Source organism: Macrotis lagotis, chromosome 3 (genome assembly GCF_037893015.1).
Source record: "Macrotis lagotis isolate mMagLag1 chromosome 3, bilby.v1.9.chrom.fasta, whole genome shotgun sequence".
Lineage (NCBI taxonomy): Eukaryota > Metazoa > Chordata > Mammalia > Peramelemorphia > Peramelidae > Macrotis > Macrotis lagotis.
In genome coordinates, this window is record NC_133660.1 from 265,762,470 (window position 1) to 265,834,558 (window position 72,089).

The following is a 72,089-nucleotide window of genomic DNA, read 5'->3' on the forward strand; positions in this document are numbered from 1 at the left end:
GTGAATGGCCTGTGGTTTGTTGGTTGGTTCTTATCCTTTGTGATTGAATAAGATGAAGATTACATCACTATGCTAGAGGCAAATCACATTGGGCCTGCCTGTGGCTGATCAAACCAATAAAATTTCAAAATACTTTAGCATAGATCAGACACAAATAATCCATGTGAACACTGGAGTGGGTGCTCTAAACTTGCTTATCTCATGTTTGCTTTGAGCTGTTTCCATTCTGCCTTCCTCATAGAACACAGCCCCCTCACTGAACAGTGGATGCTATATTGGACGTTCCTGTGTCAGTGTCTCCCATGCTGCATGATCAGTTCCGAAATTCTTAGTAGAGCCTATCAGGGTGTCCCTGTAACGCTTCTTCTGACCCCACCCCCCATAATCACTTGACCCATGTGAGTTCTCTATAGTCTTTTTGGCATATATATATATATATATATATATATATATATATATATATATATATATATATATATGTTTGGCATTCAAACAACATGACCAGTCCATTGGATTTTTGGCTTTCTACAGTAATGTTTGAATGCCTGGCAGTTTAGCTCAGGAAAAGATTTCAGCATCTGGCATCTTCTCCTGCCAGGTGACTTTCAGAATCTTCCTAAAACAATTTAAATGGAAGTGATTCAGTTTCCTGGAATGGTCTTGAAGACTTTCCAGGTTTCATAGACATACAGAAATGAGGTCAGCAAATGACTCTGTAGATGCTCAGTTTGCTGGACAGTCTAACACTTCTTACCCATGGTTTTCTTCAGACCCTCCAAAGTCCTGAGCAAGCTCTGGCAAAGTGAATGGTTCACATAGTACACACTTCACTGATGCTAGTTGACTGACCTTTACTGGCAAAACCACCGTTAGTTCCCAACATCATCTATCCACTGAAACTTTATATGGAATGATCAAAAGTAACCAACAAACAAGTATATCCTACAGCATATGCAACTCCGATTGGCTCCATCACTTTACCAGGAAGATGGAAACATTTGATCATCTGTTCTCCCAGCAAGCCAAAAGTATTATTGGTTTCTATGTTTACTACCCTATGAAAAGGGCTGACATACAAAATAAACAAGTGAGGTCTTCAAGAAACATACCTTATGAGGTAGATACAGTGAATTCAAACATCATTAGGGAGACAGAAAGGAAGGAAGGAAGGAAGGAAGGAAGGAAGGAAGGAAGGAAGGAAAAGAGGAAGGAAGAAAAGAAAGAAGAAAGAAGAAAGGAAGAAAAGAAGGAGAAAGAAGAAATATAGAAGAAAGGAAGGAAGGAAAGAGAAAGAAAGAAAAGACATAAGAGATGGACAGATAGAAAGATAGATAGATAGGTAGATAGATACATGATAGATAGATACATGATAGATAGATAGATAGATAGATAGATAGATAGATAGATAGATAGATAGATCAAACCATAACCTAGATCACTTGTTGCCATTAGCTTCCACTCTACTTAGAGAGAGCAATTAATTCAAAACCATTTATCATGTGCTGGCTGCTATACTAGATGACAGAAAAAATATGACAGGCTTCAGTTCAAATCCTATTCAGGGAGATGACTAAAGCAGTCCTCATTGATACTGACAGAGGATGCTCTTGAGAGTCCAGGAATTTGGGTTTACATTCAACCTATGCTATTTTGTATGCTAGTTTGTAGCTTTAAGGATGTTCCTCATCTCCTGAGTCTTGGTTTCCTCATCCATAAACTTGTGGTATTTATAAAAGATTTCTTACACTCAGTCTAAAATCTTATGACTTCTTATTGGTCAGAGTTTAACGTAATACAACCTGGAATTCTAAAGCAAATATTAAATAAATTCCTGCCCATTAAATCATCCATACACAACTTCAGGATTTTTATTTTTATTTTTAGATTTTATAGAACAATCAGAGTTTGGAGAGAGAATTCCCTTTTTACTCTATTATTGTGTTATACTACTAAAATTACTTAATCTAGAAGAAGGACTGGAAATATCAGATCTTGGGAAAAATCAAACATAAGACTGCTAATTAGCATACAGGAAGGTTAAGGAAAGATTAGTGCCCAGGGTGATGGTTTAGGCAGTATTTCAATAGATGGATGACTTTGGAGATTAGAGTGAAAAGAGTTTAATGAAACCAGAAATAAGCTAAATGATTTCATGGCTGATTGTGATTAAGATATAATCTCTTACTGAAATACAGCTTAAAGGGGGTTGACCTTTGAGTTTGAAGGACTATTTTTCACTCCCATTCTACAGTTTACTACCTCTGTGATCCATGGAAAATTGGTTAACCTCTCTTGGGCTCAGTTTTCTCAGTGTAAAACTGCAATGTTTGAACTTAACGAACTTCCATTTTCCTTTCTCCTTTAAATTTTATTAGAGAACTTGAAAAATTTGGACTATTTACTAGTTTTTATACAGTCCTTGGACATAAAGAGAATAGATTTCAATTTGCAAAACACCTCAGATACTAGCATATTTCCAACTGACAAGAGGAACAGTCAATAGATCTACCTCTACAGGAGCTAACACATATGAGGCTCTATTTATCCCATATGCTGACATCTCCTTTATGAGTCAGCATGGTACAATGCAAAGAATATTGACTCTGGAGTTAGAGGTTATGTTTGAATTCAGATCCTTTAATGACAATCATTTTTCTTTCCTTACTACTTCCCTGACTCAAACAGAAGTTGACTGCCAGCATTAGATGAGCCAGTATATATTAGTTTATATAATAACAAATCTCATTACTGTTCATCTTCTTCAGTTCTATTGACATCTTCAACCACATGATACCTGACCCTAGTTAATAAGGGTCTATAATACTGTGACTTATTTGAAGCCTCCAGGGTCTTTGAATGGTCACTGACACATTATTATGACCATATAAGGGCAACACTCAAGTGTTTGTGAATGAAGGCTCTCATCAAAGAACCACTTGATTTGATATTTCATATATAGATATATTGTTTACTTATTATCATTAAAGAGAAAAAATAAGAGAAGAGTAGGAAAGGTGGCTTTGGAGTACATGCAAATTGTCATTTGGGGGAGGGAAGAGGAATTTTCAGAGTTAACAAAAAATAGAGATCATCTAGCAACATCTCTGTTCTTTTATGAACCAGTTTTTTGACCTTGGGTAATTTACAGTCTCTCTGGGCATCTGCATTGTCATATGGAAAATGAAGGGATTAGACTGGCTGATCTCTAACATCTCTTCCAGCTCTAACAATCTATGAATCACATGCTTGATGAATGCACTGTGAATAAAATTCAAAATTAAACTAATATTGAGATGATAGAACTGTGAGGTTGATTGAGTTTCAATGCTATCTTCATAGAATTTCATTTATTGTATTTTCATTATTGCCACCTACTTAGAGATCAGGTGTAACTTTGGGTCATTACAGGACTTTATGTTACAATAATATTGTGCTCAATTCTATATAATAAATAGGAAGAATAAATGCTGCACCTCTCACTTTGCTCTTAAAGATTGCCCAGGGCAAAAAACAAATCCAACCAGCCATGCCCCAGAGGGGATGTTGCAGGGTGTGTGTGTATGGCAGATTAATTTCATTTAGGTGACGAAGGGGAATCAAGTGCAAGAGGCACATTCCACAAAACCTGAGGGATTCCCCAGGCAGTTTCCTTCCCCTCATTAACTATAAATAGCATCTAAACTGATTGGCAGTTTTCTCCTTTCAAAAAACAACCTTTCAGATATTCCCAACACACCACAGAAGCATTATCCCCAGGAAGAGATAAGAATGGAATAGGTAAAAAGAATGTATTGGTGTGGGAATAGCATGGGAGACATAGGCAAGGCACATACTTTCAAATTCTGGCCCTATCCCTCTTAGCTAGTTTCCGATTAAGTTACTTGCTCATTCAGTTTCCCAATCCTTAAAAGTGGAAATAATCTCTAAAGTGCCAATGACATAGGGCCCTCTTCTCTAACTAGTCTCCTGCCTGGAATACTCCCTCCTCCACTGCTTCAACTGCTTCTTGGCTTTTAAATAGTTCTTATTTTATGCTATATATTTAGCTTGCTTTGTGTATATTTGCTTGCCCATCATCAGTCCTTTTGTTTTGTAAAGTCCTTGAGGTCTGGGACTATCCCTTGTTTGTTCTTATCCATCCCAACAGTTCAGCACTATGATAGGGGTTTAATAAATATGAATTAATTGATTGATTGATGAACAATAATCATAATCATATTACTATAATGATTAGTATTTACCCTCCCTCTCTCTATTTATTATGTGGGCATGGTTATTTGCATGTCCTAGTCCCAATAAATTGTGAAATCCTTGAGGAAAAATAGTAGCTTTGGATGGCTGCTTTGTTTTGTAATCCCATTATGCAATTAATATAATGCCAGAACATAATAGATATGCCAACGTAGGTCAACAAGCCAACCATCCAACATTAATTGGTATTAAGCTCTGGCACTTTACTAAGCATGGAAAGTCAAATGGAAAGAGAAAGACATCCCTGCCCTCAAGGAACTTACTTAATAATGAGAGGAGATAAAATAAAAAAGGAAGCTAAAAGGGAGAGAGGAGGTTCCTGAGAAGGTCTAAACTAAGAATGATGGTAGAGAAAGTTCTGTGGAGAAGAATCAACAGATGAGCCTTGTTAGGAATGAAAAGATGGTTGCATATACCTTCTCCTTACAACTAAGGAGTGGCCTGCCTATGAAGCAGGGTGCAGGGGTGCTTCCATTATGATTTCTCCAAGGTTGAGGACATTATTATGGTATAAAAGAAATGTTCTGTGGAGCTGAATCAGCACTGGAAAATGGTGGGTAATGTCTTATTACTTCTTATTTTTCATTTTTGACTAGATCAGTAATAGCAGGGGTCGATGGCTTTGCTTGCTTGTGAATTGCATTTAAGTGAGGTAGAGTTGCCCAAAGTTGTTAGCCTCACTCTCTTTTCCGGAGTCATAGAGGTTCAGTGGTAAGACCATTGTCAGATAATTGGAGATGGCCCAGGATGACTTTGCTGCAGTCACTTTCATGTTCATTGGAGTAAATTATTTTTATCTACTCTTTCTGATAGCAAATCACAATGGTTAGAAATGGGTATTGCTATTATCTCCATTTTATAGATGAAGAGAGTAAGGTTAGGATAGCATACAAACTTGACAATGTTCACACAGCTTATAAGGTTCCAGAGTGGGAATCCAACTTGACCTGACTCCAAGTTCCACATTCCATCCACAGGATCATCTAATAATGGTAGGTAAATGCTATGTGTCACTGTGAGAAGAGGAAATCATGTGGGAAAAATATAGCTGGATGACCACAGCCATAAATAGGTCTAATGCTTAAATTCTTTGGGTAGTGATCCCCCTAAGTCACCAATGGGTTCAAGGTCTGTTTATCTTCACCCTGGTTTAGACCAAGATATTTTATCAGGGTGTGGCAGCATGGCGTTATAGCATGTACTCATGCCACAACTTCTTTTAACCACAGATGAGAGTTGGAAGAGAGGTAGATGTCAAAGGTAGATGAGCAACCCTGAAAAGGGTTAAGGTAGCCCTCACACTAGAGGTGCTAGTCTTCCCTGAACAACCCATACTCTTCTATTAAGAACTAGCTGCTCAATAAATGCTTACTGACTTACCATACTTTAGAGCTTTTTATAGCTAGCCCAATATGAAAAATTTCCTAAGAAATCAGGTGAGGTAGGTAATATAGGTTTCATTATTCCCATTTAATAGATGGAGAAACTGAAGCTCAGAATGGTAAAGTAATTTGGTTTTCCTGCTTCCAAACATAGCATTCTTTCCGCTCGGATTCATTGATTCTCGAGAAACAATTGAGGCTCATGCATTTTGACAAATCTTAAAACATTAAAGAAATAGTAGTGATTATTAATTTTTCCTTCTTATAAGAAAACAAAAACAGTAGCTAGCATTTTTGCAGCATTTTTAGGTTTACAGATCAATTCTATATAAGATATCTCATTTCATCTTCACAATAATGATCAGAGGGAGGTAATATTTTACCCATTATCCGGATGAAGAAATTAAGACTGGAAGAGCAAATGAGACTTGTCACATATGTGACAGCTTATAAGTATCTGGACCGGAATTTATACTCAGTCTTTATGATCCAAGTCCTAATCACAAGATCCTCTAACCACCAGGTACTGTGCTTAGATGTAAGAATAGGAAATTATGTGGAAAAAATACAGTTGGAAAACTACAGCCAGAAATAAGTCCAATTATAAACCAGACTCTCTTTCCCAAGTAGACAAAGCAGAAGGAATCTAGGGATATGAATTGGTGAGGTCTTTTGGAGAAATTACCTCAGTAGCAGTGACAGATCACCATCTGTCAAAGGCAATTTGGAAGAAAGTTCCTTACTTTCTATTAAGTTATAAAAAGGCAATAATACTATAGGAAACAATTCATTGGAGTCTAATTTTAATTCAGGAACCAGAAAGCATTTGTTCACCTCAAAAGGAGTTCCTATGAATAAATTTATAAACAAACATGTTTTTTTGGTTAAGAAAACCTACCTCTCTGGGGCCAGCAGGTGCTAAAAATGACTTCTTTGGATGAAGACCAAGTGACTTTGAGAAGCTTCAACAGATGTTTAGGGGTCACAGCAAACTCTCATTGGTGAAAGGATCAAACCAAAGCAAAAAATAAATCAAAACAAAACCAAACCAAACAAAAAATCCCAAGTGTAGAACCCTAACTTCAAATCACAAATTCCTAGACAGAAGAGGACTGGAGGTGAAAAGGGAGAAAAATCTCTTCAAGTAGTTTGACATCATTGACAACAAAAGGCAGGAGAGTACCTGCTTTAGAGGAGGACACCTGAACCTGTGCCAAGATTTGAAGAGTACTTGGCAGCCCAGAATTACTCGCTGACCCAGGGATCATCTTTCTAGACTTTAAGAGCCTCAGGTACACTAGAATACAAGTCAGGGACTATAATTATGCATTTTGCCACTGACACCCAAAATCAAAAAACACATTCAATGGAAAGTTGTAGGAAGTTGCTGGTACAAAAAGAATAAGGTTTAGATTAGGGCACAACATATATGACTTCATTATAGGGGATCTACATCCATTGGAGAAAACTGACTGAGGAATGGAGGACACTCTCTTTGGAGAAAGTCTGCTCTACAAATTTGCTCAGGTGTATTTAATGAATAACAGCAGAAGAAGACCTAATCATTCACTCTGTAGCTTTATGTGTGTGGGTATGAATATATGTATCTATATACCTATATACAAACACACAGAGATATATATGTATATATGAGTATGACCTGTATGTATGAATATTTGTACGTATGTATGTAAATGTGACCCATTCTATACTGCTATCTCATTTTCCAAATTGAATACAGAAGTAACTAGCTAAGTCTATAAAGAGTAGAAAGAGATTTCTTCTTTTAGAATAGACATCTCTATGTGCTTCTCTCTCTGGCTCCATATTTGCATATGTGTGAATGCATGGATCTATACATACATATCTGTCTATATGATATGTGTGCAAATATAAATATGATATATTGTTTTTATTCAAAATATTTTATGGGGCAGCTGTGTGCTACAGTTGGTAGAATGACTTGTCCATCTGGGTTATGTATGTTTAAATCTGGTCTGAGATATTTATCAGTTGGGTGGTATTGGGCAAGTCATTTAGTCTCATTTTCCTTATCTATAAAATCATAATAATAATAATAGCACTTAAGAGGATTTTATGAGCATCAGATTGTAAATCATTTAAAACAAAACTAATAATAATGAACATTATATACATTTTAGTTTTTCTTAATATTATTTCCCCTTATACTTTCTTTTGCCACTTACCTATTGATCAGAATATAAGAATACAGTTCTTACTATGAAAATATGCTTTATATTATTGTCATGAACTGCTTTATAATGCTATACATTGCATTGTAGTATATTGCATTATATCAGGGTGTGAAATTCTGGTCCAGGGTGTGTATTAGACCCATGAGATCATTTGGTCTGCTGCTGCCAAGACAATCAAAGGCTGAACAAGAAAGTCAATAAATCTAGAAGCTTTTTGGGGGTGAATGAATCAAATGATGTTGTAAATATCCAAACAATATTTGTCAGAAAATAAATGGTTCCCACCCCTTCATTATATTATGCCATAGTATAACATTGCTTAATTGACCATTGTATAGCATAATAGAATAGGGTGGTATAGGAGAGGATAAAATACAGTGTGTTCCAAAAGATTTTGTGCAATTTTATACAATCAAAATTGCCCAATAAATCTTAAAATATGATAGAAACGAGTCATTTTGAGGACATATTACATTATACAAAAATGGACAAAATGAATGCTGTGCTTAAAATTAAGAAAGCCTGGATCCTATCCCTATCCCCAGTAGGCAAAGCGATAAGCACAAATAATTTCAAGAATTATCCAGGGTGCTAAAGAGATGCCTAGAGATGAGTTACTGACCTGAATTGACGGAGGGATTTTCTATATATAACATTGCCAGAACTGATAAGTTCATAGGGATGGACCAAATACATCTTTGGCCAGTAGTTGTAATTGTATTAAAGAGTGTAACACTTGGTCTGCAATTTATAGTATTAGAGAGAGAACTCAGAGAAAGTAAATGACTTTTACCTCCCATTGCTTGTATTTTCCCCCGCTTAGATGACCTCCAATTTTGACTGTATATACATCTTCTCCTCATTGAATATCAATTCAAGGAAAATGTTTTTCATAAATTTTTCTTTGAATGTTTATCATGGATCTGTTAAGGAATAAGTACTTAAAATACTTGGCAACTATTTAACTATGTGTCAGAGAAGAAAGGGTGGTGATTATAAGTCATACTCATTCAGAATCTGGCTTTTCATAATCTAGATTGTGCCAGCTTGTTACTGAGATCATCAACATTTGTGTAGTAACAATATGCATATGGCAAGGAAGTGGTTGAATTTGGGGTCTTATAGAAAATTTTTTTCATTCACTTATGTGGAAAAACAATTATATTTAAATAAAAAACTGACAACAAAAGGAGGAATAGTTTCTACATCAACTTCATGAAATAAGAAGTTATTGACTATTGAATGAAAGAGGCAGTGACATATAGCTTTTTCAGAAACTATACTCCCAAAGAATGTCTAACACTAAAAGTAATACTTGAAGACTCTCCATCATATGTAACTCATTTTCTCTTCATTTTATTATTCTACTCTTTTTTATTTCTTTTTTTCTTCTCAGTCTAATGTTTTCCTTTATGTATGCCAGTAATTCAATGGTAAATTCCCAGTATTTCTAATAACACTGTTCAAGAAAGAGAAAGAGAAAAATCCTATAATATATATGATACAACTCCAAAGAAGTTTGTCATATTGAAGTTAGTCAAATCAATCAATCTCTAAGCTTTCATTAAATACCTCCAAAGTCCTGGTGTCAAAAGAAGAAAGAAAATATTAGATATAATTTATGGATTCAAGATGTTTATATTCCAAGAGATAATAAATGATAGTTATTGCAAAGGAATATAAAAGGGTCCATTAATACCATCTAAAATTTGGTTTAAATAACATGAATCCAAAGCTATCTAGGATATATTTAAAATATTCTTTTGATATTCAAATGTGACTAAAACCTCCCCCAACCCTAGGATTTTACTTTTTCCCCAAAATAATACTAATGAGTGACTTTTTGAATGTAATATCTTCTCCTTCACAGTCTTTCACCGAATTAATATATGATATATATATATAAAAGCATAAATGAGGACATGGATATGGACTCAGAATAAGGTTCTACTCAGTGATTTTGTTGTGGCATGTTTACCCTGGAGTTTACCCTTATTTCTCAAAGGGTACTACTTGAATAAGGAATCTTCCCTAGATTCCTTAACTTTTTCATTCACCAAGACTCATGGGTCACTCCTCAAGGGCTTTTACTCCTGCAGAAATGGATTGATGCTGATGAGATTTGTCCTTCATTCCAGAAGAAGACCATGACATCAGGGAGGTGATATGAAAAGCATGTGATTTGGATTTGAGTTAGGGGGTGCAATGCCACCAACCTCATTTTCTCCTCGAGAGTCATCTGGATCCAGTGGCCAGATGTGAATCATGATGACTTGAGATGGCCCTAGATGTGAGGCCATCAGGGTGAAGTGACATACCCATGTCACACAGCTATTTAGTATCCAGTGTCTGAGGCTGGATTCAAACTCCCATCTTCCTGCCTCCAAGGCCAGTGTTCTACCCCTTCATCATCCAGCTGCCCAGAGATGGATTACTTACTTGAGTGATTGTAGTCAAAACACAAAATAAAATAATGATCATTTTTAAAAAACCTCAGGAGCAATACAGGCAAATGAAATGAAATTCAATATCCATTTATATTAAATATCTTCTATATTCACAATACTATAATAGGTACTTCAAATATGAGAACAAATATGAAACATTTTCTTTTACATTAAGACTCTTACATTCTATTTTGGAATGTGACATGTAAATGGGTAAGTAAATACAAGATGAACAAGACAAAACTATGTTCCTTGAGAAGGTGATAAACTGAGTTTTAAAGGGCCTGAAGGTATTTAAGTTGAAGAGGGAAGGAGATGGTCCATCTGATGTATAAGGGACAGTTTATATTCATTTATGGAGACTGGAAACGGAATATCATGTTTGGAGAATAAGAAACATAAATGTTTGTTGAGACTATTGTTTTCAAATAGGAATGATAGAAAACAAGTCTAGAAAAGTAATCTTTTATTAGATTATGAAAGAATTTAGATGTTGAATTTGTATTTTCATCAGGGATACAATAGTGAATCAATGAGTGTTTTTGATAGTAAGTACTATTAAAGATATTAGCTTTTATCATGAAGGAAGTAATATGGTTAGACCTGGGCTTTTAGAAAATTATATTTACAACAATGTAGAGGTACTGAGGAGAGAGGAAGAGAGTGATAGCAAGAGAGACAAAATAAGAGCTTGCTACAATTGTCCAGGTAAGAGATGAAAGTATATGAAATATGATGGTAGTCATGTAATGGAGAAAAAGGATTGGAAATAAGAAATGTTTTGGAGATAGACTTGTGGCATCAGGTATGAATATTTAGTATAAGGGAGAGGGAAGAATTGAGGATGACTCTGAGACTACAAATCTGAATTCAAGAAAGAGAATGCAGCTCTAAACAGAGCTACAGAACTCTGAAAAGATCCAAGTTTGTGAAGAAGTGGTCAGAGTAAGATATTCAGTTTTGGAAGCATTGAGTCTAAGATGTGTATGGACCTCCAGGTGGAAATGTATGTCCTGAAGGCAGTTTGTGATGCCACACTGGAGCTCAGGAGAGAGACTTGCTTTGGTTGAATGAATTTGTATTCCATCTGCTTAAACATGATATGGAACTCATGGGGGCTTATGACATGGCTAAGGGAGAGGTAAAAAGAACTATCTAAAGACCAATCACTCTAATGTGAGCAGAGATTATTCTGGAGGCTCTGTTTTGGGGAAAATAATTTTACAACATCACTTATTTGTTTTCTGAAATGCTGATGCGAGAAAGATGCTGTAATGTAGTATCTGGAAGAAATACATTAAGTGATGGGGAGACCTGAGTTCGGAACCGCCCTTTAGTATTACCGAGATTTTTAAGCATGAGAAAATCATGAAGCCTAGCTCCCTACTGTAAAAGTTAAAAATTCGAAATAGCTAGCTCTCCAACGTGATTGTTATAAAGGTCAAACAGACCAACAAAATGTTATGCTCAGACACTGAAATCACAGGACCAGGGCTCAGATCCTGAATCTGCTATTTACTGGTTGTGTAAGTTGAGAAATTGATTAAACTATTTGAAACTCATTTTCCTCATATGTAAAAAAAAATTGTCTAATTAGAGGGAAAGGGAAAGAATTGTGATCTCTAAGGTACTAGTTTAAAATTTCTCATTCTATACTTCGAAAGCCCCCTTAAGTCCTTATAATACCATACAAATGGAAGTTATTATTCTCACCCTTCTGGTCACTTTTCCACTTTCTATTCCAACCACATCTCTGTCTTCAATAAGGAGGTAAATGGGAAAGTCTTGTCCTTAACTTGACAGTAACTTGTGCTGTTTCTGCAAAGACTTTTTTTTTAAATTTCAAATCTGTGTGACTCACTTGAGATTATTTCTCAAGCAGATGATAGATGGAAAGCAATTTTCCTAAGTGCTGAACATAATCAATTTGCATAGAGGCAGCAACCTCTGTGGCCCCACTTACTGAGCTTGTCATGCTCTGAACCTCCATCATCCTCTGTCTCGTGAAAATGTGTTTTCTCCATGGTCTTTTCACAGCTTCTGGCTCAGTTGGTTACAAATGTTGTGTTAATGAGATCCATGGTGTGTGTTCAATTCCCTTATGGGTCAGTTGGCTTCATGCTTTTCTGTGGTGACCAGTTTCATTTTAGGACCTAAGCCAGCAACCATGATTAGGAGGAATAAATTCCAATAAATTCACAGAATTATAGAATCTCAATTGGGAAGAGACCTTAGAGGTCATCTAAGCAACCTGTACCAAACAGTGAGTGCCTCAAACAAGACTCATAAACAAGTGATCATCCCAGTTTTTCATAAAGACGCTTCTTTGCAGTGAAGAGAAACCTACCACCTGAGGAAGCAACCTATTATATTTTGTAAGAATTCTGTCTTTTAGAAATCTCCTTGTATGCTTTACCCTGGCATTATGCCTCCATTGTCTCCTCTTAAGTTTGCACCCAATGCACCTGTCTCTGTTGCCTGGGGAGAAGTAGAATAATTCTAATTCCTCTTCTATATGAGAACTCTAAAAATGCTTAAAGGCAAATTGCATGATCCACCTTCCAAGGCTTCCCTTTTCTAGGCTAATCATCACCAGTTGCCTTGATGGATCTTTATACAGAAAGAACTGAAGTACATTGCCTTGTTCTTTGTCCCAGTACAATCACATCCCAGTCTATTAATATCCTTTTTAAAATGATATTTCCCAGATGTGAACATATTCCTGTCGATCTCTACCAAGCCGCGCAGTATATGATGTGATTCTTTTCCTAGTCATGGGCACTACAACATTTTTTAGTGAACCTTGAACAGGGAATCCTTTCATATTTGGTTCACTGATACTTAAAAAAGATTTTTTACTCCATTTGGCCGTTAGTAAATATAGGGTGAATGCAATTTATTCAGTCTGGCTGGTGGGGGGATTTATGGAAGGTCCAATGGTAGAAATGACATTTATTTGGGGCCTCAACAGTCAGACTGACTTTACGGAACTAGGGGTGCAAGTGGATAGAATTCTATAGCCACAGTATAAAGAGCTAAGATGAAATAGCTCTCAATATTTTCAGAAAAACCTGGATAATCTAGTTTGACTGAAGTGTATGATATAAATCAAGGAGTAGTGGGAGATAATAAAGACAAGATAAGTTGGGATGCTGATAAGCCCTGAATGGTAAGCCCTGAATGCCAAACAGAAGAATTTGTTATCTTCCTTTTTAAGCCATGGGGTGAGATTAAAGGCTTTTGTATAGAAAATGAGATGATTGTGACTCTTTATTAAAAATATAAATTACATATTTTAGAAGGATGGCAAAATAGAATAGAAGTAAGGAATGAAGGAGGTCAGATATACAATAACTGTAGCCTCAATGAGATATAACAAGGTAGACTTTAATAAATCAGAGAATGTCTGAAGTTCACAATTCTCAGAATGTCAGGGACCATTTAGTTCAACCAATATTTGAATAAGAATACCTTTCCCAATCCTCTTTGAGACATTGACCATTTTGGCTTCAACTGAAGGATTCTAGTGAGGGAGAAAAACAAGTTACCAAAGATGGATGACAGGATAATGACAGGACACCAGAACATTCCATCTAAGGAGTCACTGAAGAGACTGCCTGAGATGTAACATAGGTACAATGGAAAAAGCAATGAATCTAAGATCAGATAACCCGAGTTCAAATCCTGACTCAGATATTTTGCTACTTGTGTGATATTAGACTGATCAGTTTGATTTCAGTTTTCTAACCTATATACTGATGGGTGTATGTGGAATAGATGACCTCTGACTTCACTTCCAAACCTACATATTTGACCCTATGAACTGGGGATTCTTCAATTTGGGGAGACATGGGATTGAGAGAGGATTGTTAAGTATACAACTGTGTTCAGTACTAGTTTGAAATGCTGAATGACTGAGGTTGTTTGTTAGAGGAAAGTAACAATTAATTCTTTTCTCCTTCTTTACGCTACTTTGAAAAATAAATTTTACACCAAGAAAAAGTTAAAAGAAATCAGGTTAAGTACAGGCTCTCCCATTCCCTATCCTAAAGATGAATAGATGAGTGAACTGGATGCAAATCAGGAATTCCATTTTAGGAAATGAAATCTAATGTGGTTCAATTAAGGAAAATGAATGCCATTGAATAAATTTAATTTTTAATTAATTTAAATTAATATTTACTTAATATTATTTAGTCTCATACTTAATGGTAGTTAATAATTTATATTAAAAACAATCTCATATTTATAAGATATGATATTGAGTTATCTCTTAGAATTAGATGCTACAATATACAATTTCATACATTATCTAATAAACATATATTATCTCATCGGAGCCTCATAAAGAAAGAGCTATGTTTGCGAATATTTTCATTTTGCAGCTTAACAAATTGAGATTCAAAGAATTTAAGTTAATTCACATAGTTCATAAATATCCATAGGCTTGGGATTAAACTATTTTTCTTCCAGGTCTTCTCTTCTACCATTACACTACATTAGCTTCTATATGCCATCTGACTACTTCTTTAGAGGGAAATCACAGTATTTCATATGGAAGACCTCTCAATGACCATCTAGCTCAGGGACTTTTGTAATTTTTTTCCTGGGGGGGAAGTGTCAGTGAGTGAGTGTGTGTGTGTGTGTGTGTGTGTGTGTGTGTGTGTGTGTGTAGGTGTGTATATGTGCACTTTTGGAAGTATAATAAAGTTGATGGTCTTATATCAGCATGTATTTAAAATCATAATCTAAGAAAATGCTAATATTAATGAAAATACTAAATATTATTGAAAACAAAGGCTTTTTTCCCATCCAAGTTTACGCCCAACCCCAACACACACACACACACACACACACACACACACACACACACACACACACACACACACACACACACACACACTTTACATCCATGCATGGATCTCTTTGAATGTTTTTGAAACTCTCATCTAGATCAAATCAGAGACCCTCAAAAATATGCCAAAGATTTGGTTATTTGTATAGGTCTTTTCTTTAGGACCTCAAAACAACAACACAATAAATTTACTTCTTGTTTATAGAGACCCCCCTATCATGTTTTTGAATAATCTTATTCCTCCCAAAGTTCAGCTGAAGTTTTCCTCTTTCCAAATTCCTTATCATTTCCTCATCTATTTTTTGTTTTTATTTCCAATGGGATCAAAGAAACCAGGTCTAGTCCTTATTGTATGTAATAACCTTGCCAAAACTTGGAGACACATCTCTTTTACCTCCAGCCCTGTCAAATTTCCTCTTCTATAGTCTAAACATTTCAAACAAACCCAAATGGGCAAGGATGGGGGATTTAATCCACAGAACCATTCAATCACCCCGGAGTTGAACAATTCTTTTACAAGCCACAACCTAAGTGAGATCCACAGTTGTTTACCCACTACAATCATCCCTCCACTTTCTATAGACATTTCGAGACATCTTGTTTTGATTATCATCAAACATACAATCATTAACTGCAAATGATCCATTTTCTGTAGTGATCACTCAGATGATCAATTCCCCAAATAAACAAACAGGAAACCAGAAACAAGTTAGATTGCCATTGCAGAATGATGGTTATGGTCATAGAAGCTATAATATGCTCAAAAAACCCCCCATCATTACTCCAGTTAATGACTGGTTCATTAGAACACAGATGACTTTCTGTCTTGCCCCAGAACATTAACTAAGAAACTGACCATTAATTTCAGGTAATAGAATGGCTAGTTTTTAGAGGATCATTGATCAAGCAATCTTCTGTTCAAAGATGAGCAGAATTCTCTTTCTGTAACTTGATTTTTTTTTCCTTTGTACCATAGATTCTACATAGGGTCAATGAGTCTATTGAACCTTTGCCTGCTCTAATCTCTGTTTTTTCTGCTTTGAACGAATAAAGGTGGGATGTGTTATGATGGCCCTGGAATGATTACCTTTCTCTCACCTGCTAATACCCTTTCTCTCCTCCCCCCACCAAAGAGTATAAATCATATCAAAAAGCAGCAACTGCTCTGTCAGATGATGGACATCTGGAGGGGAGGGAGATTGAATAGAACAAGAAACAAAATTATGTAAAAATTAATAGAGGAGTAAAGAGACACAAATAGAATTTTTGTTTAAGAGAAGAGAATAAGAGTTTCCCATTCTCATTCACACATGCCTCCTTGCCTGACATGTGTCAGCTAAGTTCAGAGAAAAAAAAATGAAATCATCTCTCCAAGGACACAGAATGAACACTCCAGATTGAAATTCTCAACCATTGTTCACTGCAGCTCATATGCCCTTGAACCCTGGCATTTATTAGTAAAAATCCTAATCACAGATATTAGATCATGTGAGGTACATGAACAGGATATGCTACCATATTTGAGCACTCTGTGTTAATCAAGGGTGTGGAGCAGACACTTTCATCCACACTTTGAGGTCCGGGGGATTAATATATTTAGGAGTTTGGGAATAGATGAAATTTCAAGTGAGGTTACCTAAGTGGAACCCAGTTGGTTTTCTTACTGATCTAGTGACCAGGACAACAAAAGGTTTTTCTAACAGACTTATTTAAACCAGCCTTAATGGGCAGTGCCTCACAGGATTCCTGTGTCTTAGGGAGGCAAAGTGCACACTTTGAAATGTAAAGAGAGACCTTTTGGCTCTCAGCAAATGGGTGATTATGGCAAAGATTTCAAAGGAAAGTGGACTCCTCCCGAATAATGAATAGCTATAGAAATCATGGCATATAAATTACATTAAATATTATTACTTCATAAGAAATAACAGTGAGAATCCTGGAAAGATCTCTAACAACACATGGAGAGAAAAGTAAGCAGAATCAATGAATCCACAGGATGTCATAATTAAAGCAGACCCGAAGCATCATATAGCTCAAAATAGACCAAAAAGGAATCCTCCAGTATAACCTACCTAAGCAGCAGCCATCGAGTCTGTGTTCAAGGATCTCCAAAGAGAGGGTACCCATCACCTTCTGTAGCAGACCATTCCACTTTGTCCAGCTTGAATTTTTAAAGTTTTCCCAGGAGAAATTTTTACAGGACAGCAATTGTACTATTAAAAAAACACATAGAAAGCCATCAGAACACTGATTATCACAATAATCAAATATAACTTTAAAAGTTTGACAGAAAAGCATTTATCTTATTTTTTGCCAGAAGGCAGATAGACCAAAGGTAGAGAAAGAAATTTATTTTCAGATATGACAAATGTTTTGATTTGTTATGCCTAACTGTAATTTTGTATTACAAGGAAGTTCTGTTGATAAGAAAAATCACTAAGAAGCTATAGTATTAAAAAGAAAGAGAACATATTGGAAAAACTATATATACATATCACATACATTAATATATATATATATAAATTTACTAAAATATATATAGATGAATTAGGTAACAATCTATAGATCTAGATATCCATCGATATGGTCATATATTTATGTAGCTATCTAAAGATCTATGTGTATCTATGTTTATAGATATGGTATCAATAGATACAGGTATCTATAGATAGATTTATGAACATAGAAATGATTATAAATTTGGATCTATGCAGAGATAGATATGAATAAATCGATCTGTATATTTGGGTCTTGAGTCTTCTCTCATTATCATTTCTGAGCTTATGATTCTTTTAGATTTTCCAATCTATTCTATTATCATTTAGCTTGCTTTTGCAAGGCAATGGGATTAAGTGACACGGCCAGATTAAGGTCACACAGCTAGATAAGTATTTTACTTTTCATTCTTTTAGTATTTTTGCAAGGCAGTAGGGTTGAGTGACTTGCCCAGGGTTACAAAGTTAGGTACTTATTAAGTGTCTGAGACCAAATTTGAACTCCTGACTGTGCCACCTAGCTGCCCCCATTTATTAATCTTTTTTGTTTGCTTTTTTTGTTTTTTTTTATTCCAATCTATTCTAGATAAGTACTAATTTTTTGGTAAATTTTCAAGTATCTGCAGGGGTTGACTTATTGACAAAGAGTAAAAGAAACAACTCTGGAAAACTGTGTTATGAGATGAAGCCAGAAAAGAAAGGAGGAAGAGGGAATAAGAAATAAATCTTTGCTCTGATATGCATTACTTCTGCCACAGAAGGCAATTCATTTTATTCTTTTTACCCTCAGTTATAAAAGCATTTTATCAGACTGATATGTATTAGGGTATCATGGGAAAAAGTAAATTCTCTTTTGGAAGTCTTCAAGAAAGGTCAGAGGTTTGTTGCAGTGTATGTAACAGAAGAGATATTCTTGTTCAGAAATCGGTTGGATCATATGCATCAAAGTCTCTTCCTATCAAATTCTATGAAATTGTTATAGCTGATTGTCAAAGTTCCTTCTCAGTCTAAATATGTTATCCTCCATTTTCATGAGGTTAGTGTTAGATATGTTTCTAGGACTGACTTTATGACTAAAATACCTTCTATTACTGTGTTTCTTCAGTATGGTATGGTAGGCACAGAGAATTAACTGGTCCCAGAAGACTTTTATTGTTGGTGACCATTATTTCTTGATAAATTAGTAAAAACTTACTCCAAAAGCAGAAGATTAAATGATGTTCCAATACTGTCATCCTCTACAAGAATTCTTTCTCAATGTTAACTATTTTAATTATTTATAGATGTAAACAATGATGTCTCATTTGTTAAAAAAAAAGAAACAGCCTCTTTCATGACCATTTTGTCAGGAAGTGTAAATATTATTTTCATAATGGTACTGGCAATATTTTCACAACCTAGCAATTTCAAGATCATCAAATCAAACCTCTTCTGACTCCAAATGTATAATCCTTTATAATTACAATAAACAGTAAAAATTTCTGTAACACTGTTGGAATATTGACTCCAAAATGACTAAGCAGAGACATCAAGCTATGAGAAATTGCATTTGGTTTTAAGGTAATGTCACTTATGACTTTCACAATGTGTCAAGTTTATTTCTCTGTAAATAAATGTTACCCTTTTCCACTATTCCTGTTTGACCAATGTAACAGAAGACTATGTGCAGAGTCAGCCCCTAACCTAGGAACATGTGAAATAATGATTTCTAATCTATCTGGGTTAATTTTATCAAAAGACTAGAGTCTGGCCTTCCAGAACCTAAAGTGAATAATCCTGGCCATTCACTTGAACTATCACATTTTGAGATTCATTAGGGGATTAGACAAATAGAAGATGGAAGAGAGCAATTGAGTTGTCTGTAATCCATCCATTCAGCCAATGCAGAATTATTCCCTCTGGTATAGAGCCAAGTGTACTATCCAGGGCTGTTTCAAAGCATAACTCAAAAAATCCAATAACGCACAGTTCAATATGACTACAGAATTATTGACCTTGCTGAACAGCTAGTCCTACAATTAGGAAAGCAAAGAATTAGTGAATATCACCCAAAGATGGCATATTGAGATTCCATATAAAACTTGTCTGTATGATCAAATATAAGGGATTTATATTAACATGTAAAATGATTAGATATAGGAACAATACTATGTCAGAAATCCTGGAGTGCAGAAAGAAAAATAGCAGAGTGACAGGGTTGCTATGGATAAGTTCTTATGGCATTTAGGAAACATCAAATTCCAATGATATTATTTTATTCATTACTGCCATTATCACTATCATCATTAATAAAAATAATAGCTATAAAATAAGCAAATAAGAATAATAGGCTAAATTCTTTTTTGTAATTGTCATTATTTGGATGGTTGCCTGGAGTTGGCCTAGTGTTTTCAATATTTTTGAGAATATCTGGTGTTAGTTGTGTCACTGCTGAAAAAATGCAGTTCATCTACAACTTGCATTCTCATTGTGATTAAGAAACAAGATCACAATTACAAAGTTATTATGCATTCAGACAAATGGGTTCTTCCTGATTCCATGACTGATTCCACAGTTTATTATGCCATCATACCTCTCAGTTTCTTCATAAAAGTATAAAATTATCTGCTGATTTTTTTTTCTTAACTTTCTGGTACCTTTGAGAAATAGGTAGATGTGATACATTAATTTGTACAATATACAAAATGAGACACAGGCAAGCCTAAGAAACAGTTCAAAATCATAGAATTATAGATTTTTAATACAGATGCCTTATGGTTAATGAGATAGAATGTCTCATTTCACAGGACACAAAAGTGGTTAGAAAGAATATTTAATCATGATTCTCCTTCTTTGTTTTTCTTTATAAAGATCTTTGAATTTTCAGTCACTTATTCAATCAATAAGCAATGATTAAATACCTACTATGTGTACATCAAAAAATTAGGTAATTGGAATACAAAGATAGAAATAAAACAGTCCTTGACTTCAGGAAGCCTGTATTCCTTTAGGCAATAAGACATACAATATTCCTCAAAAATTTGAATTCTCACAATACATTTTTTTTGCAAGGCAATGGGGTTAAGTGGCTTGAAGTGGCTTACCCAAGGCACGCCAGCTAGGCAATTATTAAGTGTCTAAGGTCGAATTTGAACTCAGGTACTCTTGACTCCAGAGCCAGTGCTCTATCCACTGCGCCACCTAGCCGCCCCTCTCAAAACACTTTAAAACAAAGTAGGAGGTGAATTTGTGTACTTTTTCTCTTCTTCTCTCTTTTTTCCTTGACCTCTGCCTAACAAACAGGAATAACTTAACCTCAAGAGTTCCCTCTTTTTGAAGCTTTGAGAATTGGGCCAAGATGGCAGAAGAAAGAAACCTCATAGCCAAGTAGTCAGAAAAAGATTACAGGTGATACCTTTGCTAACACTGGAAGCAGGATGAGACACAGTTTGGCAAATCCATTGTTTATAACCACCTCTGGGTCACAGTTCAATGGCAGAGTAAGGAGTCAAAAGAGAGCAGGAGTCCTGAGGGAGAGTATCATTCTTGTTCCAAAGAAAGAAGGAACCTGGGGAGCAATACCAATTTTACAAAACTGAGTGGGTCAGAGAATAAAATGTGGAAAGGATACAAAATTTTCCTGCAAATTCTTCAACAAGAATGACACTGTCAACTACAATAGAGAACTGGGTCTAGGCTCAGAAAGATATGAAATCAGTATTGTTTTAATGAGATTAAAAAAAAAAGAAAAAATGTTTAGGGACTAGGATTTAGGAGCTATTTATTCTTTTTTCTTCCTCTAAAGTGATCAGATCATAATTGCATGTGAAATGGAATGATCGTATCAATCTAATCTATTGTTCGGTCATTTCAGTCATGTTCAATATTTTGTCACCTATATGGGATTCATGGGAAAAATAATCGAGTTGTATGTCATTTCTTTCTCCAGTTCATTTTACAAATAAGGAAACTGAAGTAGACAGAGTTAAGGAACTTGCCCAATCTCCACATTTGAACTTAGGTCTTCATGACTCTAGACTAACGAACCTTTACTCTAATGATCAAGTCTTCATAAAAATCAATCCTGTATCAGACACTGATATACATTAAAGATGCAAGTATAAAGAATAAAAACAATTCTTTCTTGCAAGGAGTTTACTTTTTACTGAAGGAGATAACAAGTTGATAAACAATGGGTAAACCAATATAAATTGAATAGCTATAAATATTTTATAAATAAATTATTTAAAAATAAAAGTAGTTTGGGAAGGAGGCTACCAGAAATCGAGAAGGGAGGAAAAGTCTCATGAAGAAGATGGTTCCTGAGATACATACTAAACAGGGTGCCTCTTTGAAGTGAAAATAATGAGGGAAGGCTATAATACATGCCAGAATTAATTATAATACACTAGGAAATACACCTTTACCAGTTATAGACAAATATCTCATTGGTACCCTCAGATCCAAGTCACATACCAACATATCGGCAATCAGTGAATCACAATTATAAATAATGCTACTAGAAATACTACTACTAATAATAATAGGGTGATGGTGATGGTAGAGGTGGTATTGATGATAATGATGATTTTATTCATGAGATTTTATTAGATGAAGAAGTTTATATGGATGGCAAAAAGAGCCCTGATAACTTTAATGCTGACCTATTAGAGAAGAATTCTAAAAAAACCTTGGGTTAGATGAAATAATTAAAAGTAGTAGAATAAATATAACAAAACAAAAGAGCAGTTCTAAAAAAAAGTTGGGTTTTTTTTTGTTTCCAGTATGAATGAATGTGTTCTCCAAATAGGATTAGAAAGTATGAGCATAATACAAAATATAAAAATTGTGTGGTAGGATTCTGATTGATGAAGAAGAAAACTTTAATGTCTTATTCCCCAGTAAAAGCAATGATAAAGAAACATGTGGGAAGGACTAGAGGAAAAAAAAAAACTTCAGAAAATTTTGATTCCCTTGCTGGACAATTGAAAATTATTCAAAAGATGAATACAATATAAGAACGCAGTACAAAAATAAGGAATTCAAAATCAATGAAAAACTTCAATACAAAGAATTAAGAAGAAATAAGAGAAAAGAGAGAAACTCAAAAAGAGGAATGCTTCAAAAGTTTCTGTTTATGCAGTTGAAAGAGATCCAGAATAATAGCATTATAAATTGGATGAAATAAGAATTGGAAAGACATGGATTATAAATAATAATGAACAACAGAACTACTGCATCAAAGGAATTACTCAAGCTCTATTTTACCTTAGAACATCAGAGATGGAGAAGAACATAAGTATTATATCAAACACTTTAAAGTGGCACTTGAGTTACAAACTAAAATATTCTATTTTAAGTTTGTAAAAATGAACATGATTAAAATACAATTTAAAGAAAATTGGAACACAGGAGAATCTATTAAGATCATGAACAAGACAATTTCCTCTCCGATACAAGACTTGACCACCCATCTAAACAGAAAATATAATCTATCTTTTATCATATGATGAGGAAAAAGTTACCCCATCAAATTAAAAGACAATTCACATGTCTCTCTACCTTATGCCAAAAAAAGAAAAATCACAGTCTTTTTCATGAATATACATATATAGACATCTTGGTATGTAAATCTACACAAACACTCCCATTATAGGAAAAATGATTTGTCAACCTGAGAGCAGAAAAGAAGTATAAAAATGTCAAAGATGCATAAAGGCCAACCCATTATCAGATCACTAGTGATTTAATCAGCTGCCTCATAATTCTGAAATATACTGCCTTTGTTAATTATCTCAGAGTCTTTGATTCAGGTTCAGCTTTATGGGGAACTCAAGTGTCACAAATGTAAGAAATAGATTAAAAGCACAATAAGAGCAGGATATGTTATGTCCACAACAAACATTGTTCTTTATTTAAAACATTCAACCAACAAAATGTTCAGAACAACAGATATAAGATGGAGCATTTTTCAAAGAGTAAGTTTAACTCCATTATCATTGTCTCACTTTAAAACTAGAACTTCCTTTTTCTAAAAAGTACTGTTTGGTTTCCAAATTAAAGAGAAAATTAAATCAAAATATCTTAATAATGACTTGTATATATCAATTATATCAGTCTTCTAGTACCACCAAAACCCTATTAAAGCTCCTTCTTATAGATTTTTCTAGAATATAAAAATGTCATTTGAATTCATTAGGAATAAGATTATTGATAAAAGGCAATGAAAGATAAAGACTGAAGCCTTTAAGCATAATTCTGGAGGTCACAGTAAACTACTGAATAGCTATGTTATTTATAAATGACTTGGTTTCCTGTAACTAAGACATATCAAGCATAACAATGTTTAAGGAGAGTGGCTATGTGGAAACTTAATAAAATAATATCCTGAAATCAAAACAGAATGGAAAGAACTTATTAAAAGCAATTAAAATTCAAGCAAATTTATCTTAATTAATACTCTCAATTTAGTTAAAATGGATCATTACAAAAACAAAAATAGCTTCCTAGATTTCTTCCCTTCTAGACTCAACTTAAATCCCCTATTGGCCCTAGTCCAGTTCTCACACACTTTTCAACACTAACGTTCTCATATTTATGGGACCACCGATGATAATTGAACTACACTTTTTTCTAGAAAACCTATAAGCATGAATTCAAATGTTAAGATCCTGAGTCATTTACCATGATAAGACTGGATTGATATTAAGGAATTTCCTCCACATATCTTTACTGATTGATCAAATTGCGTAATGGAACCCATTGTTCAGGGTCATGAGAAAAAGTGATTAGGTGAGGAGATGCTCTCAAGGTCTACCAAAATACCATGCTGAAGCTCTATATTATTTGATGGTCAGGATAGCCAATGTGTGGCATTCCATATAGTTGATCAAATCATGAATGAACATCTATGATTAATCTGAGACATTTCTGAAACAGCACTGCAATTTAATTTTTTTGAGAGACTGCTTGCTAAACCAAAGATGGAAAAAATGATAATTAATAGTGTTTCACAACTATCATAAAAGTTGCATGGACTGGATTTTTTGCATCAGACATTTTTGTTCCCCAAGGTTTTAGTTGCAAGAATATCCTTAATTTTAAATTATTGCATTTAAGGAGTCATATTGACAGTATTAAGGAGATGCAATTAAAAAGAATTGGAAAAGGAATGCCCTATCCAAGCATCTTCAAATGTAAGAAATTTTTTAACTGAGAAAGTATGATATTGGCTACGACTCTCATGATATTATGTCACATTCAAACAATTACAGATCTGAGAAGAATTATGGTTGGCTCAAGTTGATGGAAAGACATGATCTTTATTCTGTTTACTTCCTCATTTTTCCTTATGGACAACCAACTTAGAACAGGGATTTGTTCTTAAGGAACAACTCAGGCCAATATCTTCAATTAATGGATGTAAAAACAGAAAGTCAAAAAAATTAAGCATCTTACCTAAGATCATGGAGTAGTGAGGGGCAAAATCACAATTTGAACACAGGTCCTTTTAGTGCAAAACTAACATTCTTTCTGAAATAGCAGAATCACTGCATAGATCGTTATTTCTTTCTGGTAAATGCAAGAGAAACATTCCATGGAGCCTAGAATAGCTACCATTTGGTTGTCTTCTAGCATTATTTTAATTCCTCAATTTTTATTGGACCATAGATTTAGAGTTACAAAGAACATTAGAGACCATCAAGACCAATACTCCCATTTTAAAGATAAAAACAGGACAGAAAAATTAAGTGACTTTCCCATGGTCATCTAGCAAAGAAGTATGTGAGGCAGGATTTAGGATTTGTTTCCTGGTTTCCTGATCCCAGTCAAATTCCCTGTTCCCTTTGCCATATTTTCAATAAACTTAAATGAATCATCTCATTCAGAAATTATCTTAGACGTAGTTAGATGGCACAGTGGATAGAGCATTGGTCCTGGAGTCAGGAGTACCTGAGTTCAAATCCGGCCTCAGACACTTAATAATTACCTAGCTGTGTGTCCTTGGGCAAGCCACTTTAACCCCTTTTGCCTTGTAAAAACCTAAAAAAAGAAATTATCTTGAATAGTTCATGTGTTTGAGAATCTCTAATAAATCTTTCATTTTTCCTTCTCTCTAGTGATTCTTTTGAATGTTGAATAAATGGTTTATTATTCTGCTCAAATATGTAATTTGTTCTTATTCCTATTTTGTTTCCCATTCTGAAACTGCTAAATCATCTCTAGTCATTAAAATATTAATAATCAGCTTATCCCACACCAAATGAAATAATTTTTGAAATAGTATTATAGTTCTGAAGGATATTTAGCTTTATGTGTCCTAAGGAGAGATATTTTTGTTTTTAATTGTATTTATTTTATTCTGAACTTAAGAAATACAAAATTGCATTTATTTTTTATTTTGGGGGCTCACTTTTTATCTACTTGTCTACTACAACAAAGCTCCATCAATGAAAATATTAGGGATTCTTGGAAATGTTATAGGCTCATTAAATTTATTTGGTAGAAGGGTAGGAGTAGACAAATAATTGGCAAAGAAAATTGAGCAGTCCCCTTTAACAACCTGCCCATGAAGAATAGAATTTATGGGAAAATTTCATGAGAAAGTAATTTTTCATGATATCTTGGTCACACTACATGAAGCCCATCTGGGGATTATTCACATGAAAGCATTTGTCCAGATGTCTGGTGGCCTGGAATTGATTAGGACATTGAAATGAATGCATAGAAGTGTTGTCCATGCCACAAAATTCAGAATAATTTAAAAAAGCAAAGAAAGCTTTATTTTCTGGCAAGTGTCTAAGAAGCCTTGGTCAATTCGAATTTTGTGGGGCAACTTCAATGGTTGAGTTTTCAACATTGGAAGAATCCTTTTCAAAATGACTTCAAGTGCTTTCAGTTTCACCTCATGTCTTTTTTTTTTGTTCACCTCATAACTTTACCACAACAGTCAGGATGCAGGTTGCAACTCTCTGTAAACACAGACTGCCAACCCATCTTTGCTTGTAGCAAGGTTTGCATTTATCTTGGTTGAATAACAAAATAATGATAAAATTGGGGTTGTTGTCATTTACCCTTTATGTCATTCATTTTCTGCCAAGTAAAATAAGGAGTCTGGACGATGGGACCTCAAATATGCTATTCACCATAAAAGTTATGAATCCATAATTCTATGAGTTAAGGAAAAGAGAGTTCATCTAAGATATTACCCCCATAGCTACACTCAAATATAGAGGATGAAAAGTTGTTGTAGATGGCTAATGATGTTCCAAAGACCCACATTAGATGGGTTTGATCAATCCATTCCATCATGTTTCTTATGACCCACATCATGGAATGATCAGAATAAACATGAATATAACTGAATATACCGATGAAGACACAGCTTCAATACCAGTTAGAGGTGGCTCCTCTGGGGCATAGATGGGGACAGAGAAGAATGCATCCTGAGGATTCTCTTGTTTCTATGGGAAATTTCATCATTAAAAGGAATTAACTCTGCCAATTAAGGGCTTATAATATTATAAATGAGATGAAATAGCCTGTTTCATACAGCTTCTATACTAGAAAAGGGCTGGTGAGGCATCAATGAATTCAATAACAATAGCAACAAAGGCACCAATGGCCAAAGCAATAGACTTTTATAGAGAAGTATAAAATTTGTCATGCACTCTGTATGCAGTAACTCATTTTTATCTTGCAGCTACAATGTCATACAATAGAAAGAATCCTGATTCTGGTATATAGGGTTCAAATCCCATGTGTAGTGCTTATATCATAGAATTAGGCAAATCATTAACTTCTGGGCTTGTTTCATCATCTACAAAACAAAGGAGCAAGTCTAAGTGGCTTACAAGTCCTTTCTCAAGTTCTAGATGTCTCATCCTATGAACTCTGTGAAGTAAGGTACTACAAAAAATCATTTTCCCATTTTTGAGATAAGTAAAATAAGGTAGGCAAAAGTAAAAAAAAAAATCTTCCCAGAAAAGAAACATAAGGGAATTGTAAATTTTGATCTGGAAAGGTTGGTACAAGTGAACGAGTCCATTATCCTTATTTTATAGATGAGGAAAATGAGTTTCAGAAAGGTAGAATGACTTGCCCAATATTACATCATTACTAAGTCTCTGAGATCCGTCAAACACGTTTTCTTGACTCCTGGTCATATTTAGTCTATTTGGCACAAAGTACTATCTCCCTGAGGCAGGAACTGAACTCAGTTCTTCTTACTTTAAGATTCAGTACTTCCTTTCAGACAACATTGTAATAAAACATAATAAAATCATTTTCCCTAAATATACTTCAATATTTCCAAAATCCCACTGGTTCATCTGGGACTTTATTTCCTCTTCCAGTTCAAATTGTACTCCTCAAATTCCAATTTAATTGAGGCAAAGATGCTAGAAAAAGATATCACTTGATTTGAGTCTTGAAGGGTTCCATTGATTCCCAAGAGGCAGAGGTGAGGAGAGATAGCATCCTCTATATAACAACAACCAATGCAAAGGTCAAGAAATGGGAGAATAGAGATGGATTCTCAGCTGTGTGGGATGATAAGACCATAATCACTGGAACACAGAGTGGAGAGAAGGGAATTAATTGAGGCAAATTTCTATCTAAGTCAGACTTTGTACCTCTCAGTCTATCATATCCTATTAGGGTGTATAATTTGTGTTTGTGTGTGTGTGTGTGTGTGTGTGTGTGTGTGTGTGTGTGTGTTGCAGTGGGTAAGTCAGTGCAGAAAGGGGCTGAATTGTGGTAAATATGGAGCTCTCAGTTTACCCTATCCTATTATGTCCAAGGTCAAACTAATCACTAGTGCAGCCAAGGAGCAGTTTTGGCATAGAGTTCATAACTCAAATATAGAAAGGGGAAAATTTTCATCAAAAGGGAATTTTTAACTTTAAACTGAGCTCTAAAACAAAAAAAAGTCTTCAACAACGTCATCTTACATGAGTCAAAAGAACTTTAAAAAGATAACATTCCTTCCACTTACTTCATTTTACCCATCATGGATAATGCAAATTAACTCATCACTTTAACTTGTTTCTAGTCAATTACACTGTCTGATCTTTTCTGCCTACTGGATGAATGTCCAGCAATGTAGAGAAAGAATGACTTTCAGGAAAAAAATGGAAAATGGAAAATTAATTTGAATCTCATTCGCTTGTGCATTCTTTTCTCTTATTATTTTGGTTCATGTCCAATTCCCTAATTACTGGTGTAGTGGAAAGAACTTTGTATTTGATCTTAAAGACATTGGTTTAGCTACCAACTCTGAAACCATCTACATGACCTTAGGCAAGTCATTTAACATGTGAGCTTCATTTCCCTTATCTGTAGGTAATTTGTTTACTATGTGACTTTTTATTTCTTCGGCACTTATTCCTTTGCAGTTTGTTTTGGTATAAATGCTGAAGTCTAAATTGCCCCTTCCCAATTTTCACCAAAATTTTGTTAAACAGTTCTTTCTCCAGTCATTGAAATTTTCTTATTTAGTAAATTCTGCTAGTATTTAAACCAGTAGTACTAGTTATAATTTCTTCTGGGCTTTATTTGTATAATTAGTTCCACTTCAGACTTTATTCTCTTCTCCTTTGGATTATAGGAAATTACTTGTCTATGGTTGTTTTTTTCCCATGATCCAAAACCATAGTGAGTCACATTTCAAGTACTGACATTGGCATAATACTGGTTAAACAACAATGGCAAAAGTGATACAATTAAAAGGGACAGAGCCCCACAGCAGAAAGAACACTATCTACCATTCAGATAAACTGAGTTTGAATTCTCTGTCCTACTCTTACTGTGACTTTCAGCAAACCATTGAATATACCTGGGACTCACTTTTGTCATTCATCTTATGAGGGTTTGAGACTAAATAACCTCAGATGTCCTTTCCTTCTGTTTGGTTATATAAACCAGGCTAAACACTTCCTTGTCAAACCAGAATAAAATAAATTTGTGCTTATCCATGAAATAATTACCAATCAGCTAATTGAATGAGCTTCCCCACAATCATATAGCTATTAGTGAAAAGTCCATTCTTCAGTCAATGAGAGTTTATTTTGTTATTGTTTTTGTTTAGTCCTTTTGTTTAGTCCTTTAGTCCTTTAGTCCTTTCAATCAATGGCTCCGTATTTTTAGTTGCTGTTTTCTTTTTTCTTCTTTTCTGCTTCTCCTCCTTCTTCACCTTCTTCTTGTTTTCTTTCTTCATCTTCATCTTGTTCTCCTTCTTTTTCCTTCTTCATCTTTATCTTCCACCTCCTCCTCCTCTTCCTCCTCCACCTCCTTCTCCTCCTCCTCCTTCTCCTCCTCCTCCTCCTTCCCCTTCCCCTTCTCCTCCTTCTCCTTCTCCTTCTGCTTCTTCTCCTTCTGCTTCTTCTTCTTCTTCTTCTTCTTCTTCTTCTTCTTCTACTTCTTCTTCTTCTCCTTCTTCTTCTTCTTCTTCTTCTTCTTCTTCTTCTTCTTCTTCTTTCTTCTTCTTCTTCTTTAACAAAGATCCTGGAGGAATTTGCCATTTCCTTCCATAGCTCATTTTAAAGATGAAAAAAGACATAGACAGAGTCAGATGACTTGTCTAGGGTCATACAAAAAGTAATTGTTTGAAGTTAGATTTGAATTCAGGAAGATGAGTCTTTGACTCTAGGTCCTGCATTCTATCCACCTACCTGTCCATTCATTAAGTTAGTTAGTGGAATAGCTATGAATCTATTCCCCTGTCAGTAATTAAGAGATGTGGGCAGTGACAGTGTCTAGTAGGAATAGCTTCTATAATACTTTCTATAATATGAGATATTTATATAATGCTAGAGTCTTAATTTACCAAAACTAAAATCCTGGATGAAAATTCAGAATCTTAGGAATTAGGAGAAGTAAGATTTCTAGTTTGTTTAGAACCCTCTGCATGAGTGTCTATGTGTGTGTGTATGTGTGTGTGTGTGTGTGTGTGTGTGTGTGTGTGTGTGTGTGTGTGTGTGTGAGATTAATTCTGCTGTTGTTTCCCCTTTGCAATTCTGCTCAATGGTAGATTAATGGTGATTAAAGTATGCACATCAATGAGAAACTCCAGTCAGTTTCTTGATGATCAAAATAAAATAAACCTGTCCTCTACTAAGCTAGGAAGCAGGAGGAGTGGAGGGAATATCGATTAACTTATGTAGTAAGCTAGTCTAATTTAATGAGAAGAGAGTGAATATTGAGAAATGTAAATATATTTCTGAGTTGAATTATTTGCATAAATTACACAAGCTGCTATATTGGTGTTATTCATCAGAGCCTTCTGACTTTTCCTTTTCTTGATCAAAACCCTCCAAGACTCCCCTACTGTCTTCTACATAAGATACCTTTTTCTTTAGAGTGACATTCAAGACTCTTCACAATCTAACCCCCAATAAGCGTTGAGTCTAATTTAATATTTATGATGTCCCTTCACAATTTCACTGCTTCAGGCAGGCTAGAGGACAATGTTGATCTTTAATCACACTTTCTCCTGTACTTTTCTCTCTTATTTGTAATATCATAGCCTATCCTCTATTCTTAATCATATTTTGGTTACCAAGTAAATTTCTTTTGACCATTCAAGGTGTTGTTGAAGATGACTTTTCGTCTATAAAATTAACCCTAATCTCTTCTGGTAAAAATGATCTCCTGCCCCTGAAATTTCCTAGAACAAAGTATCTCGCTTCTGTCTTTTTATTTGTTGCTGTTCAGTCATTGCATTTGTATCGAACTTGTTGTGACCCCATTTGGGGTTTTCTTGGCAAAGCAAAGATACTGCAGTAGTTTGCCATTTCCCCCTCCAGTCCATTTTACAATTAAGGAACCTGAGGCAAACTGAAGCAAATGACTTATCCAGTGTCACACAGCTAGAAAGTATCTGAGATCAGATTGGAACTCAGAAACATGATGATTCTTCTTACCTCATGCTATCCACCAAATCACCTAGTTGCTATCTCAGTATTTTAGTCAATAAAATAGATATGATTGTATCCCCCTAACAAATGAGAACCTCAGGGCAGTGGGCAATGGCAATGACCAGGCAGGGTGCCTACCACGAAAACTTTCCTGAATCTATTGTTCTATCTAACCATCCCTAGGTTCTTTCCATAATCACATTATTTCTTTTATCATATAACTCTGCACATTGCTTCCTTCCTTTAGACTGTAATTCTTTATGGAGTCATCTTAATATCACCATTATTTAGGGTCTTAAATTATGTAAAGAATATAGGTTCATGGATATAAAATAGTTCAGCCCTCCTGTTTTACATGTGAGAAAACTGAGGTCCAGAAAAGCTAAAGGCTACACATTTAGTATCAGGACCAGGCCCTAATATTTGTTGAATTAAATTGCAATGATTGCATTTTTTTCTGACATCTTAAAATGAGGACCAACTGAATTAAATTATGTAATTAGACTTCAGTAAAAACTCATTAAATTGAAGTCCTCTAATTCAGAATTTCAGATCACTTGACCCCTGGACAGAAGTTTCCCTTTGATCAATATGGTTAAATATTTCTTTTCCTCAGCAAATTCAAAGGACCCAATAATTGCACTTTAACATGTTTAAGAGAGCAAATTGTTTTCAGGTACTTTTGCCATCACCTATTTGCATATGAATAATTAATGCACTCCATGCAATTATCTGTTCATTAGAGTAGGTTTAGTAGAATGTCTCTTTAGAAAGGCTTTCCAATCTCAGGGTTTTTTTTTTTGGGGGGGGGGAGGATTTTTTTTGATTATTGAATTCTTTGGCAAATAGAAAAATTATTTTACCCTAAAAGGAATTATTTTTGTTGACTCAGATTGTCTATAAGTGAATTTGCAGTATTTTGCGTGAATAGTCTCAATTTTTTACATTTTGATTTTTCTCAGGAATATATTAACATTAAAAATATACAATTTGAGAAGAACTCTCTGTGTTTATATCTATAGTCATAATTATTTTTTATTTCTATTTCACCTCTACACTATCCAGTAGTGGCCTGGAGTCGGTTTTTACCAGCTCTTGAGAGTGTTGTTATTATATTCCCAGTGTGAGTTTTACTCCAGGGTATGAATTACTGTGTTTTTAATTGTAAAGATTTAAAAAATTGAAAGAAAAAATTCAATAGTACATGTTACATTTTGAAATGTGTCTGTGTAATTTTTGGAGAGTTATGATATATATATATATATATATGATTCCCTGTGTGTCCATATCTAGGTAGCATAGTGGCTGGCTGGCCTTGGGTCAGGAGGACAGGAGTTTGAATGCAGGCTTAAGTCACTTCATTGTTTTTTGCCTCACTTCCTGGGAAATCTCCAGTCTTCATAATTCATATCTGGACACTGGCCTCAGATGTCTCTGGAGGAGAAAGTGAGGCTGGTGACTTAACACAATATCCCCCCACTTAAATTCAGTTCTTGTGACTGTCATGAGATCACTTCCCTGATGTCATGGTCATCTTTGAGAATGAAGGATAAAGAAATAAAAAAAAACTCTCTCTCTGTCACTCTAACCATATATCTATGCATGTGTTTCTTTTTATATGTCTATCTATGTCTACTTATTTAAATATTTAGGTACACATATGTGATCAGATATTTTTATAAATATAACTATAGATATAAAGATTTTTTTTCTTAACTGTACCTGTGAATACATAGAATTGAGTAGTCATACTATCAATGTATCATGGGTTTGAACCCAAATCTTCCTGATTCAAATTTTATCTCTCTACTATCCCAAACTAACTTTCATCCACATCTATCTTTAGTAAATGGATCTTTCCCACTTCTACCTTCTAATAAATTGAGAATAGATGAGCAAACATAATGAACAATTAATCTTCTGGTTATCTAAGAACTCTAATGTACACTGAAATCATAGGCTACCAAAGCTGAAAGAATCATAGAAATTAGCAAGTAAAACAACCTAATTTTAGAAATGAGGAAAATAAGGTCCAGAGAATATAGCAGAACTGTTGAAAGTTCCAGGGATTGTAAGTAATATCATCAGAATTAAAATTCAGAGTCTCTGAAGCTAAATTTAGTAGCCTTTCTACTCCATCATGAAAGACTAGTCTGAAATTGGTTTCTTACTGTCATCCCTTGAGTCTAATTTATGGCAACTTCCAATTTTCTCAATCCAAAAAGTTGAAAAATCTTCATTTGAAAATGGTAATCCTATATTTTAGAGCACATTATTAAGTGAACAAGAGTGAGAGTTGAGAGAGACAATAGTGGTCACTTATTTCAATCCATAACCTAAAATAATAATAACCTAATTCAAAGAAGAAATAAGAAAATGAAGGTGGAGGAGCAGTATCTACTCTAACATAAACAATGAATGATCATTTAGTATTTGAGTGAGGGAGAAATTACACATAGAGATTATCTACTCCCCTTTTATTCACAGTTTTAATTTCCTGAACAATTTCCTTGCTTTTAGGACTTGAATTAAAATCTTGTTTCTACCATTTTTGTGTGAACTAAGTCAAGTATTCAAACTTCCTAGAACTCAGTTGCCTCATCTCTTAAATGAGGGCATCATTCTAGATGGTCTCTGGAATTGCTTGGAACTTTAAAGAGTCATAAACTACGATCCAAAATAGAAGTTCATCTCTGTAACACAGATGTATTATTTGTGGCTTTTTCCTTCTTTGATCAATGAGAAATTGAGTAATATAATTTCCTTCCTGAAGTCCTTCAGATATGTAAAAGACTACTATCATATACTTTTCTAAGTCTTTTCTTCTTCAGACCAACAGTTACCAGTACCTTCAAGTGATTCCCATATGGCATGTATTCAAGACACTTTACTATAATGGTCACCATTCTCTGGACACTTTCTGGTATCTCTGTCTCTTTTTTCCTACATGGTATGGAGACCCAAGACCGATTCTCAGGATGGGAACAGATCAAGAAATGAAAGAAAAATTCCAAGGGAGGAATGATAACATAGATAAGGAATTTTATTTTAGCTGTGTTTGACTTTGAATTGGAAAATTTAAGGTTCAAATACTGGACACTATGAATAATTTTAAGCTTTTCATCCTATCCTATGTTTACTCCTTTGTTATAATTCCATTTTTCCTCCAAAAAAAGAGATAGTGCCCAAACCCCATATATCTGTCATATATCTTTTGTGTTTTTCCTTCAAAGTGATTAAGGAAAATGGATGAAGTTACCCTAGATTGTTTCTCAAACATTTTTGAAAAATCACCCAATGCAGACTGGGATGTGGAGCAGCTGCATTTCTCCTGTCAAGAATGCCAGAGGACCATCTAAAACTTGTCCTTATATTATGAATTTTAAAACAACAAGCATAATGTTATGTCAAGCATTCAAGTTAATTTGGGAAACATTTCTCAAGTTCTCACTATGTATAGGAAACATTTCTTAAGTTCCCGCATGTACTTGTAGGCACAGTTCTCATTGTATATCAATATGAAAAAAGCACAGAACGGAGAAACAAAGCTCAAAATGGTATGCAACCTCTGACTGCAAGGAGATTATTATACTGTACAGAAAGAAAGGAGTCTATACCTCTAACTGCTTTGTGGGTGTGGCAGTAAGCTCACCTATGCATATTATAATTGCTGCCCTTCCTTCATTTTTTTTTTTATTGCAAGGCAATGGGGTTAAGTGGCTTGCCCAAGGCCACACAGCTAGATAATTATTAAGTGTCTGAGGCTGGATTTAAACTCAGGTCCTCCTGACTACAGGGCTGGCGCTCTATCCACTGCACCACCTAGCTGCCCTGTCATCCTTCATTTTGGAAGAGGACCAAACATCTTGAATTGATGTCTTGACTTGCTTATGAATTGGGACCTGGGTGTATAAAGGCATCAGTTATGTTCTCTGTTCCAGTATCATCAAAGTCCTGTTTTAGGACAAAATTCAGAAGAGTTGACAATGGCCCAAGATGCAGTGGATCTTGGTATCTGTAATTTCTGACTAGATTCTAAGTGCTCTACAGAATCTGCTTCAGCTTATTTAATGACCATTGGAATAAATGTTCTCAATTTGTCAAAAGTCTTCACATGCTTGGGATACAAATAATTCTATGTGACCCTTGCCTGTTACTGTCAAGCTGATTTAGCTTTTCTCTGGAGATGTGTTTTATAAAGCTTCAGCTTGCTACAGCTTCTTGAAGCCACAGGTATGAATTTGATGACAGGTAGATATCAAAGTTGGGTGAGTGGTTACAAAAAGGTTTCAGGAAGATGTCACACCTGAGGTGTTTGTCCTTCCTGAAAACCCAATAGACATAAAATATACATCAGTAAGTAAAAATAAAATTTAGATGGTAACTGGATGAGAAAATTAGGATGTAGTCTGTTGAGACATTGCAATCATAGGAGATCTTTCAGCTGTCAGACCCAGGGAAAACTACAAGAAAAAGATAATATCTTTGAAGGAAGAAAAAGATGAAGTGATTAGAAGAGGAGAGAGAAAAAGAAGTAGAAGAAGGGCAATGTGATTAACTAGGTCGCCCAATGGCTAGAGCATTATATTATTGTTCAGTCATTTTTCAGTGGTATCTAATTCTTCATGAACATATTTGGGTTTTTCTTAGCAGAGACACTTGAGTGGGCTCTTATTTTCTTCTCTATCTTATTTATCCAAGTAAGTAAACTAAGATAAACAGAATTGTGTGACTTATTCAGAATGTCAGCTAGAAAACCTCTAAGTTCAGATTTTAATTCAGGAAGGAGAATCTTCCTGGCTCCAAAACTGGCACTTTATCTACCAGATATGCTAGCATAGTATCTGTAGTCAGAAAGACCTGAATTCAAATCCTACCTCAGAAACTCAATACATATTTCGCCCTGAGCGAAGCAATGATTCTTTCAGAATCATTTTCTGAAACTCTAAAAGGGGGTAAAGAATAACAAACAGCTCACAGGATTAAATGAAATAATATTTATTAAAAGTGCTATTATATTCCAAGATGCTCAGAGTACATCTGGAATATGACACTGAGTTCTGGATTTTAGGGGTTTTTTTTTTTTAGGTTTTTGCAAGGCAATGGGGTTAAGTGGCTTGCCTAAAGCTAGGTCATTATTAAGTGTCAGAGGTCAGATAGGAACTCAAGTACTCCTGACTCCAGGGCTGGGGCTCTATCCACTGTGCCACCTTACCAACCCTGCATTTGAGATTTTAAGAGAGATGTTGATTAGTTGACAAATTAATTCAGAAGAGGGTGAGCAGAATGGTGAAGGGATTACAGTGAATTTCATATAAAAACCACAAAAACAACATCACCAACAACCAATATGTATGTACAACTATTTTTCAGATGTTATATTAAATGCTTCACTATCATCTTATTTGATTTTCACAATCCTGGAGATAGGTATTTTATTATTATTATTATCATTATTATTATTATTATTATTATCATTATCATTATTAATTCTATCAAACAGATGAGGAGATCAAGGATAATGACAGCAAATGACTTGTCCAGGATCACACACATAGTAATTGATTGAGGCTGAATTTGAACTCTTAATTTCATGTCTCTTATTCTCTCTCTCTCTCTCTCTCTCTCTCTCTCTCTCTCTCTCTCTCTCTCTCTCTCTCTCTCTCTTATGCCAGCTAAGATAATGACCAGTACTTGAGACAATGTCCAGTACAAAGAAGGTTCTTAATAAGTTTTTGTAGAATTAAATAAAATTCAATAAACTAAAATTCTGCCCATGATCAATATCAAATGACAATAGAGAAGATGACAGAGGTTTTGTCCAAGGTAGATTGTTTAATATACTTAAATGACTGTGACATGAAAAAGGGATTATATTTGTTTTCTTTGGTCCCAGAGAACTGAGAAGAATTTAGATGATACAGATAATAATCGCTCTATCTGCCTGTGGTGTTGTGAGAATAAACCGAGATAATATTTAAAAGCATTTTGCAGACTTAAAGTGCTACTTAAGTATATGTTAATAATTATTATTAAGAGATAGTGGTTTCCTCCTCACTGGAGATCTTCAAAAAGGAAATGAATAAACACTTATTAAAAACTATTGAGTCAAGGAGATTTCTTTTAGATATGGTTGGACTAGATGGCTTCCAAGTTACTTTCTAAGTCTGATATTCTGTGATGTACTAGCTTTGCCTCAACATTGCACATCCATAAAACAGGATAAATGAACTATTGAAATGAAATATCAAGCCAAAACTGTGTGGAAAATTCCCCTAGCATACCAACATAATCCTCTGTTCCTCATATTTTACCATATACCTTGATATAGTAACTACATTACTTACTTGGCTTCTTCAGCTTTCACAAGATAATTCAATTAAGTCATCAGTTAAACAGTATTTGGTATTGCCAAATGTTAATTCATTATTGTGTCCTTATTAGAAAAGAGTATAAGAAGCTAGCATTGGTAAATTCCATTCCTTCCTTTCACCCCTTTCCTAATTTGATGAAATAGATAAAAGAAATGCCACTTGGACAGCAATATTCCCCATGCCTTTATAGTATCATATTTGGAGAAACTTATTATAATTTTTGAATGGAAAAATAGTTCCATATATAACTATTTAATTCTATACGTGAAAAAGATGAAGAAGAGAAAGGACATTCTTGAGGTCACACATCTTTGGTCTTACCATGAAGACTAGAATATATGTCTTCTAATATCTTATCCACTTTTCCTCTTAATTCATTGACAAATTCTCTCCTTTTCCATGACTTTATCCATTGAGATTTAGGAAAAAGGAAGGAAGAGGATTTGAAATGCTCCAAATCTATGCTTCTTAGACTCTCCATAAAGACACTTGTAACCATTGCTAACCATTGCTAACCAAGCCATTGCTAACCATTTACAAATATTCACTTTGGTCCTGGCTTAAAAACAATACAATATCCCATTAGAAAAAAAATTTGTTCTTCCCATCCAAATGCAGATGGTAATAAAGTTTCTTTAAATAATTGGCATTCTTGTGATTCAAACTATTCATAAAGAAGTATCTCTCAGGCATATCTCCCCTAAAATATCTCGGAAATGTTCATTTTCAAAGATCACACTAATTTGTAAAGTGTTTTGGTTGATTTTAACCAAGAATATTCTATACCAACATCCAATATAATGATTTCTTTTTTTTTAATCTTTTTGTTATTTTTATTTTTTTTAGGTTTTTGCAAGGCAAATGGGGTTAAGTGGCTTGCCCAAGGCCACACAGCTAGGGAATTATGAAGTGTCTGAGACTGGATTTGAACCCAGGTACTCCTGACTCCAGGGCCGGTGCTTTGTCCACTACGCCACCCCCCAATATAATGATTTCTTGCAAAAATGAATACAATGAGGGGAAAGCTAGGTGACAAAGTGAATAGAGCACCAGCTGTGGAGTTGGGAAGACCTGAGTTCAAATGTGACATTAGACACTTAATAATTACCTATGTACCTATCTATGTGACCATGGGCAAGCCACTTAACCCCATGGCCTTGCAAAAACAAAAACAAAAAAAAACCAATTATAAGGAAACAAAATCAAGATGATGACAAGGTTTCACATTTAATGTACCATTCTGAATCTGTGCTTCACAAATTTCCCTCTCTCTCTGGCTCTCTCTGTCTCTCTGTCTCTGTCTCTGTCTCTCTCTGTCTCTCTCTCTCTCTCTCAAATTCTCTACCTCAAAAAGGGGCTATCAATACTTTTGCACATTTCTTTATTAATCCTCTACCATTGATCTTTGTGATGTATAGATGTATAGTCCTTGTGGTGGCTTGCCTGGGTCAAGGGGAATAATCACTTCAGTGGGATTTCTAGTATAATTTCAAATGGTTGCAGTTTCCCCTCTGACCCTGAAGCCATGCTATATATTTGTCAGATAACAACAAATTTATCTAGGTTAGGAGTAGCTCAACCCCAGAGAGATTTTAACGGACATTGATTGATTTTTGGCTCCAGCAAATGAAGAAACCATCTATTAGGCAGTGGAGGTGTTACTTAATGTCTGAGCATCCCAGGTTCCTCATTTATAAGGGGACAGGTTTGGGCTAGAAGGATTCTGAGACTCCTCTCTCTCCATTCTTCATCATATTTTCTCTCTCTTCAGTATATATTCCTTTCTACTCCTCCTACGCATTATTAGACAGTTATGGTTCTATAGTCCCACAATGTTTATATGCTGGAATTATGAACTAATATTAGAGCAACAACCAAAAGGTACCAGTGACTGTCAATTCCTATTTAGTGTTTAGCATGCACTCAAATGGTTAAAATAAGCACACACACACACACACACACATACACACGTGCACACAAAAACTTACACACATTGACTTATTTTGACTAGAATTTGGGGGAAAAGAAAGGTAATAAGGTTTTAAATGGCACCTATTATATTATGGGCACTAAGCTAACGTTGTGGAAAAATATCATTTCATTTTATCCTTATAATAATCCTATGATATAAAAGCTATTATTACCCTTATTCGGTCATTGAAGAAATGTAGGCAAAGAGCCCAAGTTATTTATATAAAGGCAGAAGCTAGGAAGTCTCTAAGGTCAAATCTGAGTTCAGGTTATCTTTACTCTAGTCCCAGACCCATATATACTCTGACACCTGCTGCCTCAAGGAATTTGTAGTCAGCTAACAATGAAATAATATAAGTACATTCATATGCTAGGGGATGGAGTTTAGCAGAAAATCCATCTGGTACTGTGAGCTATGTTGCCTGAAGGAATGATGAAAAACTTATGTAACCAGAATGTACATCTTGAATAGGTCAAGTAATGGCACTGTTTCCTTTTAGTTCAAATGGGAGTTGGGCTGGTAGGAAACAAAAAATCAAATACATCACCAAGCAGACCTAACTTTATTGAAAACATCCCCATTATCCAAGGGACTTTGGAAATAAGCAATTACATAGAGAAGAGATGTGTTGGACTCACATGAGAGGAATTGTGTTGGAATTCAGTCTTTGATGCTCACATTTTGTGGAACTATTGGCTAGTAACTTTTCACCTGTGACCTAGGATCACAAAGGGACTAAAGATTTGGAACTGGAAATAATCTCAGATCCATTAAGCTAAACACTTTCTTTAAAAGGTGAGAAAACTAAGTGCAGAGGAAAATGGCCTTTCCATTCCAATTTACACTTGCTGTCTTGCCTAGTTTCAAGAAAAGCCCTTCTTTTGGGGGGGGGGGGGATCAGCCAATGGGGTTAAGTGACTTGCCCAAGGTCACACAGTTAGGTAATTATTAAGTGTATGAGGTCTAATTTGAACTCAGGTCCTCCTCACTCCAGGGATGGTGCTCTATCCACTACATCACCTAACTGCTCAACAAATGCCCTTCTTATGATAAGATCATTACTTCTAAACTCACCACCATGGTGCAAACTCAAGGCTGCATTGACTTCATCTCCAACTTGTAAATGTACCTTTTGTAGAGTACCAAACATCTCCCAAGGCCGTCCTTTATAAAGAGCAGAAAGTAGATTTCAGATCACTTCTCTTTGTATCTTCTGCCCTGCCTGGTTTCTACTTCACTGAAAAAGATGCTCCTATGTCAGATATGCCCTTCATTTCCTTACTCGTTTGCATGTGGTTTTTCCCCTTCAGATTGTAAGCTAATTGATTATAGGAACTGTCTTTTGAGTAACTGTCTCTCTATTGCTTAGTATAATTTCTTGCACACTTTGGCATTTAAAAAATGTTTATTGGATTTTATTGAATCAAATCAGATTGGGCTACCCATCTAGAAACTGGAAACTAAGTGTTGTACTTTTCCCAAGGCAGGAAGACCTGGATTCAAATATAGCCTCAGACCTCTAGGGGTATGATTCTGGTAAGTCATTTCACCTCTATCTCCCTCAGTTTTATAAGTGGAAAAAAATGTAATGCACTTTATAAACCTTAAAGCTCCAAATAAATACTGCGATGATGATGATGATGATGAAACATGATTATCATTATCATTGTCATAAATATGAACAGTCTCAGGTGGAAGAACTTTCTAGTTTCCTTATCTTTAAAAGGATAATGATAATACTTGTATTATTTACATGATAATTTTTCTGTGAAATAAAATGACATAGAATTATAAACTATAGAAGTGGAAAAGTCTTTAGATGTCATCTAATCACCCTCCTTTCCCCTATTTTATGGATGACATGACTAAACCCCAGAAAGAAGAAGTTAATTTTTGAGAGTCACATTATTGCATCTAAGGTCAGGGGAATACATCTTTATTTTCTTCATCTCTAAGAAGAGAATAAAGCAATAAAAACCATACAACAATATCTGGAGTATATTCTCTGCAGTCATGCTATGAATGGAAAATGACATAGGATATAATTTAGGAAGATATTTGAGTCCTCATCTAACCTTTTCATTCCACTCTCCCAATGAATACATATATGACTTTTAAATCTGAGGAAACTAGGAGATCATTTGCTTAAAGTCAAGTTGTCAATAAAAAATCCCAACCTTGAATCCCTATCCTAGATCCCAAACCAGAACTATTCTCCATGGTACACTTTAGAAAATGTTAAAATTTAACATGAAAGTCAATGATTATAGGGTATATGAATGTTAGGGAATCTTATTGTTCTATAAGAAACCATAAATGGTCAGACTCTAGAGAAATATGGAATGGCCTATGGGATCTGATGCTGAGGGAAGAGAGCAGAAGCAAGAGAACAATGTACATACTGACAACATTATGAGACGATCAACCTTGATGGATGCAGTTCCTCTCAGTAATTCAAAGAGATAGGGCAACCCTATTAGACTGGCTATGGACAATTCTATCCCTATGCAGAGGAAGAAAAACAATTCAAAACCAAAAAAATTCATTAGAATCTGATCAACATTACATTCACAATTAAAAAAAAAAACTCTTATGCATTTCTTTCCCATAATCTTAATTCTTCATACTAAAAAAGATTAATCCATAAACTTATTTAACATGTGTTTGTACAATAAACATGTGACTGCTGTGGAGGGGGGGAAGGGAGGTGGAAGGAAATTATGTCACTTAAAATACACCTATGCATATGGAAAAATGTTGAAAAACTTTCAATAACATGCATTTGGGAAAATAAAATATCAGTAAAAAAAAGAAAGTCAATGATTATCTGTACCAAAAGAATTCAACATTGTCAAATCATCTGCCACACAAAACTATTGTTAAAGAAAACTCCAGAGTTCTTTTCATGTATAAATGCTTTGCTTTGTAGAAATTGAATGACTGCTAGGCATTCTGGTGTCATGGGGATGTGGGTGTACACAAAATGGAAGAGAACGGAACAGAGATGTGTAATAGAGCTCAGATGACTTCAAATTCATCTTATAAATAGCAAATTCTTATAATCTTTCCACAGCCAATGGCCCCTGAAAATGAAGAGTCATATTCAGCAGACCAGTTGAAGTCTCTGTATTAACTAATGGGGGAATAAACAAGGCCAGGATATCACTAATCTTTAAATTCCATGGTCCTGCCTTATATTTGGGCAGTCTATGTTTCAAGATGTCAGGACATTACATCTGCTCCTGAAGGTCTGTTCTTTACGTCTTGACACTGATTGGTCAATGCTTGAAGCAAGTAGGACATTTTGGTCCTGATTAAGTATATACAGAGAACAATAAGTCTGAAAGCAATCAGGGTCTTTCTGAGAGCTGTGGAAAGGGGACCCGGGAACAGAATGAGCAAGAGCTTCCCTTTGGACTGAGATATACTCTCTTTTTGGGAGGACGGCCCAGGTGATGTTTCTCCTTCATTCACGAAGAAGACTGTGGAATCAGGGAGGTGATACCATGACAAGCACATGAATTGGATTTGGGTGAGGGGGGTGCTGCGCTAAATCACCAATTTCACTTTTCTCCTCCATAGTCTTCTAGTGACTAGATATGAATCAGGATGACTGAAGTTGGCCCTGGATGAGAGGCAATCAGGGTAAAGTGACTTGCCCAAAGTCACACAGCTAGCAAGTTTACAGTAATGGTGGCTGGAATTGAACTCCTCTTCTCTTACCTCTAAGGTCAGTGCTCTAGCAACCATGCCAAAAAAAAAAGAAAAAAAAGGAAAAATTCCCTTTTCTGGACTTCCTAGAAAGGTTTTCAGCAAATACAGAGAACTTTACTTTCTTCATTTGTCAATCTACTCAGTCATTCCTACTAATTAAAATCGGAGGAACTGAGGCTATCAGCATATGAAGCACTAGATTGACAGTATCATGATCTAGACAAATATCAGATAAGTCCAATGGAAATTCATATTATCTTATAACACTGATAACGCCCCCCCCAAAAAACCCAAAGGAATTCATTACAAGAATCAGTCAAATGAATCAACAATGATTCTAGTCTATTAGGAATGTTAATCATTTGATTCCTCAAAGATCATTCAGTATCAAAAGGAAATGATAAAACATATCCTATCCCCAGACTCCCATCCAATAGTCCACTTCACAGTCTATAACTATCTGCTGCTCAAAAGTTGACAGCCCAAATGAGAAAATCCTATTTTTCCTTATAAAACCTTAGAGATTAAGGAAATGTCTATTGTCCCTAAATAATCAGGAAGCTTTTAACTGTGACCCTATCTAGTCTTTGGCTCTCCCATTCTGTCTCAATCCAGTGATATTCTGTCTCAGAAATATGAGGAATAGCTTATCATTTGCATAATATATCCCAGGGAATTTTTGATGAGTCAAAATATTGTTTATGAAAGTCTTTGGCTCATGTTTAGATAAGTAGATCTTTCAGTGGAGGACAGATAAACATTTTTAGGAATGTGGTTGAGGGGATTGATAATTCAGTTATTTACCATACAATTTGGACTTAGAAGTTTCTTAGAACAGATGCTATGGACTTATGATAAAGCATGAATGATTCATATGAATTAATGTATGCATTTTGCTTTTTGTGTTTTCTGATATTTGTTTTAATATGGAGAGGCACTATGTATTGCACATAAACACACACATTCACCCAAACACAACCTAGATCGTGGGAGGACAGGTACACCTTCCCAAGATCTGCATGTCTGTAAGCTACATTTATGTCACCAGTGAACCTTTCCTTATGTGTAACAGCAATGTGAGAAGAGGAAGGTGATAAGGACTCCTCTAGGAAGGATACTTTATTCTTCATCTTACATATTATTCAAATTGAATAGGACCCCTGTCTGAGCCTGAGGAGGGGGCAGTTACCAGAGTAGATATGTCAATTGGAAAGAGAAGTTGAGAAGAATTAAAAACCCTCTAATAAATATGAATAAGATGGTTTTAAATTATTTATTTATTTTTCTGCCACAGCTGCTGGGAAAGATGACAGCCTAATCATGTCTGCCTAGAAGTGGGTTGTAAGTTTACATCACATGGCGTGTGCTCTGTCATTATTGCACTATATGGGAGGATAATAGCTTTCACTGAACACTGCCACAAGCAGAGTGCATTTCAAAAAGTCACTTAGAAATCCACATAGCAGAAGATTCATCTGCATTTTTAAGTTTGGTCCATATTATTTAAAATTATTCAGCAAAGGAGGTAGAACAAAAGAGAATCTCAATGTGTAGAGTCAGAGATGGAGTTACACGGGCAATGAGATTCAACTTTTTCATCTTCCCAGAACCAAGTGATGACTGTTGTATCTATTAGCTTTGTGACTAATATCAGAAGGGCTCTGATTGCAAGGACAATGATCACCTTAGCTGGGGAGGCATAGTCTTCCATCCAAACAGTCATGACTAAAAACAGGAATGTCATCTCTCTAATATGACTAACAATCAGTATAATTTTTAAATGTTTTCTGGATTTCACCGATCATCACTGACCAAACACTCAGTACTAAATCTAACATGCAAAGTAAATTCACAAAGCAATTTCTACTTTTAAAAAATCAAGAATCTAGTGGAAAGTTAAGATGTAAGAAGGATACCTTAAGTAATTAACATATATGGCATCTTGGTTGTAAGATGATGCTACTAAGCTCTGAAGATACAAGAACAAAAATGACCCATTTTGAGCTTAAGAATCTTAAATCCTATAGAAGGGACATGACATGTGTACCAATTAGTAAATTCAAGTGAATCTGAAGAGAAAGAGATAACTAATAGGTGGAAGGATTAGAAATATATAAAAGTAAGTGGTATTTTCTATGAACCTTGAAGGAAAGTAGTCAATAGAAACCATGGATTCGAAAACGAAGCTCATTCTACGCATGGGATGTAATATATGAAAGCATGGAAGAAGGGATTTGAGTCATCGAATAGGGGTAGCTAGTAGAATAGATTATGTAAAATCTCAAGTATGTGAAAGAAAGGAAGATATAAAAATCTAGGAAGATTGTAAACTTATGCTAGGGGAACTTAGAAGCAAGAAAAAAGTCTCTGAAAATAAGTTGTTGAGAAGGGGAGTGAGATGACAAGGTTATATCTGAGAAGACTGTAAAAACTTGAGAGACAGACTGTGACAGAAGTGATGACAGAGACAAAGAGAGAAGGATCTGATTGTTTTCTTCAGAAAAATAATAGACCCATGGAAAATTATGAATTCTTTAAAGGAGACTACATGTAAAGAGAAGAGAGGTTTGAGGATCATCTACAATTAAGAAATAAAAATGGTGGAACATCTTACAAAAGTAACTAAGGAAAAGTCAGAACTGTAGGAAAAGAACCAACTAAGAAGAATCATTTCCTCTATATTAAGAAAAGGTAAAAAAAATCATAATTGGATGTTATTGGTTTCAAAATCTTCATCTTGGTCAAATTGAATGAAAACCAACAAGTTCTATCTGGATTTGGCAATCCTGATAATCTTGGGGAAGACAGCTTCAATCAATCCAATGGTGCTGTCAGAAGTCATTGAAAGATAACTTGCCCTGATGCCTCAATGGGAGTGATGACGAGTGTGGATTTTAAAGTCTAAACCAATGGAACAAAAGTTGTCATAGCCTTCCAAATGATAAGCATAAACTCAGTATCTTCTGCTCTCTGAAAGCAGCATTTTTATAAGATTAGAAATGGCCTGTCTCAGAGGGTTAGTGCAAAGATGTAAACTGTGAGGTTCATAACAACCTAAGGCTGCCTATTCTTTTTGTTTTACTTAAAGATTTTATTTATTTTGAGTCTTGCAAATTTTTGCCCATTCTTACTTCCCTCCCCCCCCACCCCCCCCCCCACAGAAAGCATTTTGTCAGTCTTTAAATTGTTTCCATGGTATACATTGATCCAAATTGAGTGTGATGAGAGAGAAATTATATCTTTAAGGAAGAAGTATAAAGAATAAGATATAGTAAGATCAGCCAATAAGAAATTAGACAATAAGTAATTCCTAAATTAAAGGTAATAGTAATTGGTCTTTGTTCAAACTCCACAATTCTTTCTCTGGATAAAGATGTTGTTCTCCATTGCAGACAGCCCCAAATTTTCCTTGATTGTTGCACTGATAGAATGAGCGAGTCCTTCAAGGTTGAACATCACCCCATTGTTGATGTAAGGGTGTGCAGTGATTTTTCTGGTTCTGCTCATCTCATTCAGCATCAGTTCATGCAAATCACTCCAGGCTTCCCTGAATTCTCATTCCTCCTGGTTTCTAATAGGACAATAGTGTTCCATGACATACATATTCCACAGTTTGCTAAGCTATTCCCAAATTGAAGGAAATTTACTTAATTTCCAATTCTTTGCCACCACAAACAGGGCTGCTATGAATATTTTTTGTACAAGTTATGTTTTTAGTGTATAGACCCATTAGTGGTATTGACAGATCGAAAGGTATGCACATTGTTGTTGCCCTTTGAGCGTAGTTCCAAATTGCTCTCCAGAAAGGTTGGATGAGTTCACAATTCCACCAACAATGTAATAGTGTCCCAGATTTCCCATAACCCTTCCACAATGATCATTTTTCTTTCTGGTCACTCTGGCCAGTCTGAGAGCTGTGAGGTGGTACCTCAGAGAAGCTTTTATTTTAATTTCTCTAATAAGTAATTATTTAGAGCAATTTTTCATATGACTATGGATTACTTTGATCTCCTCATCTGTAAATTGTAAGGCTGCCTATTCTGATATGGAGAGGCTACAATTCATTTCAAATAAATCATTTTACCTCTAATGAGGTTATGTTGTCAAAAAATAGCTGATATTATTTTGCTCAGTTCTCTCATTTTACAAATGATAGCCCCCCAAAATTAAACAATAGTTAACACTTATTCTAATACTTGTATCCACTACCCTAATATTTACAAATATCTCATTTGATCTTCCCAACTACTCTGAGTGGTAGATGCTATTATTATACTCATTTTACAAATGAGGAAACTGAGGCAAGCAGAGGTTAAATGAATTCTCCAAAGCCATATAGCTGGTAATTGTCTGAGTCTGGATATGAATGTAGATCTTCCTGACTCTAGTTCCAAGTTTCTATCCATTGCCACACCTAGCTCCTGCAAAGAAATGACATGTCTCGAATAATAATGATAGGAAATAATGTATCTCAGATTCTTCCCCAATTCATCTGACATTATATCTTGAGCTCATTCCATTTTACTGCATTGTCACCAATCCCTTGAAACCTTGTACAGGATAAATAACTTGAGCCCAAAAGATTAGAAACATTCTAAATGAGTTTGAAGAAGGAATGATAGAGTTCTTAATGGTTACTAGAATAATATTATCTGGATATAGGACTTGACGAAAGGGGTGAATATGATGGGGAGAGGAAAAATATTCAAAATAAGGTAAGAGTATAAATAACGTTTCTCAAAACATGTTGGTTGATGATGACCCTTCAAATTCTCTATTTGAAGCCCTCCTTGAATTTCTGCTTAGTGTACAATAGCATCATTGACGTAGTAAAAAAATAACACATTAATCCTTTGGGGCATAAGTATGTTTGATGTTTTGGAGAAAACAAACTTGCTGCTTGTCTTTCTTTTGCAAAAAAAGACTAATGACATCCTGGGTAGTGTCCTGGTTTGCTTATGTTTTAGATTTAAGTAAGGTAGAGTTGTACAAAGCCATAGTCTTATTCTCTCTTTTTTGAATCTTCTACGTCTAGTGATAACACAAAAATTCAGATGACTGGTAATGGTCTCAGATTCTGTGATTGAGTAATCAAGATCCAAGTACTCCACAGTTCTTTCTTCTGTTGTTTTGTGGCCTGAGAAAACATAATTTCTTGTCCAAAGTGGTTCAGAAGTGGGTGAGAAGCTCGTTTTTGATTGGTATTAAATGGAAGAGGGAAAAAACAATGGCTTATTTCAGTCTTAGTCTCATATGGATGAAGGAAATAATTACATTTGAGGACTAAATGAACTAAAAAATTCATTGTACTAATGAATACTATTGATAACATCCAAATCGCAAAATGCCAAAGGTCAGCTATTAAACGTCAAATGTGACTTACCTGAGATAAAAAGGAAACCATCAAAGTAAGAAGCCTAAAAATTACTGACACAAGAATGGCTCCTTTCCTTCAGCTATCTCATTTTTGGATTTTATAAAAGCATTGCTTGGAGAAAATGAAGCAAAGAAAATTTGCAAAGAGGGAAGATAGGCATGGAAATTCCAAAGAGGTGTCCTTGGAAAATCACCCTTGACCAATCTCTCTCTCTGTCATCCCATGGGCTGCCAAGACACAATGCTCTGGTTGCTGCTGAGACTGCACATTTGCTAAGCTTTGCTTCCCTTGTGCTTTATGAGGACAATTTATTTTGACAGCTTCCTCAGCCCCCCCAAAATTGTCAAACATCCAACTCTCCTGCAGATTGGCCTCTAAGTTTCCAAAAGGCTAGCAGAAGTAGAAATCAGGTAGGTGGCAGAGAAAGCCAAATACAGTAACACCAGGTATAGACAGGTCCTCCTCCCTTATCCGCCCCCACTTTAAAAAACAAAACCAAATACTTCACAGATTCTGAAGCTGATGTTTATTTATATTCCATTGAGGTTGAATTCTAAATCAGAAGATTTAATGTTTTTTTGTAACCCTAAACTGTCTGGCAATGACAATCAGCACAAAAGTTCCAACACATACCAATCTCATTTATTTTCTTTCTGTCAAATAACCCATTCCTCCCTGAGTTACCCACCTCTCCCATCAGAAACCAACCATACCTCTTGAATAATTCCCTTTTTTCCTTCCTCTAACCTTGCTACCATGTGGGAATATGCACAACTCCTTATGGTAGTAATAGTTGCAATCTATCAAAAGGAATTTTCTTTGATAATCACATCTTCTATTCTCAAGAATAAAAGTGAAACTTTGCCATTCCCAAAGAAATCCTGGGGGGGGGATAAATTAGCTAAAGAAGGGAAGTGGGGAATGGTTAAACTAGGGAAGTGCTTCCTTAAAATGCATCTTGCCTCTAGTCTTTTTTTCCTTTTATTTTTTTTCAATTACTGCAAAAATAGTTTTCAACATTCAATCCTTTGTAAACTATTGAGTTCCACATTTTTTCTACCTCCCTTGTGTTCTTCCCCCCCTTTCCTTGGCAATGAGTAATCTGATAAAGGTTGAACATGTACAGTCATGTTGAACATATTCCCATATTAATCCTATTGTGAAATAATCAGTATTAAGGGGGGGGGAAAATCAGGATAAAGAAAGAAAAAAATATAAAAAGAAATTTTAAAAGTAAACATAATATGCTTTGCGCTTACAGTACTTTTTCCCTCTCTGGATGTAAATTTGCCTGTAGTCTTTTTTTTAACTTTTGCAAGGCTATAAGGTTAAGTGACTTGCCCAAGGTCACACCACTAGGTAATTATTAAGTGTCTAAGGCTGGATTTGGACTCAGGTACTCCTGACTACAGGGCTGGTGTTCTATTCACTTCCTGTGATCCTAAAGAAAAATAACAATGAGAAAAATATCTCATTTTATCTTCACAACATTAGGAGACATGTTATTTTTATACCCATTTTACAGGTGAGGAAATTGAGGCTGATAAACTTAAAGTTGCTTATTTAGTGTCAGAGAACAGATGTGAAATCAATTGACTCTGGGTTCATAATTCTTATCCCTTGTATCATTAAACAAGTAGCTATCTAAGAGCCACTTAGTTGCTGAATAGAAAGAATATATTCTAGAAGTGGATTCTTAGGATTTGTGTTCAAGTATGATATCTACCACTTACACACTGTTTGATCATAGGCCAGTCACATTATCACACATCTTACTCTGCCGAGGATAACAACAGTGTGACTGTTAAAGAGTACAAACAATGAACAAATATCATAGTGCTCTTTGTGAGAATTAAAATAGTGTATCAGAATGAAATGTTATTTTGATCATGATGGAGAAGTTATCATGTGAAGATTGTCTAGTTCATTTTAAAGGGCCTTTGAAGGGATGGAGTTACTGCCTTCCATTTTTACAGGTGAGGAAATTGGGCAATTTGGTGAATTGAGCTCACAGTCTCAAAATATTATTCAAATTTAAATCAACCTTATGGACAATGATAAAGTCATAATTATCAATTTGTGCCCTTAAGCATTATTAGGAGAGCTAGTAGTCAAATCCTGTAGCAAGCCACATTTGAGCAACAGGAGATCTAAATACACTGGACCAGAAAGGAACTGCCCTGGAGAAGGAAATGGCCTCTGTCATCCTCTCTAGCCTACTACTCTAATTTAGTGCTAAGGGAAGCTTTTTTTTTTTAAACCCAATTCTGAAATGTGACCTAATTGCTTTAAATTTCCTATCTTAGGTCAAAGCCCCAGTCACTCTCTCCAGGATCTTATGTCTCAAGTTTTGGAGAGGGAAGTCTAATTTCAATTATTTTTTTTTTATTTCTGGAAGACAGAGGAAGAAAACCATTTGGCAAATATCTGTCCTCATTCCCAAAGGATGTCATTAATTCTCTTCATTGAGCCAACTTCATCTTTTTCCCGTTTTATTCAACTTTCAATAATCCAGCTCCATGCTTCACTTTATTCAAGTTAAAGGGAATTACTCTGAATGAATTGAGGCTGACTACATGTAATAAACTCAATGCATTGTTAAGGAAGTTGGGCATGTTGGGGGGAGCACAGGGGAGGAACTATTGCCAGGAATCCATTGATGGATTTTTTAATCTTTTTAATATCAAAATATTAACCAATATTGCATGGAGAATTTGAGGGAAAACTTCACCTTCAATGCAATTATTGCACGTCAAATGCAATGCAATTCAAAGCAATAATTGCAGAAGTGTTTTTTTTTTTCTCTTAAAAGACATTACCTTTGGAAATAATAACTTTGAAATGAGATTTTAGTCTTTCCTGAAAAAAGAAGGGAGATGAAAAAGCAAGAAGGAAAGGAAAAAGAAAAAAGGAAGGAACGAGGAGGAAAGAAAGAGAGGCAGGTAGAAAAGTAAACAGTACTCTGCCCTCAAAAGGTTTGTATGCTACTGGGAGGAGCTATGATTTACTAAATGAGTCAAAAATCTGTTGCCACTAGAATGATCTATTCCTTTTCTTCATCTCCTCATGAATATTATAAGAACTTCAAATAGGACTTTTGTCCAACTGCTTTGGAAATTTTAAGATGTTAGAGAAAAGAAGAAGTTTTTATGATTATCATGCACACATGCTTCTTTTACATACACTGTATATGCATATATTCATATAATTTTATATGCATACAATTTAATGCAAGTGTTTTTATGAACGTGCCCACATATACATGGGCATTTATATTAATTTTCATCTATATCTACATAAATCAGGTACAAAGAAGTAACAAAGGGAAAAGTTTTAAGTATAACTATCATCAGATTCCCTTTACTGGACCCTTTTTACTAATGTCTCAGTGTGATGTCTGGCAAATAATGAAATAATGCAAGTTTAAAAAAATTGTATTTTTGATTTACTCAATAAGATCTTGACTTTATACACATTATTCATTTTTGTAAATAACTTTGGTAGATATTCAAAGAACATGGGACACTAAATGGGGATGAGTACACATCCAGCAATGCAGATGTAGTCCTTTTATAGCATAGTAGATTATCAGCAGGATCTAATTGCTATGGACAAAATAGTCAGTGTTCTGCTCTCAACCTGCTAATGAAACATGTGAACTAAAATTTATAATTGGATCATCTATACAGTTTCTCAACTATTAAGCAGACAAGAATTCACATACATGGCATAAACTTTAAAACTTTTTGCTCATCTAAAGGTAACATCTATTCTGTAGTTCCATTGTCCAGACCAGCCCCTTGAGGGAAGGGGCTGGTTTCATCTTTGCATCTACCAACCTAAATACCACTGCAACATGATTAAAGACAGAGAAAAATATTTTAATTCAACTATTCCCTAATTTTAGATGTAGTTCTCTTTTCCCTACTTCTACATTTATATAATTCTATGAATTGAAGTTAGCTAGATAGACTATAGTTAGATCAACAGATAATAAACATATTTGCTTAAACATATGTAATACATCATAAACATAAAACATGCAAATATGTATTGTATATAGTCATACACCTATACATGCATAATATATAGATCACCATAATTAACCATCATTGCAACCTCTAAGAGACAAGGATCACAAATCTATTTCCTCATTTCGTAGATAATAAAAGAAACTGAGAGAGGGTAAATGAATTAATTACCCATGTTCTCACAGCCATCCCCTATTGTAGGGAGAGTTAAAAATCCAGGCCTCTGCAAATCTAAACCCCATGCACTCTACCCACTCTCCAGCACTGCCTCTGGAATGTCATTTTATTTTTATTGCAGACATAGGCCAGGGTATAAAAGCCTTGAACAGTCTCATCTCTCCTTTGGCTCTTGGACTATAATCCTGCTCCTACTGAATTTCTAAAATATGTAATTTTGCTTGGCACTTCACATACAGATAGTATGAAAACATAGAAATTTAGTCATTAACTTGAATGCTATTTATTCCATTTTAGAAGTGATTATTTATGAATAAGAATGTCATTTATGTGTTAAAATTCAAGGAAAAAATGCTCCCTATCTATTCATTACCCCTTTCATTCAGCTTGTCAGTCTTAAAGAATCTGGAAAAGGAAAGTGGAAAAATATGTATTAGTTCACATCAAGTCCATCCTTCTGATACCAATCGAGGGCTTCTCTTTTCATTGCTTGAAAGGAAGGTAGAAATTTAAGGAGAGAAGCAGAGAATAAGTATAGACCTAGAATCTAGTCTAGGGGCACACACTGTAGTTGATTATGGGATTTGTTAACATAAGAATCTTATCTTTTGAAAGTGATTAAGAATGGCAGACCATTTTTACCTTCTCTTTAAGTCAATGTTTCTTAGACAAAAGAATTGACTTTCCAACAGGTTCATAGGAGAGTGACATGAAGATCAAGCACAAAAAAAGAGATATCAATTGTAAAGAGAAAACCATATATTTCAGCTATGCATCTACCAAAGGCCCAAGGTGTAAAAAGGGAGTTAGTACAGGTTTACAAGAGAAGAACCAGTTCCTAAAGGATGAGTGGTCAAAGGATACATACAAAGAGTTCTCAGCATTTCTGACTCTCAATGACGATAATAAAGGATGCTTCAAATTCCTAATTATGAAGGAAATAAAATTTAAAGTTTTTCTGAGGTTTTTTTTTACTGATGTTCATCCATTATTGATTCTTATAAAAGGTAGAAAAAGTCAGTGTTGGAGAGACTGAGGAAATATAAGAAGGGTATTACATTGTTGGTGAAACTATGCTGACAAGAGAGACAGTCCTAAATCATTCAGATTAATCATTCAAATGAATTATGGAGGTTTTCTCTGGAGTAAGATGTGTGGCCTGAAGGCTCTTTTAAGATTCCTTAAATTCTGGTATTCTATGACATTATAAAACAGCCAGGCTTTGGAAGTAACACTATCCATTTTAATTTCTATTTGTTGAGCTTTAAATCACACCTTCCAAATGCATAATGTAGAAAATGATTTGGAATCAGAATATTTGTCTTCATAGAATGATAAAATTTAATGCTAGAAGGGACTTTATTGATAATCTAAACCAAAAGCCTCATTTTACAAGTAATGGGGATTTGGGGCATGGTCAGATTCCATCATTTTTCTCAATTGCCACAACTGATCCAGATGGAGGACAGTGGGGTCTACTTCATAGCAAGGAGTGGTCTTTCAGCTAAAGAAGATGATTTACTTATGGGTACTCAAGTAAAGCCGAAACTCAAATAATGGTCTTTTCCTCAACTATTGTTCTTTCCACTTCATTAAAATATTTTCTCGGAAATCCTGGCTGTGCTATTTTCTCATGTTCCATGCATAAATTATCCTCCTTATAAATCTTTTGGAAGATGTTTTTTTATTTTTCTGTTTTGTTTTGTTCATTTCATATTAAACTCTTTGTGCTACACTTGGTTGGTGGTCTGTGCATTTTATCAAGTCACAGTCTACTCAACCTACATACCAAGGTTGTTATAACTATGATAGGAGAAAAGATATATAAAAACTGCATTCCGCACCTTCAATCACTCTGTATATGTCAACTATTATTATTACATTATGATTATCATTATCATCATCATTATTGTTGTTGCTATTGATAGTTTGTTGAATTGGCGGCCCTGATATAATTTAACTGAGTCTACTTTTATTTAACTACTTGATAAAAATCTTAATTTGATGATCAATGGTTGAATCCTAAGAGCTTATTTAAATGAGATTTTTATCAACATTGATGATCAAATTGATTCTGGGGGAAAGGAAACCCCCCAGGGAAAAGGATTGATTCTTATTTTCAAACATAGAAGATCCCTAGCATATAATTTTGCTTTCATTATTGCTATGAAAATGACAGGAATTGAGATTTTATTTTTTACAGTGTTTCTATAGTAGGGCTCATATAGGAAGCCTTGTAAGTTCATCCCAACTGTACTCTACTCCTACTCAGTGGATTATTGGACAATTTGGATTAGCTCAATCTCTTGTTATAGAAATAAATAAATGTATATATATATATATACACACATATGTATATATATATATATATATATGTTCCTTTCAAAATATATTTATGAAATACTTATTTCAAGCTTGTTGCAATCTCAACAAAGATATACCCCATGATCCTTGACTTTAAAATGGATTGTTTATTAATGAACAAATGAGAACATTGATACCTATAATTAACTTAAGTCACGCCATACCTAAAATATTGGCCTTTTCTTACACATATCAAAGTTATCTTAACCAAATCACTTCAGGTCAAGGCAAGTTAAAAGAAGACTAAAATATTTAATTATATACTTACTTCACAGAATTATGGTGAGAAAGTCATTTTGTAAATCTTACTAGTCTATATAGCTATGAGTTGTTGGATTACAACATTTTTTAAAATCACTTTGTGGGTTTTTAATGAAGAAGCTGGTATTATATTTGTTTTGTTTCAAGCATCTACAATGGGTATTCCCAAGATGTGCAGTGCATAGAAAACTGAACTTGGAGTCAGAAGAACAGGAGTTCGAATCTAACCAGAGACACTTGATTATCACCAGTTTGTGACCTTGGGCAAGTCACTTCATCCTGGTCACCTGCCATCTAAGACCATTTCCAATCATCCTGATTCACATGTGGCCACTGGATTCAGATGATCCTAGAGGAGAAAGTGAGACTGATGATGTAGCACAGCACCCTTTCACTCGAATCCAACTCATGTGCTTGTCATGGCATCACCTTCCTGATGTCATGGTCTTTGAAAAAAAAAACATTTATTTTAGAAGTATTTAACAAATTCTTGTTGACTAATTAACTATGGCCTTGCTTTTTTTTAGTTCTGTCTGATGATTCACACTCTCTTTTGTTAGATTCTTATTCAGATCATCTCACTTAAACCAGGATGTAAACCAAGAATCAATCCTGAGACATCTTTCTCTTTTGTCTTTATTCATTCTCTCTGTCTCTCTCTGTCTTTCTCTGTCTCTCTCTGTCTCTCTCTGTCTCTCTGTGTCTCTCTCTCTCTCTCTCTCTCTCTCTCTCTCTGTCTCTCTCTCTCTCTCTCTCTCTCTCTCTCTCTCTCTCTCACTCACTCTCTCTCTTTCTCTGTCTCTGTGATAGACTTAGTTCCAGTGAGGCCAACTAGCAGTTCTATGAAGAAGCTTGCCAATCCCATAGTCTGTCCTAGTCTTGAGTTTCAGGGGTTCACAATAAATTGTTCATAGTATACTTCAAACTGAATATTCCTTAGCCATCTCAAATCCAACTTGTCTAGAACACAATTTGACAGCTTTCTAATGGACATAAGATTATAAAGTGTAGAGTATAGTTCCTGGGAACCTAATAAAAGAGTTTAATAAGCACTTGTTCCTTTCTCTATCTTGCCATCTAAATTCAACAAATTTCAAACTTTCCTATCTCTATGAATGGCACCATTAATCTTCACTATTCATATCTACTTCAGTCTTAATCTTATTACCTCACCCATTCTCCTGGCACAAATCCAGTCATTGGCCAAATCTTGTACTTTCATCATTTTCACCATCTCCAGCATTCCTAGTTCAGACCCTCATTGCCTCTACATCAAATTAGTGGAAAATGTGTGGAATACTATTTAGCATGCTGGACTTGGAGTCAGGAAGGTTTGAATTCATATCTTACCTCAAAAATGTATAAGTAAGTTATTTAACTTTTATCTACTTCAGTTTCTTCAATTGCAAAATGATGATACTAATAAGATGGATCTGTCTAGATTATTGTGAGGATCCACTGAGATTTGCAGGCTTCTTAGCAGAGTGAGTGTATAACACATAGAAAATAAAGATCAATAAATCCTTGTTTATTTCCCTCTTTTCCCTTTTCTCTATAGCTTATTAAAGGCTAATTTTTTTTAAAAAAGTGTTAAAGAAGTATGCCTTCATTTTCTCCCCTTTCCATACTTAACCACAGTGATTTTCTAAATGTCTGACTAGGATGTTACTACTTAATGAACTTAAAGTAGAGATGTTCTCTATTACTTCTGGGCTTAAATATAATTTGAACTTTAGACAACTTTATAGTCCGACCCTATAATAGCTTTCTAGATTTATTATATATTACTTCCCTGAACACATACTCCAACCTAATAAAACTGACCCTCTTGGAATTCTTCTCAACTAACAATCCCAATTCTCAACTATTGCCCCACATTGGAATCCACTCCTTTCCCATTTTCTCTCAGAAAACTAGTTTTCTTTCAGACTCAGTTCAAGTGGTGAAGAAAATTTTTCTTAATTATACCAGTTTCTGGGGCCTTTTTAATATGGGATGTACATATATATATATATATATATATATATATATATATATATATATATATATAGTTGGTTATTTAATTAGTTATGTGAAGTGTGACTTTTCCTTTAAAACATAAGCTCCTTGAAGATGTGGAAAAACTGAAACAATAATATATTGTTGGTGCAGTTGTGAATTAATTCAAACATTCTGGAAAACAATTTTGAACTATGCTGAAAGCATATCCTTTGACGCAACAATAACACTACCAGTTCTGTATGCTAAAAAGATAAAAACAAATATTGCTACAAAATGTTTATAACAGGTGTTTTGCTTGTTTTTTGCATAGAATTGGAAATTGAGGGAATGCCCATCAACTGGGAAATGACTAAAGAAGTTGTAGCTTACAATTATGAAAGAATATTCTTGTACTAATACAAAATGCTGGGCATGGAGTTTTAGAAAAATTTGCATAGATTTATGTGAACTGATATAAAGTAAAGTGATCAGAAATAGAAAACACTGTACATAGCAACAGAGATATCATAACAATTATCAATTGTGAAAAACTTAGTTACTCTGATCAAGACAATGATCTAATATCGTTTCAAAGAATTAATGATGGAAAATGCCATCACATATAGAGAGAGAGAACTTATGAACTCTGGATGAGTATTAATGAAGATTAAAGTATAGTTTTAATTTTTTCCTGTGTGTGTGTGTGTGTGTGTGTGCATGTGGAGGGGCTGTTCTTTTGCAATGTGGATAATATAGAAATGTTCTGCCTGACAGGATATGCATACATGATACAACTGGTTGCCTTCTCAAAGGGGCAGGGAAGGAGAGAAATTGGAATTCAAAGCTTTTAAATATGAATTTTTTAGTTTTTTTAAACACATAATTGCTAAATACATAATGAAATAAATAAAAATATATTAAAAAATAAAAATTCCTTGAGGGGAGATTTTTTTCTTTGTGTTACCCAGAACCTCAAACTGGGCCTGATATATTATAGCTGTTTATTACATTTAAAAAAAATTAAATCATTGAATGAGTCAAAATTTACTGATAGTCTTTGATTAAATTTGACTAACACTGAAGAAGAGAATCATATGGATTTTATACATTATTATTACGATCATGAGGAAAGAACTAAACTATAGTAGGAAAGATTTAAGATATATGTAAATACTGTCCCAACACATTGAACAATTGAAATGTCTTAAAGGGAAAAGTTGGGAATCCTCTTAAGAAATGTCTAACTTTATTAAATAATTTTATCAGTTTTATTTACAATTAATTCTATCTGGGAACAATTGAGAATTGGCAATATCGCCTAAGTTCTTTTATTTTAGGTTTTTGCAAGGCAAATGGGGTTAAGTGGCTTGCCCAAGGCCACACAGCTAGGTAATTATTAAGTGTCTGAGACTGGATTTGAACCCAGGTATCAGTTCAATAGTCATGAACCTTTACTCCATTGCTTATTCCAGTGTTGATAGAAAGAATAGACTTCTTCCTCTCATTTCCTTAAATGATACGTTAATACAAAACTTTTTAGAGTGGATTAAAATAAACACTCATTAGAATTTGATTGTCATCCTAAGCCTCATTCATTGAGATCATTGTATCAAAGATTTAGAACTATTGTCATTCAGTTCTTTCAGATGACTCTCAGAGTGTGACTCCATTTAAGATTTTCTTGTTAATGATATTAGAATGGTTTACCATTTTCTTCTCTATGTCAATTTACAAGTGAGGACACTGAAGCTAATAGGGTTAAGTACTTTGTTTGGAATCACACAATTGCTATCTAAGGCCATATTTGAACTCAGGTCTTCCTGTCTTCAGACCCAGGAAGCTACCAATTTATGCCACCAAACTATCCCATAAGAGCCCTTTGCTGTCATTCAGTTTAACTTCTCTTTCCAGGTGAGCAAACTGTTGCCTTGGTGAGTCTAAATATTTTCCCAAGGCACTCAAGCTAAAAAATGAAACTGAATATTTGTATATCATCTCCCCTATGAGAATGGAATCTACAGATGATACTGGTAGTTTTTTATTAATTTTTTGTCTTTTCATCCTATTCCGAGAGATTATTGCAATTGATTGACCCATAATAAATCCTTAGTAAATTGTTCTTCACTGAATGACTTTTGTTTCTATTGTAGCATACATTTATATTATACTTCAAATTTTTCTTCTTTTTTCTTCCCCTTCATTTAGCACCTGAACTTCAACTAGATAGGTAGAAATAACAAATGAATGGATTCCAATCTTATTATTCACCAGGGTAAAGAGTAGAAAAAGAAGTATGAAGAGGAAACCTTTACAGTATATGATCTATGGCATCAGATTGTTCTATTCATCATCTTTCCAAAAAGTTACAGATATAATTAATTACCACAGGGTTGAGGGTAGTTAAATTTTCTGAAAAATGGGCAACTTTCTAATTAAATGGTGTGGTTTAACTGAAAACATTAATGTCACTGGACCCAAATTGAAAGCCTTGCCCTACTATTGATATCTGTAAGACCTTGTGGCACAGAGATAGAGATAAGAGGATTGCAAACACTGATCTCTGTGGGTCTTGTATCTTTACTGGAATAAAACTTTGAATAAGGAGTTTGATCTTATAATTATTTGATTGTAGGTTCTAATAATATAGAGCTGAAAGAGACCATAAGGGTTGGTTACAGACATAAATTGGCAAAGCTAAATTAATCTTTTTACCTTAAAACTTTTAATACACACCTGGTTATCTTTCCTGTATCAAATAGATAAAATGCATGAGAGGAAAAATTGACATGGTATGGTCACTTCCTTGGATACAAATAAAGGTAAGCATTATTTAGTTCTAGTGTAAAGATACTGACCTTCCTTAATATCCCATCAAAAATAAGAAAAAAGAAAGAAACAAAGTATGATTAGGATCAGATTTTCCATCATTTCCTTGGCTTTGAAGTTAATAATATCCTAATTTTTCTTCTGGTACCATTCCAAAAAGAGGACTTCATAGACAACAGCTCATTAAATCTTTCAATGATTTGGTGATTGGAGACAAAGGAAAAAGAACTTGCTATCTGTTAGTCTTGACTTGTAATTCAGAATATTTCAGTTTTCAGAGATTACCATTATACCAACGACAATACATGACGAATCTTTGATTATTGTTTCGTTTTTTTGATGACTCGGAGTGAGTCTAAAAAACATTGTTTCCGTTTTGGCCAAAATCTATGTGGGTTTTCAACTCCCAGACTATAAATATTTTGGACTAGGAAAAAAGAAGTCATTTTTGCCTGATTTCTTATCTAGCCTTAATCACTGAATGAATAGAGCCTCAGGCAAACTGAGACCTGGGAGAAAAAACTCTAATATAAAAAGGTCAAGGTTTCCCTCTGCACTGGAGCCATCTCTAGTCATTCTACCATGTATACATACATACATATACATATATATATATATATATATGTATATATGTACATATATATCAACAATGGACTCCAGATGACTCCAGAGGAGAAAATTAATCTGGTGACCGCCCAGTCTTGCCTCCCTTAAATCCAATTTAATTGCAAGTCATGAAATCACCTTATCAAAGTCTTGATCCTCTTTCAGAATGAAGGACAAAAAAATGGTCCCCCCAAAAAACAGTCATAGGCTTTTCAATCATTACACAGTAAAGTAATTTTCACTGGTATTTATTACACATCTGCAAAACTTTTTAAATGCAGTGCTAAGAGTCAGAGATGCAAAGACAAAACTAGGAGGCCCTACATTTAAGGACCTTATAATTCATTGCATTCTATATATATATTCCATTTTATATTTACCACTGCAACTACTTAATAAAGTTTTATTTAGTTCCTAATATCTATATAAATGGAAATGTGGTAGGTACCAGAGACAAAGCAAAAAAATAAATAAATAAATAACCCTGACTGTTCCTTAAAAGAGATTACATCTGGCCTGGGAAAGGCCAAGGTCTAAAAAGTTAATATAGTCTAATAAATACCAAAATATTTAGATTTTTTTTTCAAAAGAATAGAAGGCACTGTAGTAAGAATGAAGGATAGAGCAAAAAGTTTGGTCATGTAAAAGCCTCCTTGGATTTTTCCTCAAATCAACTTTGAGTGTCTCTTTACACAAAAAAATCAATTAAATTATATTCAAATACTCATCATGGAAGACATTTTTCTGCACATACACAATTTCAACATTATGTAAGGTAACTGAAAGAATGACTCATTAGTACTTGATGCCATCAGGTTTAATTGGTTAAGGTTAAGATATTTATGGGAACCCATATGATGGTATCTGTTTCTCCAAAATACAATTTCCTTCATCAGATTGTTTGAACATTCACTGCCTTCTTGAAATTCTGTTTCAGAAATTGTCTAAGTAAGTAACTAATAAGAAATTAGCAAACAGTCAAACAACAAGAATCTAGTTTCCCTATCTATCAGAGCTAAGGAAAGGGGATAAAATTCTGACCAAACAAGAATTGGAGCACATTATAAATTGCAAAACAAATGATTCTGACTATATTAAATTAAAAAAGGTTTTGCACTAATAAAATCAATGCTGCCAAAATTAGAAGGAAAGCAGAAAGCTGGAAAACAATCTTCACAACTAGGTCTGATAAAGGTTTTATTTGTAAAATACATAGAGATTTGCATAAAATTTATTAGATCACAAGTCATTTCCCAATTGGTAACTGTCAACAGATATGAGCAGACAGTTTTCAAATGAAGAAATTTAAGCCATATATAGTCATATGAAAAAAATGCTCCAAATCATTATTCATTAGAGAAATGCAAAGTAAAACAACTATGAAGTAGATGAGAAGAAGGGGAAAATGCTCAATATTGGAGAAATTGTGGGAGGATTGGGACCTTGATGCATTGCTGCTGGAGTTGTGAATGGATCCAACCTTTCTAGAGAGCAATATGGAAGAATGTCCAAAGAGCAATAAAATTGTTCATACCCTTTGACCCAGAAATTCTAATTCTAGGTCTATATTAAGAAGTAATTATAAAAAATTGGAAATGTCCTACAAGTTCCAAAATATTCATAACAGCTCTTTTTGTAGTGGCAAAGAATTGGAAACTGATGGTATACTCCTGATTTGAGGAGTGCTTAACAAGTTATGGTACACGAATACTATGGAATACTATTGTTCTATAAGAAATCACAAATGGCTGGACTCTAGAAAAGCATGGAATTTCTTACAGGATCTGATGCTGAGCAAAGGAAGTAGAACCAAGAGTACAATGTACACATCAACAACAACATCGTGAGATGAATAACCTTGATGGAGGCAGTTCCTCTTAGCAGCCTAGAGAGTTAGGACAACAGTATTTGACTGGATATCAACTGTATTATCCCCATTCAGAGAAGGAAAAATGAAACAAAACAAAACATACATAAAAAAACAACCCTTTGGAATCTGATGAACACTATAAAAATCTTGTCTTATGTATCTCATTCCCTTAATCCTAATTTCTCATACTGAAAATTACTCATTTGCAAACATTTATCAAAATATGTGTGTACAATGCTAACCTGACTGTTCCTTACTGAGGGGAGGGGAGGTGGGAAGGAAGGGTAGAGGTAAATTTTGAAATTTAAAAATATGTGTACATATGGATGAACAAAAATAAATAAATTTTACAAAAGTAACAAAAAAAAAAAGAATCTAATGCCACTGGGAGGAGAAAGAGAGGCACTCCCCATTGAAGGATTTTATCATTCTAGTGATAAAAATTTCTCTTCCCATATGAAAAACACAGCAACATTCCTATGTGACTCATGGAGTTTACTACATTTCATCTTAGAAGGAATGATAATTTGAAAATGTCCAAATTATACATGAATATACTCCCAATGCCATTCTCTACCCATCTTCAAAAGCACATAAATTCTTTTTTTCTCTTGTTAGAGATTAACTAAAGGTGTTATTCCATGCCATACTGAAGTAAATATAAAAAAAAAAAACTGATGAGAAACTGACATCCTTTCTTCACCAATTATATGTATTGGAGAAGCTGCTTATCATTAGGTCAAATTTTAAAAGTTTTGATTTGTTTTTAGAACTTTCAATGACTTGGTAAAAAAAAAAAAGAAAGGATTTATGGGAAAATCAAAGTGAATTAGACGTATTCTGTATAATGTAACTATATTTCTTTGTGATTCTTGGTGCATTATCAAAAAAAAGTCAAATATTAAGTTCAGGAATTTTTCCATGCTATGTCCATTTCAATTAAGTCTAATATCAAGGGTAATTCAACCTTAGCTAGTTTCTCCTAAAGACAACTCCACCAGGAATGAACCGTAAATATTCAATTGTACCAGATGTCAACTCTCATGAATATATCAATCTTGCTTCACAAATAGATACCCCGGATACCCCATGGAGAGTTGACACATTTCAATAAACACCAGTGAGCTCCCAAGCACTAGCATTCTCTATTTATGAAAGAATTATTACATGAAAAGATGATTATAGCTAAAAAATAATAATAATAAATTCTATTCCTTCGGGGGGAACTCAGACTTTCCATTGTAATTAAACTTCCTTTGAAACTAAAACACAGGAAGTTTCTGGAGAGAGGCTGCTAAGTATTAAGAACACTCCTAACCTCTCAAAACCAAGAAAGGGTTGACATGACACCAAAGGGATCTGAATGTAAGAGTTTGGGGGCCTATTTTGAGGTCCTGGTTTTCAGGAAGGAGTCAACAACCTGAAAGACTCCATTTTAATCATAAATAGCAATCATATTTAAGTTCAGTCCATAATAGTGCCTTGTTCTAAGCTGGTTAAAGACCTTTTAAAATATCGAAGAGTAGCAATGAATAATTTCATAACATAGAAATTTCCACCTGGGATAGATTCTGCTCTATGACTTAAGAACAACAAACAAATCTCTTATTCCCACTGAGTGCCTGGAAATGGCAATGTGTTTAAAAAGTGAGAGCTCCATTAAAAGGAAACATTGATAATCTTGAGAGAAAAAATGGTGTAAGAACTAGAAAGGTTATTGGAAGTTACTCAAATTGGAAGTTACCATCATTTTTAAAGACGGAAAAATTTTACTCATTATAATTTAATGGTCATCAGGTAGACAGACAGAACAAAGCCTTATGATTCAGAAAGAAAGTTTAATGTAATTGCCAAAATCATATAAGTCACATGGTTGGGCCAATATTTTAAATTATAATTGTTAATTCCATGGTTGGTTATAAGATGAAAAGTAACCCTTATTCCTATATTATCTACATCCTAACTTCTCTCAGAATGTACAATCAGTTGCCCCTGCTACTGTGTCAAAAACATGCTATAAGTAATTATTTCCAGATTGTATAAACGATCAACAAACATTTACAAAGGACTTGGAAACAGGGAAAAAAAGGGGGAGGGAAATAATGAAATGGTTCTTGACCTCAAATAATTTATATATTTGCAAAAGAGCATGCATATATTGTGAGGGCATGAGCACAGAGAACAAAACAAAGTAATTTGGAGAGCTAGGCAAATTACTTGCATCTGATGGTGACAATGATAAAGATGTCAATCACAACTTCCATTCACATTTCCATATGATTTGTAAATATGCTTTCTTTAAATCATCTCAACTAACCAATAACTAGAACAATTGAATCATGTAGATGTCACACAAATCAATATCCTCATTTTACATGTGAAAAAATTGATAACCAGCGAATATGAAATTTTGTTTAGTGTTATAGATAGCTAATAAAATTATCAAGGCAGAATTCAAGTCATATATTCATACGCAGCAGCTACCTTTCCTCTATTATATCATTCTTATAAAATCTGAGTCACTGTTTCAACCTTTTTTTTGCTTTACATTTCCTTGGGTCTTCAACAGTTAGCTCGATATATATATATATATATATATATATATATATATATATATATAGAGAGAGAGAGAGAGAGAGAGAGAGATCTAGAGAAAGAGAGAGAGAGAGAGAGAGAGAGAGAGAGAGAGAGAGAGAGAGAGAGAGAGAGAGAAGGGACTTAATAATTTCTAATTGACTGACTTTGTAGGAGAAACACACAGAAAACAAACAAATAAACAAACCTAGGCATTTTGCATTTATTGTTAATAGTTGAAAAGCAGTGTGACATCATAGGAAGAACACTGAACTCATGGTGAAGTTGTGAATTGATCCAACCAATCTTGAAAACAATTTGGAACTCTGCTCAAAGAATTATGAATCTGTGAATTACCCTTTGAACCAGCCTTAATACTGCCAGGTTTGTATCCCAAAGAGAACATAAAAAAGAGAAGAGTCCATATACTTAAATATATTTATTTTAATTCTTTTTGAAGTGGCAGAAAATTGGAAATTGAAAGGATGCTTATTAATAGAAGGGCTGAACAAGTTGTGCTGTATGTTATGGAACAGTATTGTTCTGTGAGAAAGAATTAGGAGGCAGATTTCACAAAAGCCTGGAAAGACATGCATGAACCGATCCTGAGTAAAGTGAACAGAACCAGTAGAACACTGTACACAGTCACAGCATCACTATGTGATGATCAACTATGATAGCTTTAGCTCTTCTCAATTATACAGTAATCAAAGACAATTTCAAAATACTAGTGGAGGAAAATGCCATCCATATTCAAAAAAAGAACTATGGAGTCTGAATGTAAACCAAAGCATGCTATCTTCAGTTATTAGATTTGTTTTTTTTTTTTATTTTTCTCTCATTTTTCTCATTCTGATTCTTCTTTCTGATAGAAAAATATGTTTAACATTATTATAAATGAATAATGTCCATTTCAGCTTACTTGCTATCTTGGAGAGGGGGGTGGTAAGGAAGGGAGGGAGACAAATAAAAAAAAATAAAAATTTTAAGAAAAGAATGTCAAAAACAACTCATGTAATTGGAAAAAATACAGAAAGAAATAAAAAAGAATATTGAACTTAAAAATAGTTTTAATATAACTTTGTAACTTTCTGTGAAATATATACTTAAATAAGTGACTTACCTCTGAAAAAGCATTTTCTAAATAATAAGATAGGGTTAATGGTTAAAAGTGTCAGACTTACTGAATTGTTGTGCATCAAGTCAACAGATCAAAAAACTTTTATTAAATACTTACTACATGCCAGACACTATGCTAAGTACTGAAGGAAATTCATTTCTAAGCAAGATTCAAAGTGTGATTTTAAAAAGCTAATTAACATTTCCCATTGCAGATTCAAAAAAATATTTCAATCTATTTTTGGGGAGGCTCTGATTGAGATATAATGTGTTACTCTTTACTGGTAGACAACAAGAAAAGGCTAGATCACCACTTGTATATACTATTGAGAAAATTCCAACTGGGAAATTCTGTGAATCTGGAGGTTTCTATTCAAATACTCATTTAGTCAATAGGCTCAGAATTAGAATTACAAAATGAGAAAATTTTCATCTCATACTCTTTCTGAGTTACATCACTATCAGCAGACCAAAAAAAATTGCCCTTCTTCTATATAGTTTGAGCTTGAGTGTGAAAACAAATATAATATGTGTAAAGTGAATCTCAGAACATCAAGAGAGGGGGTGAAAGAAAACCAGGGCATCCTTGCCATTTCAACAGAGTTCTGTAAATGAGGGAGAAAATCTAGAAAGCAGCCAGTGACATGAGTAATTGTTCTATTAGCATCATCATTAATTCCATGAATATATTATTCGTATATTAACTCTGCTACTGTTAATAAAATATACAAACTCATTTTAAAGATAAAAGTAGTTCTACAGAATGTTAGCCCAGACCTAAAATGATGTTTAACATAACTAATTAGCAGCAGAGTTAGGATTCCAAAATCCCAGGTCTAAGTTCATTAAATTCTCTCTATGGCAATACTAGTTGTAATTTAAATAGTTCAAAGTCAGAGATGACTTGTTTAAGTAAATCAAATCTAGGTTGCTGAAAGGAGTTTGCACACTAGGAAAGAGAATTATTACAGCCATGATTTCATTAGGATTTGGAACTAATTGCTGATATGTGTGCAAAGCAGGTTGCACTTTCTCCAAAAATCATAATGGAAGACAATTGACTGGAGCTCTAAGATGTAATATTGCTTCCTCAGAGTATGATAGTCGGCATGTTAGTTAGGAATAAGACTTAGACTTATGTCTTCCTGACCTTGAAAGCAGCTCTATATGTGCTCTACAAGTCCCAGGAAATTTCATTCATTCGTTATTCATTCATCCAATTTTTTGTTCATCTACTTTTCTAACTGTCTCTTCCTTCCTTCCTCTCTTCCTTTCTCCCTCCCTCCTTTCTCCCTTCCTTCCTCTTCCCTTCCTTTCTTGCTCCTTCAGTGAAATTGCAAGTGTTTATGCAATATATAACAGAGGCCTCACCATGACAAAGTGACAAGTTAAGAGATGACAAACATGATTTTTTCCATAAATCTGCATATTCTTTCCTTTCGCAGCCCCAGTATAAAGAAGGAGGGGTGGAGGGGGCAGATACACTACATCTAATGGCAGATTTTTTTGATTATTTTATTTTTTGTTAAGTCATGTTCTCTGGCTAGTGAGCACATTATGCTCCCTGGGCAAAGTGAGTAGACGGGGTTTCAAGATTAGCAATGAATTTCTATTAGCTATAGAAATAGCAAATAAAAAGGACTATCATTGCAAAACAGAGCCAATTATGTACATTTCTACCCTAGAGGAGGTTAAAAAATAAAAAAGTGGCAAGGGAAAGAATGTAAATTGTTGGAGAACAATAATAATAGACACAGGGTCCCTGTTTCTGATAAATAGAGCATTTTAAAATCCAAACAACCATCGGACTCCCACGTGCCAGGTAATATATACAACACACAAGAGGATTTTAAGGAAAATCTAAGAATTGTCATTTAAAACATCCTTCTCTTGAAAAGGTTTCCCTTTCCAAGAAGGGACAGAGAGAGAAAAGAATGGGGTAAAATAAGGGAAGAAGGGAAGAAGAAAGGCAAGAATTGTAATAAATGCTTCACAAATATGTTATATCATACAATGATCCTAGGATGTTAGTGATTTTTTTATCCCATTTTAGAAATGTGGAAATTGAGGAAGATTGCAGAAAAATGACTCAGTCAAATTTTCACAACAATTTTATGTTGGGGTCAATATTTGGTCAATGATGTTTTTTACTTCAAGTGCTAACCTTGACCTATTATATTTCTTACCTGCCATTTCTATGGGCTAAACACAGCGCCATGTTATTCAGTTACCAATCAAGAAGAGTGGAGAGGAGTGGTGGAGTGGATAGAGCACTGACCCTGGTCAGGAGTACCTGAGTTCAAATCCGGCCTCAGACACTTAATAATTACCTAGCTGTGTGGCCTTGGGCAAGCCACTTAACCCCATTGCCTTGCAAAAAAAACAAAAAGAGAGAGAGAGAGTGAGAGAGAGAGAGAGAGAGAGAGAGAGAGAGAGAGAGAGAGAGAGATTCACTCTTTTTTTGAAGAAATAAATTTGAAAATTTATTATGACAGAATTAGATTTCTAAAAGGAGTACAAGGATTGTTCAACCTTAGGAAAACAAAAATAATATCATACAAATAACAAAACAAATATTTGACCTTTTATAAAATCACAGCATTTTTTAAAATTTATTTTCATTAAAGATGTTATTTGAGTTTTACAGTTTACCCCCCAATCTTACTTCCCCCCCCCCGCCCCGCCACAGAAAGCAATCTTTCAGTCTTTACTTTGTTTCCATGTTGTACCTTGATCCAAATTGGGTGTGATGAAAGAGAAATCATATCCTTAAAGAAGAGACAATAAATCTAAGAGGTAACAAGATCAGACAATAAGATATCTATTTTTTTTCTAAATTAAAGGGAATAGTCCTTGAAGTTTGTTCAAACTCCACAGCTCCTTATCTGGATACAGATGGCACTCTCCTTTGCAGACAACCGCAAATTGTTCCCTATTGTTGCACTGATGGAATGAGCGAGTCCTTCAAGGTTGAACATCACCCCCATGTTGCTGTTAGGGTGTACAGTGTTCTTCTGGTTCTGCTCATCTCACTCAGCATCAGTTCATGCAAATCCCTCCAGGCTTCCCTGAAATCCCATCCCTCCTGGTTTCTAATAGAACAAGAGTGTTCCATGACATATATAAACCACAATTTACTAAGCCATTCCCCAATTGAAGGACATTTATTTGATTTCCAATTCTTTGCCACCACAAACAGGGCTGCTATGAATATTTTTGTATAAGTGATGTTTTTACCCTTTTTCATCATCTCTTCAGGATATAGACCCAGTAGTGGTATTGCTGAGTCAAAGGGTATACACATGTTCCAAATACCTCTCCAGAAGGGTTGGATGAGTTCACAGCTCCACTAGCAGTGTAATAGTGTTCCACATTTTCCACAACCATTCCAACAATGATCATTTTCCTTTCTGGTCATATTGGCCAATCTGAGAGTTGTGAGGTGGTATTTCAGAGAAGCTTTAATTTGCATTTCTCTAATAATTAATGATTTAGAGCATTTTTTCATATGGCTATGGATTGCTTTGATCTCCTCATCTGTAAATTTTCTTTGCATATCCTTTGACCATTTGTAAATTGGGGAATCGATTTTTGTTTTAAAAATATGATTCAGTTTTCTGTATATTTTAGAAATGAGTCCTTTGTCGGAATCATTAGTTGTAAAGATTGTTTCCCAATTTACTACATTTCTTTTGATCTTGGTTACAGTGGTTATATCTGTGCAAAAGATTTGAGAGATTCACTCTTTTTTTGCAAGGCAAATGGGGTTAAATGGTTTGCCCAAGGCCACAGGAGAGATTCACTCTTAATGAAGTAACTCACATTCTATAAGGGAATCACAATATAAATAGACTAAATGAGCTAAATAATTAAATGTCAGTTCACTGAAGTAGAGAATGTTATATTTTTGTATTCATCTACCCATACCTAGCACATTATTAGAAACCCAATAATCTCTTGATAAATTCTTATTTATTGATTGATATATGCTATAAATATTCAGAGGCAACTAGGTAGTACTAGCAGCTCTTCAAAGATATCAAGGACCAGGATGTCAGAAGAGTGATGATGATGTCATGATTTGTAAATAAGATTATTTAAAATGAAGGGCATTCTGCAAAGATACCATATTTATTATCCCATATGAGCCCAGTGGTTAGATAGAGTAGGAGCAGAACCCTTGGTGATCAGTGGAGACATTGGTCATTTAATAGTCAAGTCTTTCCCATATTATCAAATCTCTCCAGGGGTACAGGATAGTCACTGGATGATCTAATTTAATGAAGATAAACTTTTGACAATAGGTTAGATCTAAAATGCCTTTATAGTGGTCTAACCCTGAAATCAGAAAGAGGTGTTAAATTTGCTCTCAGACTCTTAGAAGTCTTGTGACCATGGGCAAGTCACTTGATCTTTGTCTGCATGAGTTTTCTATAATATAAGGTTATTAATAGAATCTAATTCTCAGGTCAAGTGAGATAACATTTATAAAATACCTAACACATATTCTGGCACACAGGAAGTATGGAAAACTCCCTCCCCTCCCCTTTCCCCATTGAAATACAGTTAATTTGTGATTAGTGAAAAAAATGAATTCTGTGAAGTGGTTACATGTATTCAAACTTACATTAGTGAAAGTTATAATTATGTAAAACATAGTAATTGGTTCCAGTCCAGTGGAAAAATGTGGTATATATACAAACATAATATGACCACTTCATCACATTCATTATTCACACTAATCTGGACCTACCTGTAAAAACAAAGCACCTGAGTGGTTAGGGACTTCAAAGCTTATGTTCATCTAACTGAGCATAAAATAGGGACAGAGACTTATCTAGGGCTTTGATCTTATAGTGTCTTAAGAAAATTACAAGAGGGGGCGACTAGGTAGTGCAGTGGATAGAGCATCCATCCTAGAGTCAGGAGGACCCGAGTTCAAAGCCAACCTCAGACCCTTAATAATTAACCAGTTGTGTGGCCTTGGGCAAGTCACTTAAACACATTGCCTTGCAAGAAAGAAAAAAAAAACTAAAAAAAAAGAAAGAAAATTACCAGAACAAGTAGGTATCTTCTTAATACATTGTAGACTGAGAGAATTTCCTAGAACACTGAAGAAATAAATATCCTGCTCAGAGCCACATGGCCAGGGTGTGAGAGAGGAGGGTTTGTGATTAGTTATCCCTGATTCAGAAAGTGGCTCTCCTATCAGTAAGCCATGCTGACCTTCAATGTTAAATTAATAATAAAAGGGACAGTGAGCTGATACATTAGATAGATCACTGGCCCTGGAATTAGAAGGA